Source organism: Ovis aries, chromosome 14 (assembly GCF_016772045.2).
Source record: "Ovis aries strain OAR_USU_Benz2616 breed Rambouillet chromosome 14, ARS-UI_Ramb_v3.0, whole genome shotgun sequence".
In the NCBI taxonomy this organism is placed as follows: domain Eukaryota; kingdom Metazoa; phylum Chordata; class Mammalia; order Artiodactyla; family Bovidae; genus Ovis; species Ovis aries.
In genome coordinates, this window is record NC_056067.1 from 45411358 (window position 1) to 45471858 (window position 60501).

At 47.7% G+C, this 60501-nt stretch overlaps 2 protein-coding genes and 1 long non-coding RNA gene across 7 annotated transcripts; 1 reads left to right on the top strand and 2 right to left on the bottom strand.

The window, feature by feature from the left end:
- The first annotated feature begins 13439 nt into the window (after positions 1-13439).
- On the top strand, positions 13440-18975 carry LOC105607577 (uncharacterized). Its single transcript, XR_001045150.5, has 3 exons — positions 13440-13623; positions 16813-16870; positions 18084-18975. It is a non-coding gene; the product is annotated as an uncharacterized LOC105607577 (long non-coding RNA).
- Positions 18976-27281: 8306 nt separating this feature from the next.
- On the bottom strand, positions 27282-30712 carry KRTDAP (keratinocyte differentiation associated protein). 2 transcript variants are annotated; one of them, XM_004015216.5, is made up of 6 exons: positions 30604-30712; positions 29325-29363; positions 29188-29229; positions 28966-29010; positions 28109-28156; positions 27282-27435 (listed from the first exon to the last, which is right to left on the bottom strand). In XM_004015216.5, the coding sequence occupies exons 1-6, from the start codon at positions 30688-30690 to the stop codon at positions 27397-27399; spliced, it is 300 nt and encodes a 99-aa protein (XP_004015265.1). In that variant the 5' UTR covers positions 30691-30712; the 3' UTR covers positions 27282-27396. The 2 variants fall into 2 exon arrangements, with proteins under 2 accessions (XP_004015265.1, XP_004015266.1); XM_004015217.4 differs by lacking the exon at positions 29188-29229.
- Positions 30713-41222: 10510 nt separating this feature from the next.
- On the bottom strand, positions 41223-54269 carry DMKN (dermokine). 4 transcript variants are annotated; one of them, XR_001045152.4, is made up of 20 exons: positions 53659-54269; positions 53199-53390; positions 53035-53088; positions 52720-52764; positions 52170-52346; positions 51462-51497; positions 51262-51324; positions 51031-51069; positions 49253-49303; positions 49079-49126; positions 48761-48808; positions 46541-46597; positions 46148-46195; positions 44360-44407; positions 43991-44032; positions 43594-43665; positions 42621-42716; positions 42301-42324; positions 42145-42192; positions 41223-41528 (listed from the first exon to the last, which is right to left on the bottom strand). XR_001045152.4 is itself a non-coding variant. In XM_004015171.5 (19 exons), exons 1-18 carry the CDS (start codon positions 54058-54060, stop codon positions 42145-42147), a joined length of 1494 nt encoding a protein of 497 aa, XP_004015220.2. In that variant the 5' UTR covers positions 54061-54269; the 3' UTR covers positions 41223-41528. The 4 variants fall into 4 exon arrangements, 2 of the variants coding, with proteins under 2 accessions (XP_004015220.2, XP_012045571.2); XR_001045153.4 differs by lacking the exon at positions 43991-44032; XM_004015171.5 differs by lacking the exon at positions 42621-42716.
- Positions 54270-60501: the final 6232 nt, after the last annotated feature.

The following is a 60501-nucleotide window of genomic DNA, read 5'->3' on the forward strand; positions in this document are numbered from 1 at the left end:
AGGGATTGAGAAGGTTTAGAAGATTCTTCAGAGCCAGAGATGGTCAGGTGAGACCTGAACAGGAAGGAGTTGCCATACAAAGGCCCATGGGGAGAGCATTCTAGAAATAGGAACCCCTGGTTCAAAAGCTGTAAGGAGGGAGAAAACCTAAGCTTCTCAGGGCACAGAGGTGCGGCCCCCATCTCAGTGTGGGGACAGAGCAGTGGTCTGCAGACTCAGGCATGTTTTAGAAACCCCAGGAGAGTTTGCTGAAGCAAAGCTCGGTCTTCCCTCCCCTCAGTTTCCAAATCAGTAGATCTAGGATGATAGTCTGGATTTTGAACAATCCCAAATGATGCTGATGCTGGTGTTTCAGGGACCACACTCTGAGAACCACTGGGCTGGAATCTTGTGAAATGGGGAGAGAGTGAAAGAGGAAGTCAAGGAAGCCAGCAGGGGCCAGCCGATACAATGTGTTCGAGGCTCCAGATAAAAGCATGAATTTATTGCAAGAATTTTTGAAGCTATTCTAGAGTTTGAAGCAAGAGGGTAAAATCATCTGATTTCCATTTTCAGTTGATCAGTGTGGTATCTGTGCCTACCACTGAAGGGACATCGTTGTTAGGATCAAGGAGATAATATGCCCAACAGAGTTAAGAACCATAAAGTAGCAAACACCAGGCTGGGAGCTCCGTGAAAGTGAGGCGGTTTCCTCTTGCATTAGAACTGGCCGTTCAAGAACGAAACAGCCAGGAGGAGGCCTTATATGTTATCACACATCTACTTGACAAATAGGTGACCGATGCAATGGACATGAGTTTGAGCAAGCTCCGGGAGACGGTGAAGGACAGGGAAGCCAGGCATGCTGCAGCCCACGGGGGCGCAAAGAGTCAGACGCAACTGAGCAACTGAGCAGCATATGCAAGCTGGTTCTTCGGACGAGAGCGCAAGGGGCGGGGAGAGGGGGAGGTGGGGAGCGGGGTTAGAGGGGTAATGGGGGGTAGCATTACCCAAGGGATGGAGGGTAGCAAGGGCCCTGATTTGTAGCACTTGCCAGTTTCTGTGGCCACACACTCCCTCCAGAGTCAGTTTCTACACTGAACATGGGTTTGGCAATCGATGCTAAAAACCAGCTCTTGCAAACCAGCTCAAGCACATCGCTAGATGTACTGCCCAGCACATAAGCTCAGACTGGTCACATCCTACTTGAGGAAACTTTCTCTCTCCCTGGTTACAGGGAGCACCAGGCTCGGGCACAGGACTTTCAACACGATAAACACTAGCTAAATGTGGCTGACTGGGCCAGATCCAAGAGAATCTGGGTGGCGGGTTAGTTGTGGGACTCCTCTGAATTCCCTGCAGGATGACAGATGGGTAAACAGAAATATTAGTGTCTGGTTAATGAATAACACAGACAGCAGCCTAGAGCCCCGCTACCAGGAAACAAGGGTGGAGGGAGATGTCTGAGCCTGATCTGGGGGCCCAACCAACAGGATAGGGGAACCTGGCATTGACTATTTCACTTCCACTTTCTGGAAAAGATGCTCCTGTGCCCCTTTCTCAGAAATTCTCACTGACCACACATGTAGTGTGGTTTTGTGGGGGACATTGTGGTGGGAGAAGGCAGACGTGGGTAGGTCCAGAGAGGGTCTGAGGGAAAACACATGGCCAAGATTTCAACTCCATTCCCTTTAACTCCCCTGAACCTTCCTTCCAGATTTCTGTTGGTTCTCTCGCTCTCTCCTTTTTCAACTTTCTCTGCCTCCTATGGTTAAATATTAATACTTTTGCCCGATATTTTTTCCTTTTCATTATTTTTCTCTTGTCACAAGAAATGAGGATATTTCACATCTACAAGTTGCACATTCAACCAGGAAATTGGGCCAAAGATCGCTAAGCCTTCAGACTCAGTAGTCTAGTAACCTACTTGGCAGAGTTTTGAAGGTGTGATAAGGGAGAAGATGTGAAGTGGTGGGGGTGGGGTGCCAAGGCTGCGGTCAGCTGTCCACCAACAGCTTACTCAAGGACGGGCTCTTTTCTAACCTCAGGCTCCCTCTCCCCAGTCGTTGTCCCCTGCCATCTGTCAGCCCTAGCCTCAAGGGAACAATGTTAGGAAAGTAAACATATGGCTCCCAAATCTAGATGTTTTAAATCATGTACAGCAGTCTCAAGTTTCCAAACTGCTGTATCAGGACTCCTCTGGTGGTTCAGTGGATTAGAATCCACCTGTCAATGCAGGGGACATGAGTTCGATCCCTGGTCCGGGACAATTCCGCATGCCTCGGAGCCTGTGCGCCACAACTACTGAGCCAGACTGCTGCTGCTACTGAAGCCGGTGTGCCTAGAGCCTGTGCTCTGCAGCAAGAGTTCAGTTCAGCCACTTAGTCATGTCCAACTCTTTGCGACCCCATGGACTGCAGCACGCCAGGCCTCCCTGTCCATCACCAACTCCCAGAGTTCACTCAGACTCATGTCCATTGAGTCAGTGATACCATCCAACCATCTCATCCTCTGTCGTCCCCTTCTCCTCCCATCTTCAATCTTTCCCAGCATCACGGTCTTTTCCAATGAGTTCTTCACATCAGGCGGCCAAAGTACTAGAGCTTCCGCTTCAGCATTAGTCCTTCCAATAAATATTCAGAACTGATTTCCTGTAGGGGTGACTGGTTGGATCTCCTTGCAGTCCAAGGGACTCTCAAGAGTCTTCTCCAACACCACAGTTCAAAAGCATCAATTCTTTGGCACTCAGCTTTCTTTATGGTCCAACTCTCACATCCACACATGACTACTGGAAAACCCATAACCTTGACTAGATGGACCTTTGTTGGCAAAGTAATGTCTTTGCTTTTTAATATGCTGTCTAGGTTGGTCATAATTTTTCTTCCAAGGGACAAGCATCTTTTAATCTCATGGCTGCAATCACCATCTGCAGTGGTTTTGCAGCTCCCCTCCAAAAATAAAGTTGATACTGTTTCAACAGTTTCCGCATCTATTTCCCATGAAGTGATGGGACCAGATGTCATGATCTTAGTTTTCTGAATGTTGAGTTTTAAGCCAGCTTTTTCACTCTCCTCTTTCACTTTCATCAAGAGGCTCTTCAGTTCTTCTTCGCTTTCTGCCATAGGTGTGGTGTCATCTACATATCTGCGGTTATTGATATTTCTCCCGGCAATCTTGATTCCAGCTTCTGCTTCATCCAGTCCAGCGTTTCTCATGCTGTACTCTGCATAGAAGTTAAATAGAAGCCACTGAAAAGAGAAGCCAGTGCACCACAAGGAAGAGTAGCCCCCCTCGCCACAACTAGAGAAGGCCCCCGCAGCAACAAACACTCAGTGCAACCAAAAATTAATCTTAAAAAAGACTAACTCAGTTAGAAAAATAAAGTGGCACATCAGACCTCACATCATCACACATAAGCATTTATTCATCCATGAAAGTTTGTAGAGGCCTATGGCGCATTAGGCCCTGTTCTAGGTGCTAAAGACACAGCAGTGCACAAGGACAAGACCCCTACTCTCAGACAGTTCGCATCTGGAGGAGAGGCAGACAAGGGGACAATAGACAGACACTCTGAAGCAGTGTTAAGGGCTCTAAAGATAGTAAGACAGAGTCAGGGTAGGGGATGACTTTGAGGAATGAATGAGTGGCTTGGGAAGGCCACTGGAAAGCGCCCTTTGAGCCGTGACCAGAATGACAAGAAGAAATTATGCAAGCCAAGAACTGGGGAGAAAACGTTCCAAGCAAAGGGTTCAAGGCAGGTACAAGGCTGGAACAGGAGGAATTTGCCCAAGGAACAGAATGGCCAGGGTGACTGGACTTGAGTGATAGTTGGAAGACAGACAAGGAATAGATCATAAGGGGCCTCAAAGTTTCTGATAGGAAGTGCAGTGCATTCTCTTCTCCCTGCTTAACAACACAGAAAACTGAGGCTAGAGCTGTCAAATGACATGCCCCAGTCCCCATCAAGACAGTCTTCTGAGCCCTGGTGCAGACCCTAGACTCCCTCTCAAAGCTGGCTCTCTCAATCAGTTACCTCTTTGCAGGAGAGAAAGTGTAGCGGGAAACGTGATTCATGAGGTGTGTACTAGTTTGTACAGAACACTGGAGGTGAAGGAAGATGTAGACTGACTGCCAAGACTACCAGGGAAGAAAGGGAGCAGAGGTGGGACAAGACACCTGAGCACCCAGGGCAGAGATCAGCAAGGAAAGCGAGGTTCTGGGAAGGAGTCACGGCTGGGGGAAGGAAGGATGCCTGGTCTCTGGGACAGCCTGGGTGGGAGGTAGAGGCAGTAACCAGCACCATCTCAGGCCACTGAAACAGAAATGGCCATGTGAGGACAGGTCATGGAACCTGGAGGGATTTTTGAAAGCTTCCACTGGAATAACCAGCAGGATTTCCAGGGAAGCAGCAGTCACAGTAAATGGGACTGAATCCTGACTTACACTGTGCAAATCAACTTCTCTGTACTTTAGTTTTCTGATTTAAAAAAAAATGCGGCTAATACAGCTTCATGCTATTATGAGGATTAAGTGAGTTTAATATTATACATACAAAACACTTAGAACAGTATCTTGCACCTTGTAGACAATTATACAAGGCGAGCTTTAAATATGTAATTCTGTTTTTCTGCACTGTTGGTGTTGTTCAGCCACTCAGACATTTCCAACTCGTTGCAGCCCCATGGACTACAGCATGCCAGGTGTCCCTGTCCTTCACCATCACCCAGAGCTTGCTCAAACTCATGTCCATTGAGTTGGTGATACCATCCAACCATCTCGTCCTCTGTCATCCCTTTCTCTTCCTGCCTTCAGTCTTTCCCAGCATCAGGGTTTTTCTGCGTGGAGCTCTGCAAATGCTTCTCATGCATGGCTCTCAGAATAAAACTCAAGATCTCCCTGGGCCAGCAAAGCCCTGCATGGTCTGACACTTATCCATCTGCCAAAGCTCATCTCTTCCTCACCCCCGCCTGGCACCCCATCCTTCTCACTTCATTTTTCCTTTGTGCAAATTCCAACTTGCTAAGATCTTGCTTTCTGGTTCTTTGCACTTACTGTCCCCTTTTTCTTGAACCCTCTTCCCCTAGATTTCACAGGCCTGAGACCTCATCTTTCAGACTGCTGGTGACTTAAACTTTGTTTGCTCACAGGACTTACTCCTCAGCCCAGTCTAAATTTGCCTCTCTCTGATACACTCACTCACATTATTCTGAGTTACAGACTTTACTGCATTTATCACTCTTTTGTATCTATTTTTTCTTTTTATTTCTACAAAAGGTGTACGTGCCCATAGTTTAATGAGTCAAATAGTTTGCTGTGAAAAACAGCATATACCTAACCCTCTCACCCCACCAAGGACATTTACCCCTTCCTGGAGGCAACTGCTTTCACCCTTTTTTCCATTGAATATCCCTCGTATCTATAAGGGATTTGCTTATTTTACTATTCTCTCTCATTTTTCAGTATCAGGTTTTATCTCCTAACTCCCTCAGTGTCAGATGTGAATTTGGCTCTCCCCAATACATAAACACACTTCCTACTCTTCATATTCATAGTATACTTACATCATAATCATATTAGAACAACACTCAGTGCTTACGTTATTGTGACTATGTAAATAAGGGAGCTCTGTAGCAAACTATGATTACTTCTATACCCTGCACAACTTTCGCCCCACCCCAGAATTAATAGTTAACTTATTTTTCATTTCCTTAGCTTTTTACATATTTATCATTGATTTCACCCAAACTGTTTGCCAATTGTCTTATCTCCTCTCAAGACCTTCAGAGTTATTAGCAGGAAACAGATTCATCTTCTTGAGACCTCTCCAAGGACTTTCTGATCTGTTTCCTCTGGACTAGTGGTGGTTTATGCCAGCTGAGTCTCGGACATTTTTAAACTGAGAGGGTTGTTTTTTGTTTTTTGTTTTTGCCACTCTGCTCTTGCTTCTCTTCCTTGGTTTATGTCCTCTCCCAGCTTCTCTGTTATTGTGGTTGTTGTTTAGTCACTAAGTCATGTCCAACTCTTTTGTGACCCCGATGGACTAGAGCCAACAAGGTTCCTCTGTCCATGGGATTTCCCAGGCAAGAATACTGAAGTGGGTTGCCATTTCCTTCTCCAAAGGATCTTCCCGATCCAGGGATCAAACCCACATCTCCTGCATTGGCAGGCAGATTCTTTACCACTGAGCCACCAGGGAAGCCCAGTAACAGCTTCTCTAGAAAATAATAAGTGTTTTGAGACTCCACATGTCTGAAAACATCTTCAGTCTACCTTCACTCTTCACTAATACCAGCTGTATGTGGAATTCTAGATTGGAAATAATTTTCCTTCAGAACTTTCAAGGCATTGCCATATTGCCATCCGGCTTCCAGTCTTGTTGAAAATTCCCAAGGTGCTCCTATTTCTGATTTCTTGTTTATGACCTATCTTTTTTTCCATGGAAGCTTGTAAGGTCCTTTACCTTTCTCACAATTATTCTAAAATTTCACCCACTGCACTAGGCACTTAGTTTCTTTCAATCTGCAAAATAATATCCTTCAGTTTGGGGAAATTCTCTTAAAACATTTTATGATTATTCCCTTGCCTTCATTTTCTCTCTTTTCTCTTTCTAGAACTCCTATTATTTGGGGGGATTTTGGACCTCTTAGCCTGGCCCACTAATTTTCCCTTCTCCCCCATATTCCTTCATTCCATCTTTTTTTTTTCACCTCTCCATCTTTTTGCCCTACTTTCTGTGAGATTTCCTCAAGTTTCTCTCTCAGACCTTCTGTTTAATTTTTCCTTTTTGTTATCACTTTTCAAATTCAAGGACTCTCTTTTATTCTTGACTTTATTCCTGACTTTTACTCTTGACTGATTACAACAAAGTCCTGATTGTAATATCCACTCTGGTCTCTTTAAGAAATTTTCATCTCCCTGTTCCAAGTTACTTTTAAAGTGCTGGCCTCAATCTTTTATCTCAGAAGTTGTCATCATACATCTGGCAATCCTTGATTGTCTGCTCATCTTGAAGAGAAGGAAGGAGACTAATATTTTTGAGATATAAAAAAAGATATAAAAATAATGTGACATGTTGTCTAGGCAGAAAACAAAAAAAAAAGTTTGCTTTAAAGGCAGAAAAGAAAAAAAAAAAGAATGAAAACATGCCAAAATCTCCATAAGTGTTGAATCTGGGTGATGGATAAGATTCTATTGTACTGTTCCCTCTACTTTTGATCATATTTGAAAATATTCACAATGAAACTGTGGTTATTGGCAGAATTAAGTTCCTTGATGTCTTCTGTACTGAGGGCCTCAGTTCCTTGCTGGCCATGGGCTGGAGGTCTCCCTCAGTTTCTTACCTCTCTGAAAGGCAGCTGGCCTCTACCAGAGCAAGCAAGAAAACATGAGAGGACAAGAAGGAAGGCAGTCTTTTTTATAAACTTGACCTTCAAATTGATCTTCCATCATTTTTTCTCAACTCATTTTGAAAGGGGAAGTGAATTATACAAGAGTGTGAATACAAGGAGGTGGGATCACTGGGGCTATCTAGGAGGCTGCCTTCCATAGGTACTACGTAATGAGTGGAAGTTGTGAACACATGAGTTAGGCTTCACTGGAGGGTGATTCAGCTGGTTCATTTAGTTAGGGAACTTCTGATGTCAATTTCTTCTTGGGCTGATCAAATTTGCCAGGAAAGATTCTTCTAATCTCCTGCCTGGAAGGTGAAAGTTGGATTGCCAGAAATTTAGTATTCAAATAGAAAAGACAGGTGAGCGGTCTCAATATGTACCATTCCTTTAATCTCTGATGTACTTCATGTTGCTCCTTCTTGCTACTGTCTCTGATGCCCCACATTCCAAAGACTCTCTGTGTTCTCCTCTCCAGAGAATGAAACTCATCTTTCCCTGTGTGAGGGGCAGCTGCCTTGCATCAGAAAACTGGGGAAGAGCTCTGGGGGCTCTTTTCAAATAAATTTACAGCCAAGCTTTCTTATGTTAGCTTGCCCTTCACGCCCAGAGGCACCTCTTCCCACCAGTCTGTGAGCCTTCTGTGGGCTCAGCAGTAGAAGCTTGGTTGAGTCTTGGCTTTTCCCACTGCTGGTTTGGAATTAAAATTTTCATAGGTCTGACAAATCAGTTACCAGCTATGGGTGGCATTAGTGGTACAGAATCAGCCTGTCGATGCAGGAGACCCAAGAGACTCGGTTTCAATCCCTGAGTTAGGAAGATTCCCTGGAGGAGGAAATGGCGACTCACTCCAGCATTCTTGCCTGGAAAGTTCAATGGACAGAGGAGCCTGGTGGGCTACAGGCCCTGGGGTCGCAAAGAGTTGGACATGACTAAGCACACTGTCATTCATCTGCTTTCCAGCTTCCAAAATTCTGGCAGCGTTGCATCCTCCTGTCTTCTCCCTGTTCTTCTAAGTCTAGTGCCTTTCAAAACGATCTCTTTGTTGTCATTATGGTGTGATCTCACGAGGGAACCAGTGGAAACATGGGTATTCAATCTACCATCAGCCAGTATTTCGTTTTATTATTGTTATTTGTTTGTTTGCTTATTGCCTGTCTTCTTCCCCTCTTGATTGCGGGTTCCAGGATAACTTGTTTTGTTCACCTGCGCATCCCCAGCATCCGGAACCATTCTTGACACAGGTGGGTGTTCAGCAAATGATGGAATCAATTTGCTGGAGAAGGAAACTTGCTACTCACTCGCAACATGGTGGTAATAGACCCACCAGGTCTCTTGGCCTTTTATCTTGTGTTCTTCTTGTCACAGGGTGGGTGATTTTGCTGACTGAGAATATGTAACAGGTTATAAGGTGCTTTACATGTTACAGAGTACTTTCAGAATCTTACCTCATTTGATCCTGACACCAGTCCATGGACCAGATAAGAAACAAATTATTATTGGCCCTAATACAGTTGTGACTCTTGCCAAGAACTACCCTGTGTCAAAGAAATCACCAGCCTTGTTCCTGATCTTTTACCCCATGCTGCTGTCATTGGTCTGGCCCCTCCTGCCATTTTGTCTGCAAATAAGACTCTTAAGGTTTGGCGCTTCCCAAGGAAATAGTTCTCAAGAATCCAAAACAAGCTGTTTCACAAAGAGGAAAACAGGTACAGATGTGGGTAAGTAACCCAAGGGCCTTTGAGCAAACAGAATGTCTGAGTTTTGTGACATGGCTGGAGCAGAGAAAAAAGAAAAGTGGGATTATCGGAATTAGTAGAGCATAGAAAAAAGATTGGCATGGGGTGGGAATGGGGAGTTAGATGCTCAAAGGAGAGAGAAAAAGTCCCAGAATGCAAAATCAGTATGTGTATGGTGGGAGAGCGCTGGGAAGAGAATAACCATCTACCAGTAGACTCTTAGGAAAAAAAAAAAGAAAGAAAGAAAGAAAGGTGATGGGAGTGAAAGGAGATGAAAAGAAAAACCATATTACAATGATAAAGCCAGTTACAAAATACCCTAGACAGCCAATTCTATAAAACGTGACATCACTATCTTGGGATCTAAGACTGGCTTAGTCTCCAGACAGTCCGAATGCTGCCTGAGGCTCCCCAGGGAAAAGCGAAAGTAGAAGCCACGGCCCCCGTAAGGGAGACAAGATGCAGCTTCAGACAAGTTCCAAAGGCACGGGTCAGAGAGATAAAAGGCCTCACACTTTCCTTGTGCCACTTTGCTGTCTTCTCTTGGACTCTGCCTGCCACCTCCTGGGTAGACAAGGTTACTGCCTGCCTCCAAAACCTGGGCAAACTCCAGGAGATAGCGGAAGACACGAGAGCCTGGCTGCTGCAGTCCTGGCCTCTGTTACTCACACGCAGCCAGGAATCTCTCAGAAGCAGAAACTTAGGGATGAGGAGTTGACAAGGGGTCCACCCCCTTAACCCCGCATCAAATCCTGATGAGTTGCGGTGTGACAAAAGGCTCAAGACATCTTTTTTTTTTAATTTGTTTATTTATTTATTTATTCTGGCTGCACCGGCTCTCCTCTAGCTGCGATGAGCGGGGACTACTCCCTAGTTGCGGCGTTCGGGCTTCTCATCGCGGTGGCTTCCCTTGTTGCAGAGCACGGGCCCTTCGGGCATGGGCTTCCGCAGTTGCGGAGCGTGGGCTCAATAGCGGCAATTCCCGGCGTCTAGAGCATAAGCTCAATTGTTGTGGTGCGTAGCTCCGTTGTTTCCCCGGCATGTGGGATCTTCTCAGACCAGAGATCAAACCAGTGTCCAGAGGCTTAACACATCTTATTAAGCTACAAAAACAGATGCAGGATCAATTGCACAATGATAGATGGGAACTAGACCTTTGGTGGTGATCACTTTGCTGTGTATACAAAGGGCAAATTATAATAGTATACACTGGTAATTTGTATAATGGTAAATACCAATTTTACCTAGATTTAAAGAAGGGAAATTAAAACTTTCTTTAAAAAAAGAAAGTTTTATTATTTATTTATTTGGCTGTACTGGGTGTGGCATACAAACTCTTAGTTTCAGCATGTGAGATCTAGTTCTCTGACCAGGGATCAAACCTGCAGCCCTTTCACTGAGAGAAGCAGAGTCTTAACCATTGGACCACCAGAGAAGTCTCAGGAAATTAAAACTTTCTAAAGTGAAGAAGGAAGGAAGGAAGGAAGAGACAATTGCAAAAGAGCATTAAAAAAGATAGGAATTAAAGCTCTCCAAAAGCATAGAGAAAACAGTATCATCCGTTATGTTATTAATAAAATAAGTATATATAACAGTAGCAGCTAAGTGTCCCAAGACCTTGATACTCACAGACACAGTGTTAATTCCTCTGCACTCATTCTTTAGCAACTCCTTACCAAACCACAATGTCAGTTCTGCGATGACTTTCCTTTTTACAAAATGGGAAACTGGATTTTAGATTGACTGATAAATCACTTGCCCAATATCTCATAGCAAAGAAAGTGGCAGAGGTAGGACGAGAACCTACCAGGTCTGACTCTGGAGACTGAACTCCCAGCCATCAAGTTTTATCCTGCCTCTCAAAGAAGAGCAGAACATTTGTGCACACAGGCACGTGTCTGAAATCAGGAAAGGCTATGCAACGGCCAACAGTGGTTACTTAGGGAGTTGGGGAAGCGTCAGCTTTCATCTGCTACTTTCCACAATTCTATGCTGTTTGCATTTTCCCAATGAGCGCATGTGTGCTCCCCAAACACACACACAGAAGAAAAGTCAAATTACTCTAGCATTTAGGCCTCATTTACTGAGCAGTTGCTATGTACTATGTCCCGCACTAAGCACTTCATATTCAAAATTCACTGACTCCTCACAGCCGTGTCTGGAGGGAGGATGTTATCGTTAAACCCTTTTACAGATGAAAAACCTGAGTCTCAGAGATATGGACTGACCTTGCAAATGTCGCCTAGCAATGCAGGGACTCTGCTCATGTCTGACTGGTTTCGGAGCCTGCTTTCACCTGCTTCGGAGCGCTGATTGAGCAGTAACGATCATGATGATAATAACAGCAGTCTAAGTGCTTACCGTATGCCAAACCTGTGCTTTCTGTTCAAGATCTCATCGAATCTCCATGGCAACCCCCATTTTACAGATGAGAAAACTGAGGCTCAGCAGAGAATAAGTCACTTACTTACCCAGAACCACCCAGCAGAATTGGAACTAGAATCCAAATCATCATACACGGCACTGGCATCCACCCAGCTGCTCAAACCAAAAACTCAGTAGTTATCCTTGACTCTTTCCAATCTCTCCTTTTTCTCCATGTCTAGTCCATTGGTTCCAGTTGGTTCCAGCTTCTAAAATACGAACTCACTTCTCACTAACCAGCTACTGCAGCACCAGTGAAAGGTACCACCATCTCTCATTTGAGCCACTGCAAAAGATTGCTCACTGATCGCCAGGTTTCCGTTTCTGCCTCAGACCCCATCCCAGCCACTCTCTACACTGCAGCCAAAGTGCTCCTTTTCAAGTCTGTTGCTAAATATCCTCTCATGCATCCTTTCTCAGGATATGAGAGGAGAAATTAAGCCTTGCAGAGAATGGTATGAGTGAGTGTTTTCTCGGTTTTCCAAAGGATGATACTGGCTAATACCATTCTTTTGTTAACACAATAGGAACTGACCTAATTCACGACATGCAATGGATGCCTTAGAGTGTCAGGGCTTAATTCTCTCCGAGAACTGGGTGGAGGTGGCCACAAAAGTTCCCCGTCACACTTCAGTGATCACAGCCTTTGGGGCCCTTGTGACCTGCCAGCCACCACACCTCCACCTGTGCAGGCTCATTTTCTACTAACCTTTTCCTGAGCACAAGAACTTAGCTTTGTTCCTTAACTATAGAAGCCTCGTTCTTACTTCAAGGTTTGTACAGAGTCTGTTCCATCTGCCTGGAACTCCTGCCCCCAGGCCTTTCAGGGCCAGCTCCTTTGTAAATCAGTCAGGTCTCAGCTCAGATGCTACCAGCTCATAGAGACTCCCTGACGCCTAAATTAAAGACACACTGCCAATTCCTGCTGTTCCACTGTCCCATTTTGTTTCTTTTCCAGTGGGTATTTATCATCATCTGAAACTGTCTTCTTTCTGTGTTCACTTACCCATTGAGTGTCTCCCCAGTTAGAGCTGAGCACTCCAGGGCAGTTCTATTTCTTCACGGTTGCATACTCAATAACCAAGGGAAAACTTTTCACAGGGAAGCAATATGTTTAAAACTGTGTTTAGAGAACTTGTTAATCACTCAGTTGTGTCCAACTCCTAGAGACCCCATGGACTGTATCCCACCTTGGAATTCTCCAGGCAAGAATACTGGATTGGGTTGCCTTTTCCTTCTCCAGGGGATCTTCCTGACCTAGGAATTGAACCCAGGTCTCCTGCATTTCAGGCAGTTTCTTTACTATCTGAGCCACCAGGGAAACCCTTGGAAAATTTATCAGACATTTATGGTTTGTCAGTTACTGGGCTAAAAGTTTTGAAATGTTTCCTTCTCTCGACTCCAGCACTGTGCAACAGAAGTACAATGTAAGCCATTTTTAATTCTTAATAGCCACATTATAAGAAGTAAAAAAAAAAAAAAAAGAAATTAACATTAACAATATATTTTATTTAACTCAACATGTTCAAAATATATTATCTCAGCGTGTCCTTGTTTTTAAAACAGAGAAATATATACATATATATTTAGTACTCCTCTTCCATCCTTCCACTCTGCCTTCTGGGTTCTGAAGACCTCAGCTCGTCCCTCAAAATTTGGGGATTGGAAAGTTCACACTTCAGAACTGGGCCTCAATGTCCTTCAGACTATGTCTCAGCTTTCCTGCCTTTTCTGTTCCTCTCTCAGTGTGCCAATGCCCTTCAAGTGAGAAAGGGGGATGCAGTCTGAAGCCTGAAAGTCAGAAGCAGGTGTGGTAAGTGGTCAGCAGCAGGTCTTAACCGGAAGTGGGCTGGAAAGAGCAGAGGGAGGGGCACCAGAGTCAAGGAGCATGCGCAGGGTAGCTTCCACCAGAAGTACATGAGAAGGGAAGGAAACGGCCACGCACAACTGTTGGGGCCTGAGGTGTCCTTTTCTCGGCGCTTGGCATCCTGCTCCGGCCGTGGGGCTGGGGTAGCCAGAAGAAGAGTTAGCGTTGGTGTTCGAAGCCAAGTCAGAACAGGACATCGACTTTTCCACTGGGGACAGTAAGAGCTGTAAGTTTGGGCCCAGAGGGAAGGAGGGTTTATTCCTGGGCAGGTTCTTTGCAGGGAGGGAGCTGGACTGGGCTTCTCTCAGATCAGAAGAGATCTTGGGAGGTTTCTCTGGGGTGTGATTGGTTGGTGGGCACTGGTATTCAGTCGTGTCCAACTCTGTGCAACCCCATGGACTATAGCCCACCAGGCTCTTCTGTCTGAGGAATTTTCCAGGCAAGAGTATTTGAATGGATAGCCATTCCCTTCCCCAGGGAATCTTCCCCACCTGGGATCAAACTCGTGTCTCTTGCATCTCCTGCACTGGCAGGCAGATTCTTTACCACTAACACCACCCGGAAGCCCTTCTCTGGGGCATATTGAAAAATGAATCAAAGCCAAAGTAAAATGTGTTTCCAAAATCGTGCCATGTCATAAAGATTTACATTGAATGAACTATAGAATACAAAAATACATCCTGGACAGTATGATAGTGCAGACGATTTGATTTATAAGAAATAACAAAGTGGCCTGGTAACGGGACACTATTTTTAAGTTGTATGGTGAATGAGACCTTGATTTCTTAATCTAGTCAGCCTGTCTCTGTAACTCTGAATAATCTGATTTGGAGGTAATTTAAGGAGTCAAAAGTTCATTTTCCTGGCTCCTGCTTCCATAGGGGAGGAACCCCAGATGTTCTGTTAGGAATTAGTGAGGAAGATTATCCTGAGCATAAGGGGGATCTCTGATAATTGGAAGTCTTGAGGGATCTTTTCATCGGGTCACTGACTCTAGATGGACATTGATCCCTGGTGCTACACTGGGAAAGAGTATGATGAGGAGTGCTATGTGTAGGGAGAGAGGTTTGTCATGGTGGGGTCGGAGCAGGGGAGAGGTTTCTGGCTGAGATGATCACAGTGACCCATGACTACACATTATTTAAGGAATGTAGAGAATCACATGAGAGGCACTTGGGGACTTTTTTGTTTTTTTTGGCTTTGCCAGGTCTTAGTTGCAACACTCTGGATCTTCAGTCTTCATTATGGCACATGGGATTTTTAGTTGCAGCAAACACAATATTTAATTGCATCATGCAAAGTCTTAGTTCTGACATGGGGTCTAGTTCCCTGACAAGGGATCGAACATGGGCCCCTCGCATTGGGAGTGCATTGTAACCGCTGGACCACCAGGGAAGTCCCGGCACTGGGGAATATTAAGGTGGGTTTCCTCACCCGTTAGAGAGAGTGAAAAAATAGTGTTTATAGGGAGGTTCATGCTGTGGCAGGTGGGGCCTTTACTGTAGGGCCACGATGGTGTGGGGCCTTGGAGAGGGAGTTCTCAGAAGGAACGTGTGAAGAGAAATAATTGTTTGACAGACTCAGAAGAAGTCTTGATCAAATGAAAGCTTAGGCATGGGCAAGGAGACTGGTCCTTCATTCAATTCACAAGTGTTTATTGAGTACTTTCTCTGTGCCAGACGCTATGTGAGAGGGATACAATGGTAAGCAAAAAGTTCTTGGCTTCATGGAACTGACCTTCTTCTAGTTCTATCTAAGAAACAGAATGTGAGCCACATATGTAATTTAAAAGTTTCCAATAGCCAGATTTTGAAAAAGTAAGACAAGTGAAATAAATATTAATGTATTTTGTGTAACCCAATATATCCAAAATATTCCAACACATAAAGTAAAAATATTAGTGAAATATTTATATTCTTTTTTCTTTTTTGTAATGTCTTAAAAATTCAATGTATGTGTTTTACATTGCCCCATATCTCAGGACTGGTTACATTTCAAGGGCTCTGTAGACACATGTGGACAGTGGATAGCTGCATTGGAGAGTGCAGTGAGTATTATAAAGATAACAAATTAATAGATATGTTTCTGGTAGTGATAAATACTATAACAAAATATGTAGCAGAATTGGAAGATCAAAAGGGCAGGTGACTCTTTAAGTGAGATGATCAGACTGGAAAGGTCTCACAGAGAGGTGTTATCTCAAGAAAGCTGAGTGAGGTGAGGGAGCAAGGGAAGTGGGGAATAAGTCATGTGGCAGAGGGATCAGCTAGGCCATTCCGGAGGAGCTCCAGAGGGGCTGGGTGGCTGGATCGGAGTGAGAAGGGAAGTTGGGGAGGTAGGAGATGAGGCCCCTAGTAAAGTCCATAGGGTTTATTCTAAAGGTAATGGGAAATCTTTGAAGAGTCAAAGTTGGAAAGATGACATGATCTGATTTAACATAAGAGAAGGAGTTTACAGGGCTCCTGGGAGGTGATTGTGTATCCATGATGATGTAGGGTCTGGTAGGAGGACAGACGTGATAGCAGTCAACTGCAGTAGGGGGCGCTGAGGAACACTACGCCAGTCACCAGTCTGGGAGACTCGGGTTCATAGGAGGAATGGGAGGGGTGTGTTACTGGGAGAGGACTGGGGGCTTTTTGTTTGTTTGGCCTGTCATTGGTTTTGGGGAGGAGCACCCAGGAATGTTGTCATAGGCTTATCTGTTGGGTGCCAGGAATTGCAGTGGGAGTCTTAATAGGATAGTTGTCAAGGGTGGCATGTTGTGTTCAAATCTCAGAAGCCTCTGAAGATGTTTCATCTGTCAAGGTTCTTGGGCTGCCTCCCACAGTGCCATTGTTGTGGGGGGTTGTAATGAAGGAAACCAGTATATAAAACCACTGTATCTAGGAGATGGCTTGAGGATGGGGTCAGCCACAGAACCCCTTCATGGCTGAATGGCTTTGGGCAGATTGAAATTAATGTGTCTTTATTGTTGTTTTATAATATTTTATTATGAAATATCCCAAACATACCTAAAAATATGAGAAACTATACTAACAAAGCCTGATGTACATGTCCCTCAGCTTCATCCCTCTTAACCTTTTGACCTACTTACTTCAGTCTTGTTTTAATATCTAAAACATTATAGGCAGAGTTGGGGCTTCCCTGGTGGCTCAGAGGTTAAAGCATCTGCCTGGAATGTGGGAGACCAGGGTTCGATCCCTGGGTCAGGAAGATCCCCTGGAGAAGGAAATGGCAACCCACTCCAGTACTCTTGCCTGGAGAATCCCATGGAGGGTCCTCAGGAGCCTGCTAGGCTACTAGTCCATGGGGTCACAAAGAGTCGGACACGACTGAGTGACTTCACTTTTACTTTCTATAGGCAGAGTTGAAGCCTGATTGGACCTTTCTTGATCCTATTTTCTTCTATTCCCAGAGGTAACAGAATCCTCAAGTGAGTGAAAATCCTTCCCACCAGTATTTGCGCTTTCACTGTAAGTAGATGTACCCGTAAACATATAGTATTGCTTTGCATGTTTTTAGGCTTTATATTAATGGTTTCCCACTACAGGTATTATTTTGTAACTTGCATTTTTCTTTTTCTTGTCAATATTTGTTTAACAAAAGGCTTTATACTTTGATTTTTCCCTTCTGAATTAGGTCTCTTTACTTATTTGTATTACCCCTCCCCACGCAAAATGTACACAGTGATAGTTTTTAGGGTTAGAACATGTTCTGGATTTTTTAGACAATAAAGTATCCTCAATCAACAGCCCCTTGTCTGTGTTGCTGAAACTCAGCCTCTGCTCACCAGTGCCATACAGAAATGCAGAGATAGAGTTTTGGATGAAGCAGAAAAGAATAGCTTTTATTGCTTTGCCAGGCAAAGGGACCCACAGAGGGCTAAAGCCCTGGAGAGCATGCGACCCCCCTGGAGTGGGTACTAAGGAATTTTCTAGTGTTCAGGGAGCAGGGCGTGATCAGCTCATGGACCACTCTTGGATTGGTTGACATCAAGGTGAAGTTTCAAGCATCATCAACCTTCTGGTTTCAACCAGTCCAGGGTCTATGGTCTTGTGGTCAACAGTTTTCTTCTGGATGGGGTCTGCTTCCGGTAAAAACAACTTAGGATTTTGTGTCAGGCCTTTATCTGTATCTTTCAGGGACCTGGGAGTTGGTAATTCTGTTAAGTGGCAGCGTTACAGTCTAAATTGTTACCAGTTCCCTAGCCCAACAACTGTTCTTTGTTTCTACATCTTCACTTTTCCCAAACATTAACTCTTGGGTCAGCATTTTACTTCAAAAGACAAGGATACCAGGGCTTGTCACAGTGTCACTTGGATGGCCTAATATCTTTTTTCTTCTCTATTTTGAAAGTTCTCCTCAAGAAAGTCTGTTTCTTCTTGAATTCTTCTCTAAATATACATGTATTCCTGACTGATTATTTATAGACTAGCCCCATGGACTGTGATTCAGCCTCATAAAGTCAACTGGGTTCCTTATGATTTTCAAATAACATAACATAAAACCATTGCCAAGACCCTAGAAGAGAAATGGCAAAGGGAAAACTATAATAAATTCGATCTAGGAGTATGTCTTGGATTTGCATTTCAATGTGAGGATGTCTGGCATTTTGAAAATTAGTGTGATAATAACAATTTAAAAATTTTCAAATTATATGTCTTGTATCTGTTTTTTGTCTTCTAGATCTGCACTGGCCAGTATGGTAGCCCCTACCCACAGGTAGTTCCTGATCATTTGAAATGTGACCAGTGCCACACGCTGAAAAGATAATATTTAGGGGCTTCCCTGGTGTCTCGGTGGTAAAGAATCCGCCTGCCAATGCAGGATACACAGGTCCGATCCCTGGTTCAGGAAGATTCCACATGCTGTGGAACAGCCAAGCACATGCACCACAGCTATTGAGCCTGTGCTCAAGAGCCCGGGAACCACAATTACTGAGCCCATGAGCCACAACTGCTGACGCCTACACGCCCTAGAGCCTGTGCTCCACAGTAAGAGAAACCCATGCACTGCAAGTAGGGAGTAGCCGCTGCTCACCACAACTAGAGCAAAACCCGCACGGCAGCAAAACCCGCACGGCAGCAAAGACCCAGCACAGCTAAATAAATAAAATTATTTTAAAAAAGAAAAGATAATATTTTGGAGGTATAAGGGTAAATAAAATATATTATTGAGCACCTTGCATTTTTCAGTTAACAACTGTTTAACCTCAGCCTGGTTGATTTATGTATTTCTGTCTCATTTTCACTCCTGGATACCTACTGTTTGACCAGATGAAAATACCGTACTTTATGCATCCATTCTCTTGTTGATGGACATTTCGGTGATTTCCACTGTTGAGCTATCACGAGCATTGCTGCTGTGAGAATCCGGATACCTGCCTCTTTGCCTAGAGGTGCACGTTTCTAGTGTATACTAGGACAGCAGTTGCTGGCATGCACGTAATGCATCCACAACTTTGTGCTTCAGTCCTGGTTTTATCATTCAGGAGTCTGACGAGAAACTTCACTGACAGCAAGTTAAACCCAGCCATGATTTGCCCCTTTGAGTTTTATTTTCCTGTGTATAAAGCAGACTCAATCATAGTACCCACTTCACTGAATTGCAAGAATTAAATAAGATCGTGAACGTAAAGTGCTAACACAATATCTTACATGTGGTAGGTGCTCTCTTTGTGTCTCATTGACAGGAAATTAAAATCATTAAAAGCTCTAAGGCTTTGGAGTCTAACAGAAAGTGTTAGTTACTCAGTCGTGTCCAACTCTTTGCAACCCCATGGACTACAGCCCTCCAGGCTCCTTTGTCTGTAAAATTCTCTAGGCAGGAATACTGAAGTAGGTTGCTATTTCCTTCTCCTGGAGATCTTCCCAGCACAGGAATTGGACCCCTGTCTCCTGCATTGCAGGCAGATTCTTTGCCATCTGAGCCACCAGGAAGAGACTCTAGCAGAACCTAGGTTCAAAGCATGGCTTTGCTGCTTCCTCTCTGGGTGCCTTTGGGAAAGTCACGTCACCTCTCTGAGCAGCAGTTTCCTCATCTGTTAGGAAAGAGCAAATGGGTGCTGTTGTGAATGCTAGCTCTCTAACTGTGTCTGGCTCATGAGCTGACTGGTGTTACAGAGCGTCATGATAACAGCTACCCTTTGTTATTATGAAGTGAAGTGAAGTGAAAGTCACTCAGTCGTGTCCGACTCTTTGCAATCCCATGGACTGTAGCCTATCAAGCTCCTCCATCCATGGGATTTTCCAGCCACGAGTGCTGGAGTGGATTGCCATTTCCTTCTCCAGAGGATCTTCCCAACCCAGGAATAAAATCTGGGTCTCCCACATTGTAGGCAGACGCTTTACCGTCCGAGCCACCAGGGAAGCCCTGCTATTATGAATGTTAGGCTAGCATTTATTGAATGTTTCTTAACGCCTATGAAGTACTGGTATTATTCTCACTTTGCAGATGATAAAACTGAGGCCCCAGCATGTGGCCACCCAGAGGTCACACGGCTAGTGAAGCGGTGTGTGTGTTCAGTCACCCAGTCGTGTCCAACTGTGCTACCCTATGGACTAGAGCCCACCAGGCCCCTCTGTTTGTGGAACTTTCCAGGCAAGAATACTGGAATGGGTTGCCATCTCCTACTCCAGAGGATCTTCCTGACCCAGGGATGGAATCTGCATCTCTTGTGTCTCCTGCATTGGCAGGCAGATTCTTTACCGCTGTGCCGCCTGGGAAACCCTTGAAACCAGGTCTGACTGATTTTAAAGCACGTGTCCTAATCACCGGGTTGCTGCTGCTGCTGCTAAGTCGCTTCAGTCGTGTCCGACCCTGTGCGACCCCAGAGATGGCAGCCCACTAGGCTCTTCTGTCCCTGGGACTCTCCAGGCAAGAACACTGGAGTGGGTTATAAGCCTTAAATGCCCCCGGCAGCTGTCCATCATGCTCAGCAGTGATTTCTAAACACTTTTTGTGAAAGGAAGCATTTTATCTGGGAAAATCTTATATAGAACCCCAGTCTGTAAAACAAATAAATGTTGTACAACTCCAGGTAAAGTGAGAGTGACGTCATAGATCCATGCCAGTTTAATTCTGGCTCCGTTTAGGCTGTGTGAGCTGAAACAAATTACTCATCTCTCTGAGATTCAGTTTCTTCATTTGCGAGATGGGATAAGGATACCAACCTAATAGCTTTGTTATGTGGATCATCTGAGACAATATATGCAACTCACTTGGCATGAAGCCTGGCTTGTGATAAGAACCAAGTTAGAGTGGCTGTTGTTGCAGCTGTGGATGTGTTTGTTGCAGGAATCTTTTCACTGACCCCGGAATGAAGTGGAAATTTCTCAGCCTTGTATTCATGGCCCTCCACCATCTGACCCAACCTGAATTTCCAGCCTTCAGCACCTACACTGTATTACACAACCCCAATCCAATGTCCTGTTATACCAGTTCTGCGTTTATGCTCTGCCCACTGGGGGAACCCTCCACAGTCCTCCTCCTTGCTCCAAAAGTACACTTTAAAAAAATACTAATGAACCTGTTTGCAGGACAGAAATAGAGACACAGACGTAGAGGACTGATTTGTGGACACAGTTGGGGAAGGAGAGGGTGCGATGAATTAAGAGAGTAACATTGACATATTGACACTGCCATGTGTAAAACAGATAGCCAGTGGGAAGCTGCTGTATATCACAGGAGCTCAACTCAGTGTTCTGTGATGACCTACCGGTGGGACGGGGTGTGCATGGGAGGGGGGCTCACAAGGGAGGGGATATACCCATACATAAAGCTGATTTACATTGTTGTGCAGGGAAAGTCCCTTTCCTATGTTTTCCTTGAAGAAACATGGGAAATCCCAAGAGATTTAGTTGATTTCCTCTCCCTGGAATCCTTTACCAGGTTCTTCTATACTTTTTTTTTTCCTGCAGACTGGGAGTTAGAGCTACAATGGATGCTAGAGTTTTAATTTGATTTGAAGTTGACTGTTGGCAAGAATACTTCATAGATGGTGATCTGTCTTTTCTCTTGAATCAGGTCTCCTCATCTTTCTTGTAGTATCTGGACAGATCCATGAGTCCACCGATTGTCAGCCTGATCCAGCCTTCTCAAGTTCCCTGCCAGTGTTTCTCCTGATGGTTTTAGCAGTCACTGATGCTAGCCTAGACCCATTCTTTTATTAAGTTTTGCAAAATTGTGATACTATAATTCTGTTAATCCTTCTGCATTTATTAGCTTCAAATTCTTGTGTAAAGAAAAACTATTTGTTTGCCCAGAGGTACATTTCCTACAGGGAAGAGAATAAACACTTGGTTCATTCCCTTTATTTAGCGGTTTTCAGAATAATGAATTTGGTTCCCAAGCAGCCTCTAAAGGTTACAGATGAGTTTGTTGGTCTTTTTTAACCCTACTATGAATTCTTCAATGCCTAGCTCCAAAGTAATTTCCCCTAGTTTTTTACCCTAACTCAAAAGAAATTTCTCCCTTCTGAATGTAAGCACATCTTTTCTAACGGTATCCAGGGCTTTCTACCACTTTCTCTTTATCTTCCACTGGATTAGAAGCTCCTGCACTTAACATAATGCCTCAGGCAGTGTTTCTCAAGCTTCGTGGTGCTTTCATTTGAATTTTATGGGGAGCTGCAGTGGGGAGGGGGAGCAGAGTCTTGGTTAAAATGCATATTCTGATTCACTGGCTCTGGGATGGGCTGAGATTCTGCTTCCTCACAAGCACCAAGTGGTGCCAATGCGGCTGGTCCAAGGAGCACACTTTGAGTAGCAAAACCGTATGGTGAATGTATGGGAAATTTCACTCACTCAGTAAGAAGTGCTCACTCAGACTAGTTCATGGGCTAGGCCCTAATACATTAAAATGCAGAAGGTTTTTTTGGTGGGTTTAATTTGTTTTATTAGAGTTTTTTTTTAATTTATCTTTTTGAATATATAATAGTACATATGGTAAGAAAAAAATTATTTTTCATAAAATCCAAAAGGGTACACAGTGAAAGTACATCAGCCCTCCCTCAAAGATGATCACTGTTACTTCTTGAATTTTATTCTAAAAGTACTTTATGCATGCATGCATGCTGAGTCATTTCAGTTGTGTCCGACTCTGTGAGACCCTATGGGCTGCAGCCTGCCGGGCTCCTCTGTCCATGGGATTCTCCAGGCGAGAACAGTGAAGTGGTTGTTGTGCCCTCTTTCCAGGGATCTTCTCGACCCAGGGATCAAACCCTGCAGATATCTCTTGCATCTGTCTTCATTGGCAGGTGGGTTCTTTACCGCTAGTGCCACCTGCGAAGTCCAACTTCATACATACAAGAGCTACCATCTTTTTTTTAACATACTATTCCCCGCTCTGCCACTTTCTTTTTCCATTTTACTATATCGTAGAGATTATTCTATATTTCAACATATATTTCTGCATCTTGTTAATGAGTAGCATAATGTCCACACAGAATGCATTTGTTGTTTCTATGAAATGTAGAGTGAAATGGCTTAGCTTCTTCCTTATCCTACACATTCCCCAGAGAGAACAGGTATCTTGTTTTCTGTTCTTTGAATCCTCTGAATTATCTTACCCATGTTGGTCCATCTTTGGCAATTTCATTTAATCTAGAGTACATACCAGAGAAGGTAATGGCAACCCACTCCAGTACTCTTGCCTGGAAAATCCCATGGACAGAGGAGCCTGGTAGGCTGTGGTCCATGGGGTCACCAAGAGTCGGACACTTACTGAGCGACTTCACTTTCACTTTTCACTTTCATGCATTGGAGAAGGAAATGGCAACCGATTCCAGAGTTAGACATGACTGAAGCGACTTAGCAGCAGCAGCAGCAGCTGAGTACATACATCACCCATTTACAAAAGCATGTCTGCATTTTTTTTCCCTTCAGAGTCCAATCTTCCTAGACTCATGCTGCTGCTGCTGCTGCTACTAAGTCACTTCAGCCGTGTCCGACTCTGTGCGACCCCATAGACGGCAGCCCACCAGGCTCCGCTGTCCCTGGGATTCTCCAGGCAAGAACACTGGAGTGGGTTGCCATTTCCTTCTCCAATGCATGTAAGTGAAAACTGAAAGTGAAGTCACTCAGTCGTGTCCGACTCTTAGCGACCCCATGGACTGCAGCCTACCAGGCTCCTCCGTCCATGAGATTTTCAAGGCAAGAGTACTAGAGTGGGGTGCCATTGCCTTCTCCGCCTAGACTCATAAATTGTTTCTTAACTCTGTAACCCCTCAGCACTCACAGATTACTCTTGTGTTAATAAAATATTCAGTTGTCCAAAAAGGTCGTTCGGGTTTTTCCATGCCATCCTCGGGAAATCCTGAACGAACTTTTCGGTCAACTCAAATGTTATTATGCAATACTGAATACATAAATGTGTATTATTGGTGGGGTTCAGTACGCACTATCCCCAAATACTCTGCCTTAGCATATTGAATATTTCAAGCTGAAGGAATCCAAGAAAATAGATGCAGGAAGGACTCTCTGACCTTCCCTAGAAGCAGGTCACAAGACCCTCATGTGTGAAGCGCCCTCCCTCCACCCAAGGGAAGAGATCATGCTTGCCTGCAAGATGGAGGGACCCCCAAGAGGAATATTATTGAACACACCTAAGTTTCCCCAGTTGACTGAGCCCATATCCCATTTGTCCTATCCCATTTCACCATGACTGACCACTCTTCATCAAACCTAGCACAAAAACAGACAAGCCTGACTGCTTCTTCAGGCTTCATTTATTTGTGAAGGCTCCCATGTCACATAAAACTTATACTAAATACATTTGTATGCTTTTCTTTTGTTAACATGTCTTTTGTTTCAGAGACCCAGTCAAGAACCTGGAAGAGCAGAAGGAAAAGGTTTATTTTTCCTCCCCTCCAATATATTTAAGGAAAAAATAAAAACGTTAATAATAGAAGCCTCTGTCACTTCCTACTGCCTCCAAGTATCCCCTCCCTGTCGCATGATGGTCTCTCTACCTACGAGGTAACTACCATCCTGAATTTTGCATTAATCATTCTCCAGTTTTCCTTTCTCAGTGGTTCTCAAGCCGTTAGAATCACCGAAAGAGCTTGTTAAAACATGAATTTCTGGGTTCCACTCCCCAAGTTCTGATACAGTAGATCTGGGGCGAGGCCCAAGAATTTGTGCCTCTTGTAAATTCTCATGTGGTGCCGATGCTGCTGATCCCAGACCTACACTTTGAGAACTGCTTTATCTCAAAGACACTCCTGCCTTCTATGTAATGGCAGCTTGTCTCTTTCCCTAAAACCTATTCACTCAATAAATATAGCTTAAGGACGTCCCCTTCTTCTTCCTCTACTCCATTTCCTATCACCCAATTTATGAGCGTTCAATCTTTGCTAAGTATTTTACTTGACTGTGGCATTTAACCAGTTTTCCATTTTTTCTTTCCCATTAATGATCCTGTTTATAAGTTGCTTCTTGTTTGTGTGTGTGTGTCAACTAGAATAACAGGTATAAACAGCATTTACATGTCTTACTCATCTAGACTTCAAGCTGTTTGGAAGCAGGAACCAAGTGAAGGGGTTCAGAACATGCCGTGTTCAAATATTCTGCTTTGATGATTAATTATTGATTATTTTGAGCTGAGAACACTTATTAAACAGCAGATAACAGGAAGGGCTCTCTGACATCCCCCATACACACCTAAAAGAGAGTTGTAAATTTTTCCTTGAGAAAGGTACCCTCCCTGTACCAGGAAGAGAAGAACATTCTTATCATCAGAGACTGGGAGTTGACTCCAGTCTATATAAACAAACATACTAAAATAACCCTTATCTTCCACCAGTTCCCTTCACATACTTCCTAGTCACTGTCCCACAATTTATTGCCCCTAGTACAAGCCCCTGTGCTTTATCACATCCCCACAATTTATCATTCTTCTTGTTAAAAGGTGTGTACCATATAATCTTTAAGACCTAACCACTTCAGGTTTTCATTTTCCATCTGAAGATACCTGTGTATATGTAAAAACAAATTAAATGTTTATGCCTTTCTCCTGTTAACCTGTCTCATGTCCATTTAATTATTAGGCCAGCCACAGAACTTAAGAGTGTAGAGGGAAGTTTTTCCTCCCCCATACAGGAGTTTAATTTCCCTTTGTAGTCTACTTCTTCAAGTAAACTACAGGCCACAGTTTGCAAGTTCAGTTGCTTGTAAGAACCAAAAGGCAATGTAAATAAGTGAAATTTGCCATGTGGAACTTAGCTGAGACCATGTCCTATGTAAAGACGGCAGCTGTTACTCATATTTAAGCCAACTGAGGGTCCCTTGTCTCATTTTCCCAGTTTTCAAGAGAAACCAGAAATAACCCCAACTATTTCAACAGTTTAAGTACATACAGCAGCCACACAAAGCACACAGATTCCAGACAGAGTATGTCTGCAGGAACCGAAACTGAATCCATTCCATACTTCTAGACCTTTGCGGTAAATGGGTGGATGGATGGTTGAGTGGGAGGGAGGGTGGGTGAGTGAGTGAGCAAATAATGAATCTGGGTCTTTACTGCAGTTCCCAAGGTTGTGGGGGAGGGAAGTGGAGAAAACAAGCAATTGTTGAGGACTTACTATATGCCTGGCCCTGTGCAAAGCGTTTTACATACCTTATCTCATTTGACCTTCATAACAACACTTCAAGGTAGTTATTATCATTCTTGTTTATTTCCACACTCATTTCACAGATAAAGAAAGGAGGCTTAAAATGACCCAGGGTCACACCACTAGTTTTCTTTATTTATAACCTACATATATTTTATTTTTACTTTTATTTGCATTTATTTTTTGCAACATTTATTCCTGGGCCATAAGTTTTTGTTTCTGCAGTTTCTTATGGGATATCTGTTTCTTCTGTGCAACCTCCTCTTTTGGTTTAAGAACAATCTGTTCTTTTTCAGTAAGGATCCTCTGGGGTTTTCTGGGTCAAGTGAATAACACACCATTTTTAGACATCACCTCAGGCTTCCCTGATGGCTCAGATGGTAAAGCGTCTGCCTGCAATGCGGGAGACTTTGGTTCGATCCCTGGGTTGGGAAGATCTCCTGGAGAAGGGAATGGCAACCCACTCCAGTACTCTTGCCTGGAACATCCCATGGATGGAGGAGCCTGGTAGGCTACAGTCCATGGGGTTGTAAAGAGTCGGACATGACTGAGCGTCTTCACTTTCACTATCAGGCTGCTTACTGGGAAAGCTATAACCTACCTAATTTTTTAAGAAGGGATTTCAGATGGGCTCTTATGATTCAAGCTGGGTCCTGAGCCCAGAATCCCAGATAGCTCTGTTATACCAAATCACCACCACCAGAGGATTCAGGTTCTCAGGAGGCAGGTCAGGCAGGGTGCCAGATGTTCAGAGGGCAGCTTAGTTTCCTTGGGGATCTTACCAAGCTGCTCATCACTTCATGCTCCTCAAGGATGTCAGCCAGTGCTAAGGAGCTAAGACACAGGGGGTCTCTTGCCAGCCTGATATGCCCTTCCCACTTCATCCTATCTCACTACTTACTACCCTCTCTACTTCCTCTGTGTGTGTATGTGTGTGTGTGCACACACACACTCAGTCATGTCCAACTCTTTGAGCCCCCAGGGACTGTAGCCTGCCAGGCTTCTCTTTCCAAGGGATTCTCCAGACAAGAATACTGGAGTGGGTTGCCATGCCCTCTTCCAGGGGATCTTCCCAACCCAGGGATCAAACCCACATCTCCAGCATCTCCTGCCTTGGCAGATGAGTTCTTTACCACTAGCGTCACCTGGGAAGCCCTTTCTACTTACCATCCTCTCAGAAGTCAAAATTTCTGCCTACCAGCCTTGGATCCCACTCCATCTTAATTCCTTTTGAGAGCCCAGTAAGATAAGGACAGAGATGCAGATGCAGGAGCTGTTTGTTTGGAAAATGTTTTATTGGAGTTACTGAGGCAGCAAGCAAAAGGTGATCATAGGATGGTGATCAGTAGCCCGCTCTTGCAGTGGCATCAGCAGCGCTGGGTCTCTGGGTCACTGGGCATCAGGAGTTGCACTCCTCAGTCCTTTCAGCTGAGAGAGAGAGGGTACAGTCAGATTGGAGACCCTGGGGCACGGGAAGCCAGGATCCTAAGGAAGTCCAGGATAGGGTGGGGTTCTGACAGAGAGGACTCACTGCTCTGGTCTAAGTTCCTATTCTCTTCTGAGTTATAGTGGCTGCAATTTCCCTTAGACTTATTTTGTTGTTGTTGTGTTTTAAATTTTTATTGCGGCATAGTTGATTGACAATGTTCTATTAGTTTCAGGTGTACAGCAATGTGAATCTGTTATACATATATGCACTCTTTTTTTAGATTCCTTTCCCATCTAGGCCATTACAGAGTATTGAGTAGAGTTCCCTGTGCTATACAGCAGGTCTTTATTAGCTATCTATTTTATTTGTAGTAGTGTGTGTATGTTAGTCCCAATCTTCCAATTTATCCCTCCCCTCCCTTACCCACTGGCAATCATAAGTTTATTTTCCATATCAGCAACTCTGTTTTTGTTTTGTAGATAGGTCATTGGTAGCTTTTTTTTAGATATCTCATATAAGTGATATCATGTGATATTTGCCGTTCCCTGTCTGACTTAGCTTTAGTCAGAAGAACGTTTAGCCCGCTTTCATTTCCTTACTCTCCTGCTCAGATCCTCTGCTTTTTCCCTCACCCCCAGCCTCCTTTCTCTCCTAACGCCCACCTCCTCTTACCTTAGGAAAGGCATCCCAGTTGAGGAAAGGAAGTTTCCTTTTGATAGACTAAGACAGAAAATGAGAAAGAGAGTGATGTGTTACAGGTCAGGTGAACACGGATCAGTAAGCTCTTGTTGCAGAGTTCTCTGAAGTGGTGATGGTGTCATTGTCTTATAAATACAGTAAGAATGAATATTTTCTGAGCCTGTAATCTGTGCTTGCCTTGCACAGACTACTTTACAGGCACGATTTCACTTGGTCTTTGCAGCAATCTTTTGATTTCAGTACTGACATCATACCCACTTTACAGATGAGGAAACTGAGGCTCAGAGAACTGAAGACATTTGCGTGAGGGCACATAGGATGTGCAGGATCACGCACCACAGGCTCTACTTTCAGTTCTGCCATGGACTTAGCTTTCTTTTTTTTTTTAATATTTATTTTCACTTAGTTATTTGGCTATGCTGAGTCTTAGTTGTGGCATGTGGGATCTAGTTCCCTGACCAAGGATCAAACCCGGGCCCCTTTTGCATTATCCACCGGACCACCAGGAAAGTCCTTGGCTTTAGCCTTCTAAATTTAGGTAAGTCACTCAACTTAGGACCTCATTTTCTTCCTGGAGGATGAGGATGAGGTTTGAATAAACCCTCGACTGATTAAGTTCTTACTTTTCGGGGATTGTCTTTGTGGGTCACATTAGGGAAACGAAGTGTGGCCACGACCGCCTCCCAGGGGAACTTTCTTTAGCTGGGCAGCATTCCAGCGGGACAGCTACTCCCTCCTAGAACCCAGGAAAGCACCAAAAGGGCTAGACCAGGATGTGTTGCCCCTACCCGGGGAAACAATCAGGAGAGAAAGGGCACCCAAGCTCTTACCTCAAAGAGAGCGTGCCAGTTCAGGAATTCATCGTTCTTGAAAGCCTTTGCAGAGAGAGAAAGGGACCAGAAGAGGGTCACTTCCAGGGAAGGACAGAGCTTAGCCCCTGGCCCTCTGGGAAGAGTGAGGGACCGAGGAAACCCTGCAAGCTCTCCACCCAGGCATCAGTCTCCTTGAGGATGGGAGTGTGTGTGGAGGCCACTCTAGAGAATGAAACTTACTGATCGCAACTTGTCAATGTTCAGGAACTGGGCATTAAAGGCCTAGGCAAAGAAGCAGGGTGTTAAGAAAGTTACTGGAGAACACTGAAGAGACAGGGGACAAACTCATAGTCGGACGGCGAAAACAGGTGGTTTACCTCGGGTCCTGCTGCATAATTACCAATGGTGGTCTCTTCCTGAAAAGTGAAGAAGAGAAAGGGGCTAAATGATAGCCTGATGGCAAATCACCTTCCCCAAAGCCTCTCTGCCCCTTGCCGCCCTCCACAGGCCAGCCCCATTCTCCATCCCGGGGGGCCTCAGTTAGCCCACTCTGTCCCAGCATGGTGGCGAACGGTAGACAGATATACAGGTGACAAGAAAGGGATTGGAGGGTGGCATGAGGGAGGCAGAGAGTTCGGAGCCCAAGCCTGCATCCCTTGTACGCAGCAGGAGGAGAGGGTGGAGAAAAGAGGACTCCTCCCAAGAAGAACTGGCTTGTGTGGTTCTGTGGTAGGCTCGGGGTGTTCTTGAGACACCCCCACTTAACCCACAAAGCTGGGCGCGGGAGATTAGCAGGCAGGTGGGACCCCTTTCTGCCTTTAGTTGATGGAGCTTGGTTTGCTTTGTGACTTGATTGCCACCAGAGTCCCGGTCTCCATCTCTCTACTCCAGCTGGTACAAGCCCCCATCCCCGGACCTCAGTGCCTCCAGTCTGTCACCCTCCCCAACTCAGCTGCCCAGCTTCACCCCCCCTTGTTTCTTCCTTCCCACAACAGCGGTCACAAACAGTAGCCCACAGGCTAGACCCAAATGTTGACATCGCATCGTAATTTGGCTTGTTTGTTTTTTAATTTGAATTAAACACTTTTAATTAGTAAGAGTTCATAAATCAGATTTCCAGGTTCTCTGGAAAACTTTTCAACTCCGGCCACACCGGGTACCTTTTCCCACTTAGCAGCAGGCAGGTGGCATATGGACTGTCCTTTTTGAGCTGGGGTAAGTTCGTGCCACCTCCCCTTTTGCCCCCCAACGACATTTGCTCCCATCCTACGCAGTGGAGTCGTTGACTTTCATATCCAGCGTGGACATTCTCCCCCAACAGTGGGATAAGGTGGGAAGAGAGGGACCTCAGGGGTTTTCCTGAGGTCAAAAAAAGGTGTGGTTGAACCCAGATGACCAGCCTCAGCCCCTGTCCCCTCTCAGGATGTCCAGCCTCCACCCCACACTTGACCATCCTTTCCAGAAACATAAGCCTCTCTGCCCCTTCCCAGGAATGCTTTGTCTCCTTCCTCCTGTCTTCCCTTCCTCAGAGACCCAGCTTCCCCTTCAGCCCCTGGGAATGGCCAGAGGTAAGAGCCACTTCTCCAGTAACGGATGGAGGATAAAGAAACTGAGGAGTAAATCAGCTAATAAGAGAAGCCAGGTGACATTGCTCACCTCAGAGCTGGCCAGCGCCGCCCCCTGAGCAGAGTGGAGCGCCAGGACAGAGAGAAGAACAGCCACGGGAAGAACGGGGATCTTCATGATGGCAAGTTTGGGGTGCTCTGAGACAAGGCAACCCAAGGCTTGCCCTTTATATTCCCAGGGAGACAGATCTGAGCAGAACTGGGGTCCCCGCCCCACTGACTCACCTCCAGATCCTATTGCCCACCCCTGGGGCTCTGGGAAGGGGAGGTGTGGACTGTTCCCTACTTACCTTGGATTTCTCAATTCACGTACTGCCCTGGGCACTACAAAGGTGAGCCAGCAATGGGGTTCTTCATGCAAACAGAGCTGAGATGGAGACAGGTTGGACCTGTCCCTCCAAGTGATTGGCAGTGGCACCCAAGCAACCTGTCCTTTCATCTTTGTCTCCTTTCCTTGTAGCTCTTGGTTCCTCGTTTATAATTCAGGCTTTTTCCCACCCTATCCAATTCTGTCTAAACTCCCTACACTGTCACTGAAGGCCTACCAGGCTCTGGCCTCAACCCAGCTTTCTAACTTTTTCTTCCTTTCACTCCCTTTGCACATACCTCATGTTCTGGCCAAACTGAACTCCTTACCAAAACTACCCTTTTACTCCCTCCTCCAAGCAGCTGCCCATGCTGCTGCTACTGCTGCTAAGTCGCTTCAGTTGTGTCCGACTCTGTGTACCCCCATAGACGGCAGCCCATGAGGCTCCCCCTTCCCTGGGATTCTCCAGGCAAGAGCACTGGAGTGGGTTGCCATCTCCTTCTCCAATGCATGAAAGTGAAAAGTGAAAGTGAAGTCGCTCAGTCGTGTCCAACTCTTAGCGACCCCATGGACTGCAGCCCACCAGGCCCCTCTGTCCATGGGATTTTCCAGGCAAGAGGGCTGGAGTGGGGTGCCATTGCCTTCTCTTCTCTCCACTTTTGTTCTCAGAACCCAACACCCATCTTAGATAAAGCTTCCTTGATATCTCTCATCACCTGTTATCCCTGACTCCAAAACTTTTCCCTCCCTCCTCAGAACTGCCATAGCAGTTCATTTGTATCTCTCTGGCATGGTACCTAGAGTCACTTCTGTTCTTCCCTCTTAGAATGTCAAGTTCCTTGAGGTCAAGGACTATATCTTGATCACCTTTATATCCCCCAGCACCGCGCCTTAGAATGGAGCGAGATTCTACAGATGCTAGATTAAGCGTCTTAGAATATAAACATCCTTCCACCAAGTTGTACACTTTCTTCCTCTGTCCACCTTTTACTCTTGGATCTTCAGAGAGGTAACTATCTTGACCTTAGACAGAGAACTGAGAAACACAGGAAAGCAAAAACAGGTCTTAGAGCTACCCAGTTGGAGATGGGCTCTAGGTGCTAAACTTTGAGTGCCTACACCATTTCGCTGAGCTGATTCTGTTCCCCACCCCACTCCCCCAGCTTGGAAGTTGTATCATCTCAAAGCAACAAACCACCCTCATCAAGCAGCCTTCTCTGCAGCGAGGTTCAGGCAGCCCAACCAGTTCCTGATGTAACAGGGAGGTTCTGGAATGAAGATGGGCGCTGCCTGGACAAGGCAAGATCTTCTTTAAGAGTGGGCTCTTAGGACTTCCCTAGTGATCCAGCGGTTAAAGCTGCATCTTCCAGTGCAGCGGGTGTGGGTTTGATCCCTGGTCTGAGAGCTCTGATCTCACAAAACTTATGGCCAAAAAAACAGAACATAAACAATAGAAGCAGTATTGTAACAAGTTCAATAAAGAGTTTTAAAATGGCCCATATCAAAAAAAAAAAAAAAAAAACCTTTAAAAAAAGAAGACTGGGCTCTTCACCCCAGCCTGATGGGCTTCACAGAGATAGCAGGCGTAGTGGGGGAGAGCTGGGTCTTTCTCAGCAACAGTCTTCTTGAACCCCAGAAGCTGGAACATCGGTTTAATTCTCCTCCTGTCCCCACACCCCAGTCCCCGACATCCTGCCCCTCTTTAGCCTCAGGAAGCCTCCTCTGTCTTTCTAACAGCACCTCCCCCTCTGCAGAGCTGTCTGAGGAGACAGTGTTTGAGAAACCATCCAGCACGGATGACCAGGTCACCATGCATGTCACACAAGGTTGGTGCTCGTGGAGGGGACAAGTGAGAAAATGACAGATGGGTGGAGCACCTCCCAAAAAGGTTTTCTGGAGGACATGAGTTTTTTAATGCGTAATGAATTCTTACCAGCTAATTAACAGGGCCTGAAGGAGCTCGTTAACCACAGTTCTCTCAGCATAGGGTCAACAGTGAATGAAGCTGAATGAACAATGAACCAACTGGGACTGCCTCGGTGTTCCAGTGGTTAGGAATCCCCCTTCCAACGCAGGGGACACAGGTTCAATTCCTGATCGTGGAACTAAGATCCCACGTGCTGCAGGACAACTAAGGCCGTGAGCCACAACTGCAGAGAAGCCTGCACACCCAAACAACAGACCGCACCTGCTACAACTAAGGCCCAAAGCAGCTGTAAATAAAAATACAGAAATAATAATGAAGAATGACCAAAATGAAGACTCGACCAAGGAGAGCCGATGTGATGTAAAGAGGTCCCACCAGACCTGCTAACGAAGGAGCACTTCGGCCTGGATCACCTAGAAAAACAGACCAGCCCAGCACCATCACCTCTCCGGCTCCAGAGAACTTTTGCAACAAACTGATTTCCCTGTTTTCCTTTCCACCTCATGCAAATGCTGCCAATAATAACGTGAGCCAGTTTATTGATGTCCTACTCTGTGGCAGGCCTTGCGCTAAGCGCTCGGAGTGCGTGATCTCACTGAAATCCCACAGAGCTCCTGTGAGGCGGGTATTACAATTATCTACCGTCTGTAGGCAGGAGAATCACAGCACACGGAGGTTAAACCGCTCACCCTTGGTCGCACAGCCAGGGCGTGGTGAGGCCAGCATTACAACCCCAGATTCCAGAGCCGGCACCTGTATCACTCCTTTCCTGTACTGTGTCTTGCAGGGGGTCTCAGCCTGCACACCTAGAGCCTTGTAGGAATTAGACCCACACCCTGAGAGCTGGGGGGCAAAGCTGCAGGGAACCCCTACTAGTCCTCTGCAACAGGTGTCCTGTTTTTTAATTTTTCTTTGCTTAATTTTCGGCTGTGCTGGGTCTTTGTTGCTGTATGGACTTTCTCTAGTTGCAGCGAGTGGGGGCTACTCTAGTTGTGGTTCTAGCTTCTCTTTGCGGTGGTTTCTCTTGTGGCAGAGTACAGGCTCTAGAATGCACGGGCTCAATCACTGTGGCCCATGGGCTTAGTTACTCCAAAGCATGTAGGATCTTCCTGGACCAGGGATTGAACCAGTGTCCCCTGCATTGGCAGGCAGATTCTTAATCGCTGGACAACCAAGAAAGTCTCAAGTGTCCTTTTGTGGTATGTGGCCTGCACAGCCATAGACGGCAACTCTGAGCAGGCATACATTAATTTCAGCAAATTAAAATGCAATCTCAAAAATGACAGAATGATCTCTGTTCATTTCCAAGGCAAACCATTAAATACACAGTAATCCAAGTCTATGCCCCAACCAGCAACGCTAAAGAAGCTGAAGTGGAACAGTTTTATGAAGACCTACAAGACCTTCTAGAACCAACACCCAAAAAAAGATCTCCTTTTCATTATAGCGGACTGGAATGCAAAATTAGGAAGTCAAGAAATATCTGGAGTAACAGGCAAATTTGGCCTTGGAGTACAGAATGAAGCAGGGCAAAGGCTAACAGACTTTTGCCAAGAGAATGCACCACTCCTAGTAAACACCCTCTTCCAATAACACAAGAGAAGATTCTACACATGGACATCACCAGATGGTCAATACCAAAATCAGATGGATTATATTCTTTGCAGCCAAAGTTGGAGAAGTTCTATACAGTCAGCAAAAACAAGACCAAGAGCTGACTGTGGCTCAGACCATGAACTCTTTATTGCCAAATTCAGACTTAAATTGAAGAAAGTGGGGAAAACCACTAGGTCATTCAGGTATGACCTAAATCAAATCCCTTATAATTATACAGTAGAAGTGAGAAGTAGATTCAAGGGATTAGATCTGATAGACAGAGTGCCTGAAGAACTATGGACGGAGGTTTGTGGCACTGTACAGGAGGCAGGGATCAAGACTATCCCCAAGGAAAAGAAATGCAAAAAGGCCAAATGCTTGTCTGAGAGGGCCTTACAAACAGCTATGAAAAGAAGAGAAGTGAAAGGCAAAAGAGCAAAGGAAAGATATACCCAATTGAATGCAAATTTCCAAAGAATAGCAAGGAGAAACAAGAAAGCTTTCCTCAGTGATCAATCCAAAGATATAGAGGAAAACAATAGAATGGGAAAGACTAGAGATCTCTTCAAGAAAATTAGAGATACCAAGGGAACATTTCATGCAAAGATGGACACAATAAAGGACAGAAATGGTATGGACCTAACAGAAGCAGAAGATATTAAGAAGAGGAGGCAAGAATACACAGAAGAACCATGCAAAAAAAAAAACTTCACGTCCCAGATAATCACGATGGTGTGATCACTCACCTAGAGCCAGACATCCTGGAATGTGAAGTCAAGTGGGCCTTAGGAAGCATCCCTACGAACAAAGCTAGTGGAGGTGATGGCATTCCAATTGAGCTATTTCAAATCCTAAAAGATGATGCTGTGAAAGTGATGTACGCAATATGCCAGCAAATCTGGAAAACTCAGCAGTGGCCACAGGACTGGAAAAGGTCAATTTTTATTCTAATCCCAAAGAAAGGCAATGCCAAAGAATGCTCAAACTACCGCACAATTGCACTCATCTCATATGCTAGTGAAGTAATGCTCAAAATTCTCCCAACCAGGCTTCAACAGTACGTGAACCGTGAACTTCCAGGTGTTCAAGCTGGTTTTAGAAAAGGCAGAGGAACCGGAGATCAAATTGCCAACATCCGCTGGATCACTGAAAAAGCAAGAGAGTTCCAGAAAAACATCTACTTCTGCTTTATTGACTATGCCAAAGACTTTGACTGTGTAGATCACAATAAACTGTGGAAAATTCTGAAAGAGATGAGAATACCAGACCACCTGACCTACCTCTTGAGAAATCTGTATGCAGGTCAGGAAGCAATGGTTAGAACTGGACATAGAGCAACAAACTGGTTCCAAATAGGAAAAGGAGTACATCAAGGCTGTATATTGTCACTCTGCTTATTTAACTTAAATGCAGAGTACATCATGAGAAATGCTGGACTGGATGAAGCACAAGCTGGACTCAAGATTGTTGGGAGAAATATCAATAATCTCAGATATGCAGATGACACCACATTTAAAGCAGAAAGCAAAGAACTAAAGAGCCTCTTGATGAAAGAGGAGAATGAAAAAGTTGGCTTAAAACTTAACATTCAGAAAACTAAGATCATGCCATCACTTCATGGCAAATAGATGGGGAAACAGTGGAAACAGTGACAGACTTTATTTTTGGAGGCTCCAAAATCACTGCAGATGGTGACTGCAGCCATGAAATTAAAAGATGCTTGCTCCTTGGAAGAAAAAGTATGACCAACCTATACAGCATATTAAAAAACAGAGACATTATTTTGTCAACAAAAGTCGGTCTAATCAAAGTTTTGGTTTTTCCAGTAGTCATGTATGGATGTGAGAGTTGGACTATAAAGAAAGCTGAGTGCCAAAGAACTGATGCTTTTGAACTGTGGTGTTGGAGAAGACTCTTGAGAGTCCCTTGGACTACAAGGAGATCCAACTAGGCCATCCTAAAGGAAATCAGTCCTGAATATTCATTGGAAGGACTGATACTGAAGCTGAAACCCCAATACTTTGTCTACCTGATGCGAGAAACTGACTCATTGGAAAAGACCCTGATGCTGGGAAAGATTGAAGGTGGGAGGAAAAGGGGACGACAGAGCATGAGATGGTTGGATGGCATCACCAACTCGATGGACATGAGTTTGAGTAAACTCTGGGAGTTGGTGATGGACAGGGAGGCCTGGCGTGCTGCAGTCCATGGAGTCCCAAAGAGTTGGACACAACTGAACAACTGAACTGACTAACTGAAGCTGTGTTCTTATCAATTGGAAACAGAGAACTAAGATTAAATGGTCCTCACTGAGCATATGCCCCAGAATGAAACTGTAATTGCCTCAGATTCCAGATGCCTCTTATAGTTTGAGCATTTTGCCACACCAAGGGTGTGTTTAAAGATAGTCTTCTAGTGTTTAAAGATAGGTGCTTTTATATAATGCCTCTAAACACAAGCCTATTGTTTCATGTGCACAACCCAAGAAATTCCATTCACGTTCTGGAGAAAAACAAATTGGGTGTGCCACATTGAACTCTGCTCAATGTTACGTAGCAGCCTGGACGGGAAGGCAGTTTGGAGGAGAATGGTTACATGTATACACACGGCTGAGTCCCTTTGCTGTCCACTTGAAACTACCACAGTGTCGTTCATCGGCTATACTTCAATATAAAATTAAGAGTTAAAACAAAACAACTGGCCGTGCCAGGCTTACGATTATTTCCATTTGACACCTTCTTGGTCGGGAAGCAACAGTTAGAACCGGACATGGAACAACAGACTGGTTCCAAATAGGAAAAGGAGTATGTCAAGGCTGTATATTGTCACCCTGCTTATTTAACTAATATGCAAAGTACATCATGAGAAACGCTGGACTGGAAGAAACACAAGCTGGAATCAAGAGTGCCGGGAGAAATATCAATAACCTCAGATATGCAGATGACACCACCCTTATGGCAGAAAGTGAAGGGGAACTAAAAAGCCTCTTGATGAAAGTGAAAGAGGAGAGTGAAAAAGTTGGCTTAAAGCTCAACATTCAGAAAACGAAGATCATGGCATCTGGTCCCATCACTTCATGGGAAATAGATGGGGAAACAGTGGAAACAGTAGCTGACTTTATTTTGGGGGGCTCCAGAATCACTGCAGATGGTGACTGCAGCCATGAAATTAAAAGATGCTTACTCCTGGGAAGAAAAGTTATGACCAACCTAGATAGCATATTCAAAAGCAGAGACATTACTTTGCCGACTAAGGTCCGTCTAGTCAAGGCTATGGTTTTTGCGATGGTCATGTATGGATGTGAGAGTTGGACTGTGAAGAAGGCTGAGCGTTGAAGAATTGATGCTTTTGAACTGTGGTGTTGGAGAAGACTCTTGAGAGTCCCTTGGACTGCCAGGAGATCCAACCAGTCCATTCTGAAGGAGATCAGCCCTGGGATTTCTTTGGAAGGAATGATGCTAAAGCTGAAACTTCAGTACTTTGGCCACCTCATGTGAAGAGTTGACTCATTGGAAAAGACTCTGATGCTGGAAGGGATTGGGGGCAGGAGGAGAAGGGGACGACCGAGGATGAGATGGCTGGATGGTATCACTGACTCGATGGACGGGAGTCTGAGTGAACTCCGGGAGTTGGTAATGGACAAGGAGGCCTGGCGTGCTGTGATTCATGGGGTCGCAAAGAGTTGGACACCACTGAGTGACTGAACTGAACTGATTTTCAAGGGTAATTTTGGCTTTGCAAGATTTATGATCTAAATGCTGATCTAGAGTCTAGTGTTCCTCTCTCCCAGCTGTCTCCCCTTCTCCCATTTAAACTGCCTCAGTGAGTTTGTGTTTCCCAAGTGTCCAGTGTCCAGTGGTTGGGCAGGTTGGGAAGAGAGGCATAGGAGGATCCTCATTGGCAGAGAGAGTCCCCACAGTTCAGTTAATGGGACCCTCAGCAGGAGAATCTTCCCAGGTTCAGCCTTGCTCTGGCTGCCTCCCATAGGGTAAGTAGAGTCAGGCAGAGTCACCAAGGCTGCCTCTGTGTCACCCCAACCCCAAGTCTGGTTGACCTCCTAGTTCTCACTCCGAGAATAGCAGTAAGCCCCTGTTTTCCCACAGGCCTTGGCCCACTCCGCCCCAAATCTGCCAGAACTTGAGTGTGGGTGAGAGGCGAGGCCCAACCCTGATTGCTACATTACAGACACACCTAGGGGCTGGGAGCCAGCCTCCCTGGGCTCAGGGAAGGGCTGCATGCTAGGGTCTCTGGGTCTTGGGGAACATCGAAGTGAAAAGCCTAGAATCCTTGGAGAGAAAGGGGGCCAGGGTATGAGGTGTGGGGCATGGAGAGGCAGAGCCCAGGGCATCCCTGTCCCATCCTTTCCTCCTTATGTCGGTGTGTGGTCACACCCAAGAATGCAGTCACGTTGCCCAGCAGGTCTGGCTTCTTCCCTTGCCGCCCACCCTCTGCTCTATGTACACTTTGCTTACACTTCTCCCAGGAAGACTTCCTAGATGCAGCCCATTAATTCTTTTTTTTCTTTTTCAAGAGATAAAGTTTTATTTCATTATGATAGATTCAAACCAAGGTTATAAAAGCCCGAGGGTAATGACTAATACATTCCGTGAAAAGATTTTGTTACTGCTTGACAGTGACCTGTGCTAGACAGATAGCAGAATTACTTTTGTTTTTTCAAAAATATCAAATGATGACTGAATTGGGAAATTTTCATGCAGTTCTCATGGATGAATATTCCCAGAATACGGTATAAAAGCTGACCAACTTAGAGACAGACCATCTCATTTACCTACTTTATCTCAATACTTCTTATACCTTATAAACTACATTCACAAGTGGCTGACAGAGGCTAAGACTTTGTTGAACCCACTTAATGCTGACCCCTCTTCCATTCTCTAATTCCCAAATGTTTATTAAGCAGCTTTTTTGGCTCTTAGTGCTAAAGATTCGAGATGGACAGAAACCTGTCCTATGAAGCTTCTGTTCCATTAAAGGAGACAGATTATAACCTAACAAAAAAATTAAGAAACAAGATCATTTCAGAGGATGACAAGCTCTGTGAAGAAAATAAGACCAGGTGATGTCAGAGTGGTTGGGGAGGTGTCCTTGGTTAAGCTGGCTTGGGGATTTGCATTTAGACCAAAAGTCATTAAGGTTTTAGCCTTTCGATGATCCGGGGTTTCAGGGACAGGTAACAGCAGTGTTCTTTGGGAGACTGTCCAAGCACATCTGGGTTGACATTGGACAGAGAGACCAGAGCCAGAACAAGCTGAGCCGTGCTCAGGGGTTGAAATTTTATTCAACGGTTAATTGAATTTGTGGGCTTTCCTGGTGGCTCAGCAGTAAAGAACCCACCTGCCAATGCAGGAAACACGGGTTCCATCCCTGAGTCTGGAAGATCCCCTAGAGAAGGAAATGGCAGCCTACTTCAGTGTTCTGGCCTGGAGAATCCCATGGACAGAGGAGCTTGGCGGGCTACAGTCCATGGGGTCGCAAAAGAGTCAGAAATGATTTAACCACTGAAAACAACAGTGGGGTTTGTGGGGGATTCTGAGCAGGGGAGCCTCCCTGGCTGCTGTGGGAGAACGGATGTTAGGAGAAACTCAAAAGCCAGAGGCTACATCAAGAAGCTGCTTCAGAGGTCCCGGCAGGAGAAAGGGCTGGCCTGCTGTTTTATGAGAATCCTTTATACCAGAGGGCCTCAACCTGCTTCACCCCGTGCTTTAAACTTTAGAGGGTGGCTTTCAGCCCTTTGGACCATGAACGCCCCAAGTCCAGAACTATGTTGACCACCTGATCCCTCAATCCTCAGCTTCTGCCTCAATCCCTCAGGGACTGGCAGGACGCAACGTGAGGTCCAGCAGTTTCTGTGGCTCACTCACGCTCCCTGAAGGAAGCCAGCTGTCAAGTCAGCTGAAGGACAGAGCGGCAGCCCCGGGCCGGACGCGCTCTCCCCCCTGTGGCTTCGAGGAGGTACTGCAAGGCCCTCCCTAACCAGATGAGCTCGGGAAAGTGTGAGTGTTCGTGGCTCAGTCGTGTCCGACTCTTTGCGACCCCCGTGGACTGGAGCCCGCCACGCTCCTCTGTCCATGAAATTCTCCAAGCAAGAATACCGGAGTGGGTTTCCATTCCCTTTGCCAGGGGATCTTCTTGACCCAGGGATCAAACCCGGGTCTCCTGCACTGCACTCTTTACCGTCTGAGCCACCAAGGAAGCCCTTGAAATTCAGAGATGAATATAAAGCAGGAACCTCGGCTTAAGGACAAACCTGAGAAACGAATGCACTTCAAGTCATTTCCCTTAAGTTCGCTTTGGGCCCGGCTTCTTTCATTTCTTCATCAGCTATTTGGGGCCCACCCTGTGCCAGGCCCTGATCTAAGCCTTGGGAACTGAATCTCTCCTTCCCCCTCATGCCAGTCATCTTGTGCACCCCTCTCAAGAGGAAGGAGCCTCCCCAGTGCTGCTGCTGCTGCTGCTAAGTCGCTTCAGTCATGTCTGACTCTGTGTGACCCCACAGACGGCAGCCCAGTGACTCAATGGTAAAGAATCCGCCTGCAATGCAAGAGATGTGGGTTCGATCCCTGGGTGGGGAAGATCCCCTGGAGGAGGGCATGGCAACCCACTCCAGTATTCTTGCCTGGAGAATCCCACGGACACAGGAGCCTGGCTGGCTACAGTCCATAGGGTCACAAAGAGGCGGACACGACCGAGTGAGTGAGCACACTCAGGAGGAAGGTGAGTTACCCGCCCCAAACCCGTCTTCCCTCCTCCCTGACCCAGACCATCAGTGTAGTATTAAAGAATAAAATCTGCCAAAGTCTTAGGGATACAAGATTCACGTTTTATTTCCACAGAGAAACTAAAGCTGGACGCTCCTCCTGAATTTTTGTCACGGTGACTTCAGGTCACAAAATGGGGCTGGTGAAGAAACGGCTGGGGTACCCACTGAGACTGGTGGCCACAGAGACACCACCACCGTGCATGGGGGAGACAAGGGACAGGCAGGCAGGACCCCAAGCTAGAAAAGGCAGGTGTCGGCACGCAGACCAAGAGCTGGGGCCCGGGCACAGTCCGGTCCCTTGACGACCCGTTTCTCAGGCCCTCAGTCGCGGTCGGAAGTGCTTGTCTAGAAGAGAAAAGAGAAAACAGTAGAACGCCAGCCACCCCCAGATCTGTTGAAAGCAGGCGTTCTCTCCTCTCCCCCAGCTGCTGCGCCCACAGTGCCCTCGTGTCCTGCCCATGCCGCCCGCGGTCTCCTCTCTCTCTCCTCCCTAAAACAAGTATTTCCCCTCCCACAGCCCCCTCCCCGCTCCACACACAATTCCTATCCTGGTCCCACTGCTTAATCTAGTGTGCGTTCCTGTCCCTGCCTGGCCCCACGCAGCACTCAGAGGGTGCATTCCCACTGTTCTAGGTCATTAAAAAAAATTCTTCTAAGTATTTATTTTAACTGAAGTATAGTCTTCTTTTTAATTTTTAAAAACATTTTTTGGCCGAGCCATGCGGGAATCTTAGTTCCCCAATCAAGAATCGAACCCACACCCCATGCATTGGAAGCTCAGGGTCTTAACCACTGGACCACCAGGGCAGTTCCCAGTCATTTTCTTATGAGTCTTTCTCCACACGCCACACTTGGGTGTCTCCTCCTCCTTAATATCTTTAGCATGTTCTTCTAGAACAAAGGGAATGCCCAGCTCCCAGCCCTTACCCCAGGTGACTGTGCCTCAGCTCCTGATACTCACCTACCAAAACTTCACCCACTGCAGCAGGCTAGGGTGCATCCGGGAAGCCTGCGGGGCAAGGAGACGGTCTGAATGGACAGCGCATCGTCCCACATGCACCCTCTGGCCTCAAACCCCTTCTGTCGAGAGCCAGATTTTCTCTGGCCCAGAACTTACCGAGGAAGAAACCGTGACTCCCCCCTGTAAAGAGAAGATCAGAGGAGGTGAGGTGAGGGTCTCCATGACTGCTCTGTATCAGCCATGTCCTCAGGGCTCAGGAGGGACCCATGGCCCCAGCACGTTCAGACCAGAATCATCCCAGAGATCCTTTGGTCTGACGGCAGCCCTTCGGCCACAGCCAATTTCTCATTCTGCGTGCATTTTACGCAAGATGATACTGAACGTGGTCCCTGAGCATGCACTGATCAAGGGGAGTGAGAAGAGGAAAGTTAGGTCTCCCTCTGCCTGCCCGGGGGATGAGCGAAGTGGATACCCACTGGAATATCAACTGCAGTTTCACCTCCTTTCAGTCAGCAGGCAGTCTCTGAGCTCTCAGGAGAAGTCCTCTCCCCGAGGGCAGGGGCTTTATTATTCTGAGAAATGGAGGGAAATACTGGCAGTTCGTTTGTTTGTTAACCAGTAGAATTAGTATTTAGCATATTCCTTTACTAAATTTATAAAATTGTTTCTTTGAGCCTGAATAAAGCAAAATCCTCACTTTTCTTTCCTGTTACTTCCTTTATGAAAAGAAGCCTTCATTTTCCCAAGAGTTTCTGGGCCAGCCTTCTCTCCCCCAGAAAGGTCAGCAGTTAGAGATGGAGAGCATATTTGCTGTGGGTCCTGCGATTTTTGAGGAGGCTTCGCTTACCCCTTGGAAGAAAAATTTATGACCAACCTAGATAGCATATTCAAAAGCAGAGGTTATGGTTTTTCCAGTGATCATGTATGGATGTGAGAGTTGGACTGTGAAGAAGGCTGAGCGCCGAAGAATTGATACGTTTGAACTGTGGTGTTGGAGAAGACTCTGGAGAGTCCCTTGGACTACAAGGAGATCCAACCAGTCCATTCTGAAGGAGATCAACCCTGGGATTTCTTTGGAAGGAATGATGCTAAAGCTGAAACTTCAGTACTTTGGCCACCTCATGCGAAGAGTTGACTCTTTGGAAAAGACTCTGATGCTGGGAGGGATTGGGGGCAGGAGGAGAAGGGGACGACCGAGGATGAGATGGCTGGATGGTATCACTGACTCGATGGACGGGAGTCTGAGTGGACTCCAGGAGTTGGTAATGGACAGGGAGGCCTGGCGTGCTGCGATTCATGGGGTCGCAGAGAGTCAGACATGACTGAGCGACTGAACTGAACTGAGCTGATGTTCCTCATTGAGAGGATCCCAGTTTTCTCCATGGCATGCGACGCAGTCACAGTTCCCCTGAAAACTCTTCTGAGTGGGTGGGCAGTTGCAAGTCTTACCTTAGCGGGGGTCTTGACTGGGTACTGCCCGCCAAGGGCTGCAGGAGGTCCCTGCTGGTTGTAATTGTAGTTCTGTGGAAGGAAGCAGGGAGTTGGGGGTGGATAGGGGGACAGGAGAGAAGGGATGAAGGCATTTTACCCCCACCCCCCGGCTCTGACTGGACCTTTCTCAAAGGCCCGGCCTCCTCCCCTCCTCACGTCATGTGTTTGCTTCTATAGAATCTCCTCAGCCACACCCCACGCCTTCACCTCACTTCATCTCCCAGCCCAGATGGCCTGGCCTCCCTCGTCCTTCTCTGCCTCTCCCAGCATCTCAGGTGTCACTGAGGAGGTGGGCAGAGGAGACCAAGAAAAGAAGGGAAGTCTGAATCAGGTGGTCAGGTGGCAATTAGCTCACCTTAGCAGTCCCAGCTACTGTGTCTTGCCATCCTGTGCCAGGCTGAGAAAATGATAGAACCGGGCGTGAGGAGGGAGAATTTCAGACTGGCCAGACCAAGAGCCAGGTGGACTTCCCAGGTGGCGCTAGTGGTAAGAACCTGCCTGCCAATGCAGGAGACATAAGAGAGGTGGGTTCAATCTCTGGGTCAGGAAGATCCCCTGAAGGAGGGCATATCAATCTACTCCAGTGTTCCTGCCTGGAGAATCCCATGGACAGAAGAGCCTGGTGGGCTGCAGTCCATAGGGTTGCAAAAAGTGACTTAGCATGCACAAGAGCCAGGCGGAAAGGGACCATGGGCCGTTAGGGCATTCTGAGGGAGGGACTCACCTGGCCAGCCCCACCTGCCCTCTTCTGAAGCGATGGCACGTCTTCACCCTGGAAGGAAGGGGGACTCAGAACAAGGGCGGCCTCGCAGTCCTTCAGGCCTTGCCGGACTCTCACCACCCAGGTTCTGCCCTCCTTCTGGAGGCCAGCATCCCACCCAACCCACCCACCCTTCTCGGGGTCCGTGATAGGTGCTGCCTATGGTGAAGGCGGCGGGCTGGGAGGAAACTGATGGCCCGGATAGATAGAGGACAGGTTGCCACACTCAGTGGGCAGCGAGGAGGAGAGAACAGGTTTGGCAGCCCCACCATCACCTGGGCACCTGCAGCGCTGGCCTGAGCCAGAGTAACAAGCTCCCAGGGTGGAGCCCCCAGGTCAGCCCCACCCATCTTCAGCCGGCAGCACACCCTCACAGGCCTGGTGATCTCTCTTCCCAAGTGCTTTTCTTTACAGGGTCTTTGGAAGGCCCGGCTGGTTCCCAGGGAGGCCAAGTCAAAGGAGAGAGAGGGAAAGGAGAAATACAGGAAAGCAGACAGACCCTTAAGAAGCACTGCAGGGACTTCCCTGGTGGTCCAGTGGCTAAGACTCTGCACTCCCAAAGCAGGGGGCCCGGCTTCGATCCCTGATCAGGGAACTAAGATCCCACATGGCTCAACTAAGGGTCCCCATGCCAGAACAAAGATCAAAGGTGCTGCGTGCTGCAATGAAGACCCAGCACAACCAAGGAAATGAGTAAATATTTTTTAAAAAGAAGCACTGCAGATGCGCAGGCCACCTCCCCTCCTCTGATCAAGGCAAGGGGAAATCTTGCCTGTCTCTTTCTCAGGCTCAGGATCTTCTCCCCAAATCTGGCTTAACACTCCACCTTATCCATACCTGCCATTAATTTCTTTTTCGTTCTTTCTGTCACTGACTTCTAACCCCACTGCTAGCCCCAAAAACATGGACACAAACTGGAGGAACACAGGCCTCCACAAGCATTTTTGGCTCGGTCCGCATGTGTAAATTCAATTAGTTGTGAAGAGTTGAAAGCCCTAGCTTCTTCTACAAAAAATCAAGACAACGTGTCCCCATCTGTCCAGCCTCACGTGCCCACGTGGACAAGGGAGCCGGTGGCCCTGGCCTCAGTGCCCAAGAGTCCTGATTCCCGAAGGCCACTAGCCCCACAAAACCCAAGTGTGGCCTTCAACAGGACGCTAAGGTCCTGCCCGTCCTTCCCAGAACTCAAATAACCAGACCCCCTCACCCCCGCACCTGCCTGCACGCGACCTTGACCCTCCCTCCTCCTCCTCCTCCCCCCATAGATACTACCTTCCCGCTGCCCTTCAGCTTTCCTCCTGAGTGACCCTGTTCTGGCCCTGAGAGTTGAGCCCAGCCCCAGGCCCCTCCATCTCCCCCATCCCGTGACCCCCGCCCTCTGCTCCCCCTGCAGTACCCACCCAGCTGAGGCTCCCCCCGAGCCAGGCCACACCCAGCAGGAGCAACAGCAGAGATGAGACAGTGGCTGGCTTCATGATCTCTCGCCTGTGGAGCCCTTGACTCTCGACTTCAGCTTTTATCCCCGGGAGGACCTCCCACCCGGCTCCCTTCTCTGTGACTCACAGCTTCCCTCTCCCACCCCACCTCCGCTGGGCACGCACACAGGGAAGAAAGTGGGGACCAAGGGAGGCGCCTTCCCTCAGCAGGGAGGAAGCAGAACTGAATCTCCATGCCGCTGCCCAGGGCCCCTGAACCCTGTGTCCCCAGAGCTGAGCGTCCCGACCCCAAAACCAGGGGTTCTACGGCCCTTACCTCAGTAATGACTTTCCAGTTCAAGAAAGGAGTGTTGTGTTTGAAATCCTGGAGGAAGAAGGAAAGATGAATGGGCCACAGGGAAAGAGGATTCAGAGGGTGGAGTGTGGCAGCCTGTTGTGAAAGTTTCAAGATGATGTGCAAGAACGGGTTTTGGTGTCTGGGTGTAGTTTGGGGTTAGATGAGGATAATCCTCCAGGAGACTGAGGGTGTTAACACTGCTGATGGTACTGGTGATAAGACTTGGGGGAGATGATGCATCTCAGAAGTGGGCAGAGGGAGAATTTTGCGACAGGTAGACTGGAGCAGAGGGGTAGCTGCCTTGAGGGAGGGAGGGAAGAGGGACAGGATCACCAGGATTCCCATTTCTTCAAAGAGTGAGAGTTCTCCTACCTGCCAGAGCCGCCTGAAGTAGAGGAGGGCACGAGTGCTGGGGGGTGGGGCTTGGCCCTGTGGATGGAAGTGGGGAGTGAGCCGGTGAGCAAGGCGCCTGTCCCCAGCCCACCCTCACCTGAACCCCTGCTCCTGCCTCCCTCAGCCTTCAGAATTCACTGTGACTGAGGTCTGGGGGGAGCTGCTACCTCTAGGGACACCAGAATACTGTTTTGGGGGACAGGGAGAGGGAGGCTAGGTCTCTGGAGCCACTAGCTGCCCCTCTGTCACCCCCACAGCACATGACAGCTTTGTTCTCTAGCCCAGTTCCACCCCCCACCCCCAGCCTCAGAGAGAACACAACCTCAGGTCCTGCCCCCTGGACCTTCCCACCTTACTACCTGCCCACCTCCCAGAGATGTGGAGCTGAAGTCCCCCCTTCCAACCACCCCATCCCCTCCCCATCCCCCAGAACAACAGTGGAGACGTTAAGAAAGGAGCAGAGACCAGGAGTGTGGGATAGCTGAGATTTATTCTGGAGCAAGCATTAAGGTTAGTAGGGAGATAGTGGTGTTTAAAGAATGGGTCGGGGGGCGGGGCTCCCCTCCATCTGGTAGCTCCGTGTCTGGAAGTCACGGGGTGCGAAAGCTCCTCTGGTCCTGGGCAAAGAAAAAAGTTCCAAGGGAGAGCTCAAGGACTAGGGATTTGGTGAGCAGTGGACCAAGGCAGGGGTAGATGGGACCTCGGCATCAGAAATCTACCAGGACCTTTGCGCCCACGGCTGTCATCCAGTCAAGTCCAGCTCTTGGGCTTGGAAACCCCCATACCTGCCAGGAACGTGTGGGCCCTGTCCTCACTCCTCATCTGGCCGAGTCCTGGCTCCCTCATTGCCCCTCCCCCTACCATGAAGAAGGTGGATCTCTCCCTCCTCTTCTCCGCCCATCTCTGTGTCCTGTCCCTTTCCTGGGAGATCTGCTCCTGGGGGAGCCACCCCCCGTGAATCCTGCCTGGCTGTGAGCACTCCCTTTACTGGCCCCCTAGATGTGCAAAAACGTTTGACCCCCTGGGAAGTATCTGTGCATGCCCTGGTTCTCCCATTAAATTCTTAAGTGCCCATGCTCACAGGCCTGAGCATGGTCCACAGCAAGGAGTCTTGCCCTTACCAGAGACCATTAGCTATGAAATAGAAAAGTGTTTTGTTCATTTTGTCCCTCCAAGCCAAGACTCTGCTGCAGCTGGGAGCTTCTGCAGCTCCCATCTTTCAGCCCCCATCTTATTCCCAGAGAGTGATGTTCCTGAAGGGGGGACTGCCTCTCTGTCTCCCCACTGACCATCTCCCTCCCCCATGAGTTTTGGAGGGCAAAAATCCTAGTCTGCATTCTTATACTTGAAGGGTCAGGAACTCTAGTTTCTCCAATCAGGTGGTTAGAAGGACTGGGATGGGCAGGGGGGGTCTGACCGCTGGAGAGCAAGCCCCAGTGGCAAGAAGCAGCTGCTTCTTGGCTCTGGGCTCTCACAGGCCATAGAAAGAGGAGCCCAGTGTTGCCATATTGTTCTTTGAAAATGAATCAAACAAAAGGATCAGTGGACCACCGATTGCAGCTTCTGCCTTTGGTATTTGAATCATTTATTTGTCCCTCGCCCCCCATTCCAGTCCACCCTCTCTGCTCTGGAGATACATCTGCTATTCTGGTGTCAGATCAGCCTGGCCAGGGCTTGCCCTGCGAGAGCAAGGGGTATGCAGGGAAGAAAGACAAGGGGGTTCTGGGCTCTGAGCATCTCCTAAGATTACATATGTGCAGGGCCCAGACTGATGCCTGGAGTGTTCCTTCCCTTTTCCCTTTCTTGGCATCAATCCTCAGGTGAACTTGAGCTCCCCCTGATGATTCAGTCCATGCCCTGCCTCTCTCTGCCTCTGCTCCCTCCCTGGTTCCTGGGGATTAGGCCTACTTACTCTCCGGGGAAACTGAGGTTCAGGACTGTTCAGGTCTGCATGTTGAGACATGAAAAAACCTGCTCCCTCCTTATCCCCCACTCCCAGCTGTTTTCAAATTCTCCCTCTCTTTTCAGGTCTCTGCTGTCCTTCCTCCTCGTTTTTATCTTTTCTTTTTAAATGACTGGCAGAAATGCCTTCTTAATGACCATCATCACTGTTCCCTGGCTCACCTAGCCAGAGTTTAGCTTTCTTCTCTACATCCCTCTCTTAAAAAGATCAGAATGACGCGGCCTTCCAGCCCTTACCTTGTTTAAGGCATCCCAGTTAATGAAGCCCAGCTTGGATTTAAAATTCTGCAGGGAAAAAAAGAGAAGAAGACTGGCCAAATTGGATCATAGTGTGATTGACTCAGGGCCTCAGGACAAGAGAGGTCAAGGGCCACTGCTGACAATCATTATATTGGGTTGGCCAGAAGTTTGATCGGGTTTTCCCAAAGATGGTATGGAAAAACCGGAACGAACATTTTGGCCAACCCAATAGCCCGAAGACTTCCGCCTGTGGGACCAAGAGACACAGGTTTGGTTTCTAAAGAAGAGTGAGCAGAGCACTCCTGCCGAACTCACCTTCCAGAAAGTGTCGAAGTTGAAGGGCTCAGAAGATGTCTGAGAGTTCTAAGGGACCAATGAGAAACAGGAGAGTAAGAACCCACTCTGTGGGCTGGAGGCAGGAGTGGGGAGGGCAGGCAGGGGTGCTTGACACCATGGTCCTGACCCAAGAGGAGGGATGTTCTCACTCACCAAGGTGTTGATTCCACTGACAGCTTCGCCTTCTCCACCAGAGCCCTGCCCCTGCGTGGGGAAAAGGGGACTGATGCTCAAGGCTCCATACATCCTGTCATGCATGCAGCCTACCACCTCTCTCTTCTCAGCGTTTGTACTGTGTGCTCTCTGTCAAGCCATCCACCCCATTTCTTTCCACAGCACCTAAGAGCCACCACCTCCAGAAAGCCTTCCTGGACTGACTTGCTGCTTGCTCTCCAGACTAACCCTACCCAGTCCTTTGAATCAAATCCATATTCTTTCTTCCCCCGATTCCTTGCTCCCCAAACATCACTAGTAGCCAACATGTAGTCCCACTGTGCATGGGGCACTGTGCCTCTTTCCACCACTTTCCCATGTGGAGATGGCTCTGCTTTACAGAAGGAAACTGAAGCAGAGAGCAGTCCAGCAGCTTTTCTCAGCTCGTGTCTCCGTGTTAGACTCCAGTGCCAGGACCCTGAACCACCTTGGTGTGATTACGATGCAGAAAGCTCTGCAGTAACTGATGCAGGGGGTGCAGGTTTGATCCCTGGTCAGGGAACTAAGGGTTTCCCAGGGGATGCTAGTGGTAAAGAACCCGCTTGCCAATGTAGGAGACATAAAGGACATGGGTTCAACCCCTGGGTCGGGAAGACCCCCTGGAGGACGGCATGGCAACCCACTCCAGTATTCTTGCCTGGAGGATCCCCATGGGCAGAGGAGCCTGGTGGGCTACAGTCCATAGAGTTGAAAAGAGCTGGACATGACTAAAGCAACTTAGCACACATGCATGGGGAAGTAAGGTCCCACACACTGTGGGGCAAGTCCAAAAAGTAAATAAAATAAAATAAATATCCCCTTGATGACAGAGGATGTGATGGTTGGATGGCATCACTGACTCGATGGGCAGGAGTTTGAGTGGACTCTGGGAGTTGGTGATGGACAGGGAGGCCTGGCATGCTGCAGTCCATGGGGTCGAAAAGAGTCAGACACAACTGAGCGACTGAACTGAACTGACTGACTATTCTGTTATTTTTGTCTGTTTTTCCACCTCATTACGTATTTAAGACTTTGGTGTGCAAAAAGAAAACTAAAAATAGAATTACAAACTGGGAGGTTTCTTAAAACCTGCCTACCCAGAAAAGGTTAGTGTCCCTGACATGTGAGGAGCTCTTCACAGAGCCTTCTCGCTGTAGTGCCCTCCTCCCCACTGGGCGTGCTCCTCGTCCTCTCACATAGGCTAACAGCCTTGCCAGGACGCTTGTTGGAAACCAGAGTCTCAGCCGCACCCCAGTCCTACTGAATCAGAATCTGCGTTTTCACAAGACCTCTGGGCGCTGCCTGTGGACCTTAGTGCAACACCTCCTCTGTCAGCTCAGCAGGTGCTGACAGAGAGCCAGATTTCCAGGATAACTAGGAGGGAAAACTACGCTTTCAAAATCAGTTTCAAAACTCATCACCGAATTCTGTTCACTGGTCGGGTATAGGATATTTGAAACAATCCTGTTTCTAAAAGGACTGGTTTTCGTTCCATTGTTCACAGCCCCAGTCTGTGGTCTAACGTGAGATAGAGCATGTAAGGACCTACAGTTAATGATTACTTGGGAGCTTATTAGTCTTTTGAGGAAAATGCCCATGGTTTCCTCCCCCTGGATTGTAAATTCCCCACAGACAGGGTTGGGACGAAGGCTCGCATTAGGAGAGCAGTGAGCAGAGTTGCATTGAGGAGGGGCACCACTGCAGGGATGAACTGCAGTCACTGCAGGTTCGGCTCTCACCTGACCCCCAGATCCCCCGGAAACGTGTGGGTTGTCACACTGTGGGAGAGACAAAGAGAAGACTCTCAGTCCCTACCCAGACACCTAGTCCAGCCCCGCAGACTGCAGCCTTTGCACCCCAAGGCTGGTCTGTGTCCATCACCCCATCAGCATCCGCCCCCGTTCCCTGCGGGGACTGAGGGAGCTGTCCTCTTCCACCGTTGCCCACCTTCCATGCCTCTTCACACTCACCTCGGGTTTGTTTCTGCCACCACTTCCAACTCTGCTCCCCGAGGAGGAGTTGGGGTTGTATCCCTACAAGGGAGTGAAAGAGTCCATGTGGGGGCTTCAAAGGACTTGGAAGGGCCCAGAGTTCCCGAAGTAGGGATTGTCCCCATCCCCTCACCCTCTCCTGGAACCTAGAGAGGGGAAGGGACCCCTAGAATCCTTACCTGGGAGGAGCCACCATGATCAGAATTTCTAGTGTCCTGGATGCAGGGAAAGCGGGTGGTACAGAGAGCAGTACGTTACGGCAGCTTACAGCACCTGGCTTGTTCTTGCCTGAGACCTTTCCCAGAACCCCCAAGGAAGCCAGCTGTGCCTCCTCTCTGCAGGCCCCCTGGTCGGAGCTCCACCCTCATCCAGCTCCCAGGTCATGATCCCCTCCTGACCGTCTCATCCCTCGTGTAGGGACACTATTATTAGCATCTACACCGAAGTTCTGTAAGTGTCCTTAAGTCTCCACATGTGGTCCTGTCCCCGTCCTCCTGGGAGCTTCCCAAATAAGTGTCATGTTTCCCGGGGCCCACCTCTCTGGCTCCATCCACCACCCCAGCTCTGGTCAGATTCACCAAGTAGACATGCCTGCAGGCGCAGAGGTTAGACAGGGGACAGCATCCCCCGTCACCAAGTGGATGGCAAGGGGCGAGGGTAAACACAGTAGGCAGGGCACCTCTTCTGGAATTAGAGGGCACGTGTCAGTGGCACCGCCTGGTGGGGCTGGAAGGTGGGCAACATGAGCTGGGGGCCCTGGGATGACAACTCCATTGACGCCAGCTACCCTGGGGCCGGCAGCTTTCAGGAAGACCCTGGAGTGAGTGTCCTCAGCACAGACCACCAGGGGCCCCATCTCTGCCCTTCAACAAAAGAGTAGAACATACCCAGCTGGACCCGGAGCTGCTGCTGCCGCCACCATTGCTGCCGCCGCCGTTACTGCCAGGGCCGCCATTGCTGCCGCCACTGTTACTGCCGGGGCCGCCATTGCTGCCGCCGCCATTACTGCCGGCGCCGCCATTGCTGCCGCCGCCATTACTGCTGGAGCCACTGCTGCTGCTTCCCTGAGGAGCGGGAAGAGACCAGCATCAGTCACTTGCGTCCTGTCCAACTCGGTGCGACCCCAAGGACTGTAGCCCGCCAGGCTCCTCTGTCCATGGGACTCTCCAGGCAAGAAGACGGGAGTGAATAGCCATTGCCTTCTCCAGGAGATCTTCCCCACCCAGGGATCCAACCCCAGTCTCCCTCATTGCAGGCAGATTCTTTACCGTCTGAGCCGAGAGACCAGAGTGAGGTCTAAAGATGAGAACTCCAGGGGAGAAGGCTTTCCTCCCTCTCCCTCCTCCCTCAGGAGTATTTCCCACCCAGTTTGAGAGGAGTAGAGTTTCTCTGTCTCCTCCCGGGGCAAAAATGCTTCAGGTTGCCCAGTGCTCTTACCCCAGAGTTGCCAGAGCTTCCACCTGAGCCAGGGGGGGTGGTGCACTGTGGAGGGAAGGGAACGGGTGGGGTTCCAGGCAAAGCTGTTCCCCCAGGCCAGGCTCTCCTGCATCCTTGGCTTGGCTTCCTGACCCAGTGCCTCTCTCCCCCAAACCTAGCTCACTCTTTTGAGCCTCGTCCCCACGCCTGTCTCTCCCCAACCAGTCTGCATCTTCCTTCCACCCCTCCCCTGCCTGTCTTTCTCTCCGCTGTGCCTCTCCCAGTTTCTGTCACATGCATCCAGACACCTCTGCCTCTCCAGGCTCTTCCTCTTACTTCCGTATTTCCGTTGCTGCTGCTTCTCACTGAACCAGGTTGGGGTGCAGTTCCCTGTGGGAAGGGTGAGATGAGCTTGGGATCAGGAAGGACATGGGGAGGCACCAAGTGTGTGGGCTTGAGGGGAGGGAGGGGGCAAGCATCAGAGTTGATGGTTACTTTACCTGAGAGTTGGCCCCTGGGTTGAATGGCCCTCTGTGGCCTCCCTGGCCCCAGGAGCCTCCCTGAGCATTAGCTCCAAAGCTGCCACCTGAGCCTCCAGAGAACACGTGGTCGTGGGTGTCCCCTGGGCCTCCAGAGCTGCCCTGAGAGCCAGGGATGCCGTGGTGTCCAGATGGAGGCTGCCCATTGGTTCCCTGCAAGAAGGACACGGCTGCACTGAGTGTGTGTGACCTCCTCATTCTGGGGTGGGAGAGAGCGGACAGAGCAACTCAGAGAGAAAGGAACCAGAGCAGGGCACGGGGGGAGGCAGGTGGAGAGAGACCCAGGGCAGTGGAGGAGGGAGGCCTGACGTGGAAGGATCACCACCGATGAGGAGGCATCCCTCCTTTCAACTACTTCCCGGGATCCTCAGCCCAGCTGCCCATAGCCTCCCATTTCCACAGCGGCCTTCCAGCCACTCACCCAAGCTCCGTTGCTGCCGGGCGCTCCCTGCCAGGAGCTGTGGGCAGGGTCCACTCCGTGTCCGATGATATTTTCAGCCTGTCTGCCGGCCTCGCTCCCAGTGTTTTTAAGAGCGTGGCTCGCTTCCTTAAGCTTGTGGGCAAGAGCATCCCCCAAGTGGGGGTCCCTGGCCTCCCTGATTCCCAAGCTCGCTTTCTCTCCAGTCCCTTGGCCAATGGCCTTCTCGATTCCTTGGATGGCGGCTTCTCCCAAGGCCTCTCCCACCCCCTCTCCCACCCCGTGTACAATGGCTTCCCCAACTTTTCCTGCAGAGTCGGCCTCTCCGCTCCGCATTGGGCTAGCCTCTCCACTGCCCAGGAGCAGGAACAGCAGGAGGCAGGCCAGAGACCCCTTTCGCTTCATCTCTGCCTCTCTTCCTCTCTCCTGAGTGTCTTCTTTCTACCCAGGTTCCTTTTCGGGCCCTGTCGCTTCCCTGATGTCTGCCGGCCCTTCTCCCTTCTCTCCTTCCTTCTGGCTTCTTGTTCGCCCTCCCTCTGGGACTGCAGCCTGCTCTCTCCCTCCCGAGATGCCCTTGTCTTCCTAAAGTCCTCCTCCACGCCACTACTCCTTATAGTGTAGCTTGGGAGAAGGTGGCAGGGCTGGGTGGTTCAGGGTCCCTCCCCACAGTGACTCAGATCCAACCACCCGATAGGGTAATGAGCTGTAATTGTGAGTCTTCGTGTCTGTGTCGAAACAGAGAGGGAGTCCGTGCATCAGGGAGGGAGGAAGAAATGGGATGAGGTCGGTGCCAAAGTGTTCTGATTTCCCAACCCCAGGAATTTGGGGCGCAGGGTGGGGGTGGGGGCATCTGGGGAGCTAGGTGGTGGGGTGGAGGGGACTTAGGAGGGAGGAATCAGACAGGACGTCAAAAGAGGAAGTGAGGGTAAGGAGCCCAGTGGAACAGGACCCATCCTAGGTGTAAGCCAGCCTGATCCGGGGCACCATGATGGGCGCAGGTGACCTTCGCCAGCCTTCATCTCTACCATCTCTCTCCTATACTGCCACCTACAGGTGAGAGCCTGACACTGCCATGCCTTCCAGCCACAGAGAGCCTGGGACCCCAGGCATCAGTTAGGGAAGGAAGTGGCCACGACCCTGAGTGGTCATCAGGGCATGTCAGTTAGCATCTGGGCTGAGAAAGCTGGGTGTGGAGCAGGGGAGCTGGGCGGGCGAGCCAGCCCCAGGGAACGAGTGGGAGGGAAAGACCTAGGGAGGGTGCAGCTGACCCAGGAACCTATCCTGTTTACCAGGCCTGACCCAGGCACCTATCCTGTCTGCCAGGCCTGGAGGGGGCACATGTGTGAGCTCACAGCCTGCTGTGAGGGCTGGGACTACACCAGCTCACCCCTCCCCACCCCTAGCTGCTCCCCAACGAGCCAGAGCAGCCCTGGCAAGGGAGGAGGGGTTAACACAGTGGTCCTCTCCCCTGGGCCCAGCTCGGGATGCAGAGCTCGAGCATCCTCCAGAGGGCTCATGGCTCGCTGCTCAGCAAGTGTGGCTGCTTCTCCCACTCCCATGAACCCCAGGTCCTCCCATTTGACACTGCCTTGTGTTTCTGGGACTCATCGCCCAGTTAGGAGGGGCCAGTTTCCATCTGCCTTTCTCAATGTCTCTCAGTCAGTCTCTCTCCACCCCAGCACCCGCACCCCAACTTGTAACATCCCTCATCTCTCACGATGTAAACACTGCCTGTCTTCCGCTGCTCCTTCCTACTTCCCTATTTTTTTCCATCACTGACTCTTTAATGATAATAATAGTGACAGTGGTAATACAATAGTAGTCGTCATCATCTTTGTATCTGCACTTGATCCACGGCTTTCTATTTGCCCAGCACTGGACTAAGCACTTTAAGGCTCAGACAGCCCTGGAAGAATCGGTCTTATTATTACCCGCATTTAAGGACAGAGACCTTGGTGCTCAGAGAGGATATAGTAAGTGTGCAGTAGTGGCAAAGCCCAGCCCCGGCTGGCTCGCTCCTGAGCCTGGTTCCCAGCGTACTCTGTCTTCTTGGTGCCTGAGACCCTCCTCTGGTTTTCAGAACCTTCATTCTCCTCTGGGTAGTATTGGTTTGGGTTTTGCTCTGGGGCCATGTGCGGGACAGAGAGCATAAATCTCAGGCCTCTGGCATTAGTGATGGACACCCCACACCCCCCGGGACTCACTGCTCCCCACCCGCACAGGACCTCGGGGCAGGAGGTGGCACACAAGCTCGCCAACTCCAAGGCTCCTTCCCACACTTCCCTCATGGGACATCCTCACCATGGCATAGAGCTGCCCTGTTCCTTCTTCTTTCTCTCTCCTTCTTGGAGCCAGCTTACCTTCTTAAGTATATTTTAAGAGAATACTTTATATCACTACTCTAAGTAGAAAGCTAGAATCACTAGCCCATAAATAGAAAGTACAAAAAAAAAAAAAAGTGAGAAGCAAGCAATTGTATCACACTATAGCTGGTGGCAGTTCCTGTATCCTCTTTGTTTAAAAAAAAAAAAAGCTTAGCACATCTGAGAAAGATGTTCTGAGCCCACAAGCACTTAAATGGAGTCTCCTTCTTCACCTAATCAGAAAGTTTCTTAAACGTTTTAAGAAAACAGTTAAGTTTCTCACTTTTTGATTCAGACTTATTCAAAGCCATGTTCACAAGCCATCTAAATTCTCCCATGCCACCAGTAGTCCCATTTATAGCTTCTGGAAAAATACTGCCCTCAGACATCTGTGGACCTGAGGGGTCACTTCAAATCAGTCTGAAGGCATGTTTATTAAATACTTATTGTGTATTAAATACCTGTTGTGTATTTAATAAACGAAGACTAGGTGCTTTCACATGAATGATCTCATTTAGTCCTCACTATAATCTTGAGAGATAGATATTATTCCCATTCTACAGATGAGGTAACTGAGGTCGTGAGCTGTTTAACACACATACAAAATCATATACAAGATCATGGCAAAATGGAGCTGTCAGAATCTGACCTAAATCTGTCTGACTCCAAACAGCCTTTTCTCCTACAGCTCGGTGCCTCTTCTCTTCTTGTATGCATAACAGTATCCACAAATCTGATATGCCCAAGACCCTCTGATTTCAGCTTTTCTCTCTAATTCACTATTTCATTCATTCAACAAGTGCTTATTGAGTGCTTACTCTGTGTCATGCCTGTTCTAGGCATGGAGTACAGCATGGAACAAGATCATGAGAATCTCCCTCCTTGGGGAGCTCACGTTCACTAAGGGGAGATTGAACAATGAACATATCAGGTGATGAAGAGTCTTATAAAGAAAGATACAGAGGATCCTGCTGTGATTTATGTCGGAGTGTGTTTTGCCTATGTTCTCCTCTAGGAGTTTTATAGTTTCTGGTCTTACATTTAGATCTTTAATCCATTTTGAGTTTATTTTTGTGTATGGTGTTAGAAAGTGTTCTAGTTTCATTCTTTTACAAGTGGTTGACCAGTTTTCCCAGCACCATTTGGCAAAGAGATTGTCTTTAATCCATTGTATATTCTTGCTTCCTTTGTCAAAGATAAGGTGTCCATAGGTGTGTGGATTTATCTCTGGGTTTTCTATTTTGTTCCATTGATCTATATTTCTGTCTTTGTGCCAGTACCATACTGTCTTGATGACTGTGGCTTTGTAGTAGAACCTGAAGTCAGGCAGGTTGATTCCTCCAGTTCCATTCTTCTTTCTCAAGATTGCTTTGGCTATTCAGGATAGTGGAAATAAAAGCAAAGATAAACAAATGGGACCTAATTAAACTTAAAAGCTTCTGCACAACAAAGGAAACTATAAGCAAGGTGAAAAGACAGCCTTCAGAATGGGAGAAAATAATAGCAAATGAAGCAACTGACAAACAACTAATCTCAAAAATATACAAGCAACTCCTGAAGCTCAATTCCAGAAAAATAAGCCACCCAATCAAAAAATGGGCCAAAGAACTAAATAGACATTTCTCCAAAGAAGACACAGATGGCTAACAAACACATGAAAAGATGCTCAACATCACTCATTATCAGAGAAATGCAAATCAAAACCACAATGAGTTACCACAATGAGGTACCATCGCCAGTCAGAAATATATAAGCAATAAATGCTGGAGAGGGTGTAGAGAAAAGGGAACCCTCTTACACTGTTGGAGGGAATGCAAACTAGTACAGCCACTACGGAGAACAGTGTGGAGATTCCTTAAAAAACTGCAAATAGAACTGCCTTATGACCCAGCAATCCCACTGCTGGGCATACACATCGAGGAGACCAGAATTGAAAGAGACACGTGTACCCCAATATTCATCACAGCACTGTTTATAATAGCCAGGACATGGAACCAACCTAGATGTCCATCAGCAGATGAATGGATAAGAAAGCTGTGGTACATACACACAATGGAGTATTACTCAGCCATTAAAAAGAATACATTTGAATCAGTTCTAATGAGGTGGATGAAACTGGAGCTGATTATACAGAGTGAAGTAAGCCAGAAAGAAAAACATCAGTACAGTATACTAATGCATATATATGGAATTTAGAAAGATGGTAATGATAACCCTGTATGCAAGACAGCAAAAGAGACACAGATGTATAGAACAGTCTTTTGGACTCTGTGGGAGAGGGCGAGGGTGGGATGATTTGGGAGAATGGCATTGAAACATGTATAATATCATATATGAAATGAATCGCCAGTCCAGGTTCGATGCATGATACTGGATGCTTGGGGCTGGTGCACTGGGACGACCCATAGGGATGGTACAGGGGGGAGGAGGGAGGGGAGTTCAGGATGGGGAACACGTGTACACCTGTGGCAGATGCATGTTGATGTATGGCAAAACCAATACAATATTGTAAAGTAATTAGCCTCCAATTAAAATAAATTTCTATTAAAAAAAAGAAACATACAAGGGGGGAGGAAATAGACAAGACGGAGTTTGGGGTTTGTTTAGTTTGGGGTTTTTTGTTTTCTTGGCTGTGCCTCCTGGCTGGCAGGATCTTAGTTCCCCAACCAGGGATTGAACCTGGGTCACAGCAGTGAAAGCACAGAGTCCTAACCACTGGGCAACCAGGGAACCCTCTCATAGTGTTTTAAATAGCGTGGTCAGGAAAGGGCTCTTTGAGGTGTGATCTATGACCCAAGACTGAAAAGAAGTGAGAGTGAGCCATGAGAATCTCTGGAGCCCGGGGATTCCAAGCAGGGAAACAGGGCAAAGGCCCTGAGGCAGGAGCCCGCTTATTCTGTTTGAGGACCACTGTGGCTTGTGCAGAGGGGAAATGCGAGCAATTCAAGTCAGACACAACTAGGCCAGATTGTGGAACTTTGGGGACTGTGGTGAGAACTTTGACTGCTAATGAGGTAGAACCAGCCAAGGGCTGGGAACCAAGGAAGGTTGTGACCTGATTCAGATGTTTAAATGAGCAACAGACTGGGGTGGGGGTGGGCCTGAGGTGTACATAGGCCAGGGAGGAGGCTTCGGGGGGAGGCCGGACTCGAGAATGGAGAGGGCAAGGGGCTCAGGGCTCGGTGGCGTCTCTGCTCCCCTCTCTGGGGTCCTGGGCCTCGGACTGGCAGCTGCTGGCTCAACTCATCCTGTCCTGGAGCTCATGCTCAAATGCTGACTTGATTACTTACTGCAAGAAGGGTGGATACAAGGATGACACAAGGTACCACGTGCAAAGAGCTTAGCACGGTGCCTGGCGCATAAGAACACTCGAAATATGTTCTTGCTAGTTTCAGACACTTCACTGCTGTTGGAATACTTTCCTGGCAGTTGTTTAGTTTTGAAACTCATGCACAGGCACACAGGTACCCCCTGAATGGGCCAAAGGCAGAAATTTACTTTTAAAGAGGACTTATTTGGGGAATACCCTAGCAGCCCAGTGGTTAGGACTCCCCACTTCCACTGTGGGGGTGACAGGCTCAATCCCTGGTCCGGGAACTAAGATCCCACAAGCAAAGTGCTTCCCACTCCCCCACCCCCGACAAGAAACAACTTGGTATGGGGAACTTATTAGGAAGTAGCCCTTCCCCCAACCCAGAGTCACAAGGAAGCCCGCCATCCCTCGAGCAGAGATGCCCAGCAGGAAAGTGCTCGGGTCGAGGAGGCAGCCATCACTGCCTACTAGCTGGGTGGCCTCAACTCTCTCCCTTCTCTGAGCCTTGGCTTCATCATCTCTAAGGGGGTGATCGTGGAACCCGCCTCAGGGGATTTTACGAGGGTGACTGAATCATGTCTGTAAATGCTTAGTCTAGAGCGAACACCCAATAAATGCTGGCGGTGACGGTCCCACCCAGCCTCCTCTCCCTGTTCTTCCGCAGCCTCGGCAACTGGCCTCCTCTCTTTCTGACTCCCTCGCCTAACTCTGCCTGTCTGGCCCAGCTTTGGGCTTCCTGCTTGTACATCCCGAGTCTGCTCCAGCCAGTAGCCTCCCCTCTACTAGTTGCCAGACACCTGCGCCCAGCCTCGACCCCTCCTCAGGAACCTGTTCGTCTAGGAGAAATGGATATGAAACAGGTAAGGAGATAATTGCAGGCTTCCCAGGTGGCTCGGTGGGTAAAGAATCTGCCTGCAATGCAGAAAATGTGGGTTCGATCCCTGGGTTGGGAAGATCCCCTGGAGGAGGGCATGGCAACCCACTCCAGTATTCTTGCCTGGAGAATCCCATGGACAGAGGAACCTGGTGGGCTACAGTCCATTTGGTCACAAAGCGTTGGACACGACTGAAGTGACTGAGCATGCACACACACACACACAAGTATATAATTACAGTTTGTCACAATGCCTTGAAGACCAGTATCAGTGCACTATGGGAGCAGAGATAGCC

What these genes read in the sequence shown, in the direction of transcription:
- KRTDAP (XM_004015216.5), bottom strand. Translation starts at nt 30,690, where the DNA reads ATGAAGATCCCCGTTCTTCCCGTGGCTGTTCTTCTCTCTGTCCTGGCG. An exon ending in ATTATGCAGCAGGACCCGAG is followed by an intron (nt 29,230 to 29,324) that starts GTAAACCACCTG and finishes TTCTTTGCCTAG; the next exon opens with GCCTTTAATGCCCAGTTCCT. An exon ending in ACTGGCACGCTCTCTTTGAG is followed by an intron (nt 28,157 to 28,965) that starts GTAAGAGCTTGG and finishes TTTCTGTCTTAG; the next exon opens with TCTATCAAAAGGAAACTTCC.
- DMKN (XM_004015171.5), bottom strand. Translation starts at nt 54,060, where the DNA reads ATGAAGCGAAAGGGGTCTCTGGCCTGCCTCCTGCTGTTCCTGCTCCTG. An exon ending in GCAGCAACGGAAATACGGAA is followed by an intron (nt 52,765 to 53,034) that starts GTAAGAGGAAGA and finishes TTCCCTCCACAG; the next exon opens with TGCACCACCCCCCCTGGCTC. An exon ending in TCAGTGGAATCAACACCTTG is followed by an intron (nt 49,127 to 49,252) that starts GTGAGTGAGAAC and finishes TTGGTCCCTTAG; the next exon opens with AACTCTCAGACATCTTCTGA.